This window comes from Sorex fumeus, unplaced genomic scaffold, assembly GCF_029834395.1.
Source record: "Sorex fumeus unplaced genomic scaffold, SorFum_2.1 ptg000019l, whole genome shotgun sequence".
Lineage (NCBI taxonomy): Eukaryota > Metazoa > Chordata > Mammalia > Eulipotyphla > Soricidae > Sorex > Sorex fumeus.
In genome coordinates, this window is record NW_026606076.1 from 36,872,021 (window position 1) to 36,944,109 (window position 72,089).

At 47.3% G+C, this 72,089-nt stretch overlaps 1 protein-coding gene across 1 annotated transcript; it reads left to right on the top strand.

Annotated features, from left to right (window-relative positions):
- The first annotated feature begins 14,036 nt into the window (after nucleotides 1–14,036).
- Nucleotides 14,037–37,180, top strand: LOC130022210 (zinc finger protein 420-like). The gene is made up of 4 exons (XM_056112965.1): nucleotides 14,037–14,050; nucleotides 14,377–14,419; nucleotides 36,095–36,719; nucleotides 36,792–37,180. The coding sequence occupies exons 1-4, from the start codon at nucleotides 14,037–14,039 to the stop codon at nucleotides 37,178–37,180; spliced, it is 1,071 nt and encodes a 356-aa protein (XP_055968940.1).
- Nucleotides 37,181–72,089: the final 34,909 nt, after the last annotated feature.

Sequence of the window (72,089 nt, forward strand, 5' to 3'; positions counted from 1 at the left end):
GGATATCCAGGCTTTAGGGGATGTGGAGCTTTTTTTTTTTTGCTTTTTTGGGTCACACCCGGCGATGTACAGGGGTCACTCGTGGCTCTGCAATGAGGAGTTACTCCTGGTGGTGCTCAGGGGACCATATAGGATGCTGGGAATCAAACCTGGGTTGGCCGCGTGCAAGGCAAATGCCCTACCGGCTGTGCTATCTCTCCAGCCCGGGATATGGAGCTTTTGAGTGGTGCATTGGGGGCTGTTCTGTGGATCAGGTTTCATGGGTGAGTGTGCGTTATCCTGAGGACCCCTGCAGCCACGATCACAACCAGGTCCAATATGGCACTGGAGGGTGGGCACATGGACTTCAGGCCTTGGTGTGAGGATCCTACAGAGAGTGGGGGTCTTGGCCATCTCATTCCTCCCTACTCGAGACTGCTCAGGACCATGTTTGGAGCCTTTGGACTGGACATAACACTTATCGAAACTCCAGATATGTTCACGGCCAGCCCCTAAAGGAAAGGGACACTTTTGCGATCAGTCATTTTCATTGGTTTCTGTGCTGGGTTTTGGACTTTGGGGCGTGTTTGGACAAGTGAGAGGTATTTGCCTCTGAAAATTTACTCTTTGGGTTATTATTATTTATTTAATTATTTTTGCTTTTTGGGTCACACCCAGCGTTTCACACGGGTTTCTCCTGGCTTATGCACACAGGAATTACTCCTGGTAAAGCTCAGGGGACTATACTGTTGCAGGGATTCGAACCCGGGTTGGTCATGTGCAAGTCAAACGTCCTACCCGCTCTGCTATCTCTTCAGCCCTACTTTGGATTAATTTTAATAGCTTTTTTTATTCAGGAGAGTTGGAAGGGATTCTTTGATGCTCATGGTTTACTTCTGATTCTGCAGCTCAGGAGTTATTCTCCGGTGCTGCTGGGTTCCTATGGGATGGGGAGGTTTGATCTGGATCAGCACGGCAAGCATGCTACTCACTTTACAGTGAGTCCAACCCCACTATTGGTGTTTTTTTTTTCCATATAGGGCTGGAGCGATAGCACAGCTGTAGGGCGTTCGCCTTACAAGCGGCCAACATGGCCGACCCGAGTTCGATTCCACCACCCCTCTCGGAGAGCCCGGCAAGCTACCGAGAGTATTCGATATGCCAGACACAGTAACAACAAAGTCTCCAATGGAGACGTTACTGGGCCCGCTCGAGCAAATCGACGATCAACGGGAGGGCCTTTACCTTTACCTTTACCTTATAGAATTTCTACCTCCGGCTGTATGGTACCACCAGCAGGTCAATCTGTGCCTGTAAGGCAAGTGCATCAGCAGAATGATGGCACCATCTGACTTCCAGATACTCCGACATATATGCTGTGCCTTTGGCCAGACAACAAAAACTTTGGGCAAAGTCTTCCAAGAAAGTAAACGGCCAAAAGTTAGGTATGTGCAAGACACACCAACAAACCATTTCCGGCTCAGCTATATAATTGGAGGCAAGGTCTCTCTGGTTCCTGATCAAACTTCTTAAAGGCTATGATCCCAGAGACTCAGAGACAAATCTCGGAACCCAGCGGCTTTTTGCAGATATGCGCCCGGTTCCCGCGATGAGCTACCAGTGACAGACCATCACAAGGGGGAAAGAGTGTGTATCTCCGCCTGATCCCACTTGGTGGCTCAGTGGCCACCATATTCCAGAGGCCATTGGACAGACAGGTTTGGGCCTGCAGTGACAAGACATGCGGGGCCTCATGGGATTGGGGTGAACTCTGCCCTTCCCTCCCCACCTCAATGAGACCCCGAGTCGCTACCCATATACGGACTCTCTGGCTCTTGATCACTCGGCCATGATCCCAGAGTCTCAGTAACAAATCTCATAACCCAGCGGCTTTCAGCAGAAATGTGTCTGGTCCCCATAGTAGGTTATCAAAGCTGGGTATTTCAGGTGGCAATAGGTTTCGTGCCTGGCAGCTCAGTGGCCGCCATCTCTAATGGCTTCTGGACGGTTCGGTTTGGGACTGCTGTGAGGAGACATGCAGGGCCTAACTGGATGGTGGTGGAGCTGGCCTTTTTCTCCCTACCCCAATGAAACCCCAAGTTCTCTGGCACCTACGATTGACCTATGTGGCTCATAATCAAGGCGCGTAATGGCCATGATCCCAGTGATTCAGAGACAAATCTCAAAACCCAGCACCTTTTAGCAGAAATGTGTCTCAACCCTGCAGTAGGTTACTGTCCACGGTCCACCCCATGGGGAATTGGTGCTGTCCCCCCAACTGCTCCCACTTGGCGGCTCAGTGGCCTCCATCATCCAAAGGAAGGCCTTTGGAAAGTCAGGTTTGGGCCCACGCTCAGGAAGATATGTGGGGCCTCTCAGGACGGGGTTGAGCCGACTAATTCCTCCCCACCCCAACAAGAGCCTATGTCATTCCCACAAACCGCCTCTCTGGCTTGTGGTAAAGCTGTTTAATGGCCATAATCCCAGAGACTCAGGAACAAATTTTGGAACCCAGCAGGTTTTGGCAGAAATCCCTCCAGATTTAGTTGTTAAAATTTCAGAATTCCAAAATCATAAGTTATTTTTAACCAGCAATCGAAAAAGAATTGTCTACTGTTGCGTTTTCGGCAGATCTGAGTGCTGGGGTAAAATCCCAAATAATAATAGTGGTCTCGTATCAAAATATTGAATGTAATCAAAGTAGAGAGAAGAGTGTGGAAATTATCTGCCCCACAGGTAAGGGGAGGCTGTGGAATGGCGGTATACTTGGGTTTTTAGTGGTGGGAAATGGGCACGGTGAAGGGACGGGTGTTTCATTGTATGACCGAGAATTAAACCTGAAAGCTTTGTAATTGCTCTCCCATGTTTTCCCGTTTTCTCCCATTTATTTAGAAATGGCCAGAGCAATAGTAGAGCAAGTAGGATGCTTTCCTTGCATGTGGCCAACCCAGGAGTCCTCCATCCACAACATCTTTGAGTTGCTCTTTGGACATTGAGTATCCCCTTCTCATTCATAGAACATGTGATGTGGAGGTGTGGCATGGGGAAGGGGTGTCTTTTCCCCGGAGCTGTTCATTACGGATAGATCCAGTGCTTTGCTTTCTTGACTTTGTTGTGATTCTTCCTTAACTGTCAGGTATGTCGAGTAGTCCATGTGTTTCAAGGCCCTTGTGTTCCCGGCTGTATAATTAGCCAGACTGTACACCTAAAGGATCGGGTGCCCTTTCTGGACTCCGCTCAGTCAATCTGATACCATGGATATCTTTGCCTTTGGATCATTGCCTTTGATTTTTGAATTTTTTCATTTTTTTCATTTCATCATCCTGTTATTCGTCGATTGACTCGAGCAGGCCCCAGTAACGTCTCTTTCATCCTAGCCCTGAGATTATATTCAAGGCTCTTCAGGAGAATGAGACCCATCATTGTTACTGGTATTTGGCATATTTGGTACGCCACGGGGAGTTTGCCAGACTCTGCCCTTTGGGCAGGCTACATTCGATAGCCTGCAAGTTTGTCCAAAGTAGTAATGAGATAATAAGATGTCATGAAAAGATGTCCTGATAAGATGTCGTGTGGCCGCGCAGTTCCGGGAGCTGGATTTTATAGTCTCTGAGTCTTGGCCGCTGATGGGATTACACAGCGCCAGGGGGCCAGGTGGTGGGTGTGACCCCCGCCTACTGGATTTTGGAGGATCTGGGTGGAGGATGCTCAACTCCAATCCGAGTAGGCATGGAGATCTTGGCCCCGGAACCCGCGTGGATTTGTCCCTCTGCCAGTACCTTCGTGTGTGTGGAGAGTGGTCTCGGCATGGTGGTGGCTGGTCCTGGAGGTCTTCCGCTGCCGGAGCCCTGGTTGGGGCGGGGAGGAAAGCTCAACCCGCTCCCCTCCAAGGGACCCTGGTGAGGAACAGCCAGACGCAGGGGCAGGAGACTGCGCAGTGTTTTTAGAATATGGAAAGAAATTTAGTTTTCTTTTGTTTGGGGGCCTGGGGATGCTCAGCAGTTATTCCTGGTGGTTCTCGTAAGTTGCTTTTCACAGTGTTCAAGGATCAACCCCTGTAGCCTCATGCAAGTCAAATGCCTACCTGCTGTACACTTGTACGCACCAAAAATTGTTTTATTGTGTGTATGTTAAATTGTGACTGTGAGCCCATAGTGAAGTTAATTAGGACCAGAACAGCAGTGCATCACGGAGGGTGCTCGCCTTACAGATGGCGCCTACCTTCAATGTCCAGCATCCCCTATGGTATCCCAAGCATCACTGGGTCTGATTAAAAACAAAACCCATAAAGCTTTTTGGGGGATTGCTGAGCTCCTCCTAGCAACACATCCCGCAGATTTTCCCTTTCTGTAGACTTGCTTGGACTGTGAGAAATATGGACTTGTCCTCCACCTGCTTGGTCGTTCAACTGCATTCCATTCAAAATTGGACTAATTCTTATTGTGCATTTTGTTGGATTTCAGAACTCAAATCACAGTTTTAGGATGTGGCATTACAGCAATTTCTTTAGGGAACAGAGGTATTGCATACAAGTGTGCTGTAAGATTCTCTTGTTGAAACTAACTATTATGCCATTGGAGTGCTCAGTGGACCAAGCATGCGACTTCAAAGGTGGTGTCCGGATACATCCCCACAACCACATCTATGCTCTCAGCATCACAGGAAAAATATCAGAACCTAATGCTGGGACTAGAGGGTCTTTAACCTCAGTGGGTGCTGAAATCCTGAAATTTATTTTATTGGATTTTTTTTAAAGTTTTCATTAACGTGCCAGTATTTTTAAAGTTATTGATAGTTGTATTTAGGCATACAATAATTGAACACCAATTCCTGCATCAGCTACACTCCACCCGTGTTCCCATATTCCCGCCCCACCCCAGGCCCCACTCTACCCCCGCCTGTCATCTGGACAAGCACATGACTAGGTTTCAGTGGTTACAGCTTAGATCTCCTGTTTTCAGTTCTGTTGCATCTGTGTTTTGGGTAAATGGCTACACCTCTCCCTCATGTCACAGGCATAAATGAATCCCTGATCCCTGGAAACTTCTGGTTCTCTTCCACCCCAAATTTCTTTCCTTCTTTGTCTGGCTTCTCTCTAAACACTGGAATCAGGGATGATTGAAGCAGCCCCTTTACAGTACATTTCCACATCCAGTGTTCGGTATTCCACAGATGAGTGAACAGCATCCTGTTTTTGTTTCTTTTTCTGGCTGACTTCACTCAAGACAGTATCTTCCAGTTCCAACCGTGTTGCTGCATAAAACCAGTAATTCTAAAACCTAAAAAATATATCACTTGATCACTTGATCTCCCTTTATTCATCGATTTATTCGAGTGTTTGCCAGTAACGTCGCCATGCATGCCTGTTGCGTGCTAGTGTAGCCCAATGGCATCTGTTCATTCTAGGAATATTCAGAGCCTCAAACCAATCATTCAGGGTCTTGACAAAGAAGTCTGACAATCTTGTAGGTGGGCGTCCTTGCGATCTTTTGACGTCCCGTGGAATCCAGCCAGTAATGGGTCTAGGCCAGTGGTTGTCTGTAAACCTCATTACGTGTCCAGCCCATCTGATTTTTGATGCCTTGGCAGATGAGACAGCAACCCTGATTCTTGACCGTTGACGGAGATCAGAACTCCGGATTCTATCTCTCATTTGAGTGATGCGTGATATTCCAAGCATAGCTCTTTTGATTTCTCTTTGAGAGACCTGAGTAGCGTTCTCATCCTGTTTTCATAGGGCCCAGGTCTCTAAGGCATATGTTAATGCAGGAAGAACAGTGGAATGGAAGAAATGTGCTCGTAGGTGGAGGTTCTTTGTCCTCTTAGTTATTTCTTCAACGCTCTTGAAGGCATTCCAAGCCGCTCTTTTCTTCCTGCATAACGCAGGTGCCAGGTCATTCATCATGTTTCTTTATAGAACTAGGTATATATAATTGTTGCATTTGGAGATGGTGGTACATTGAGAGCGAATGGAGCGTCAGGAACGAGGCTGTTTCTCATAACCATTGTCTTCGTAAGATTCAGCTGTAGTCCAACCTTTCCACACTCACGGTCGAAGTAGGTCAGCATTTGTGCCGCTTGGCTGATGTTTGGTGTTATTAGAACGATGTCATCAGCAAAGTGGAGGTGGTGTAGTTGCCGACTATCTATCTTCACTCCCATTCTTTCACATTCCCGTCATCGCATGATGTTCTTGATGGTGGCACTGAAGAGTTTTGGTGAAATGGTTTCACCCTGCCCAACCCCTCTCTTGACATGGATAATTACTTCTTTTTAGAATGGTGAGATTCTGGTAGTGAATCCGCAATACAGGTCACGGAGGATCCTGATGCATTGAGTTTGTACACCCTGATTGGCTAGGGCTTCTGTGATCCCTTCCATCTCAACAGGAAAAAAGGCCTTCTTTAAATCAATGAACATTAGACAGAGCGGCATCTTGAACTCCTGAGAAACCTCAATGAGCTTAGTAATCGTGTGGATATTGTAGATGGCACTGAATCCTTTTCGGAACCCGGCTTGTTCACATGGTTGTTCTTCATCTAGTGTTCTGCTAATCCAATTCAAGATGACTCGAGTGAACCTTTTGCAGATGACAGACAATAGGCAGTTTGGGCGATAGTTGCCAATGTCATAGATGTCTCCCTTCTTGTATAGTAGTACAGTCTTGCTGGTTTTCCATTGGGATGGAACCTTGCATTCAGACAGGTAGCATGTGAAGAGTCGAGCCAGTGTATTGATGATTATTGATGGTAAGTTCTTCAGGTGTTCGGGTCTGATCTTGTCTGGGCCAGCTGCTCTTTGTTTCTTTACCAACGAGATGGCGTGTTGAATTCTGGAAGGGAGAACACTGGGAACAATATGTCAATCGTGCAGAATGTGGTATGTGGGCAAGTGGACGTGGCTATTAAAGAGATCTGAGTAGAAGTCATGAATAATCTTCTCCATTGCCCTTCTGCAAGATGTGATAGATTCATCAGGATGTTGGAGGGTAGTCATCTTGGTCTTGTAGTTGGTGAAGGACAGGCGGGCATTACGAAGGCTTTTCATGGCTTCTGCCGCATCTAACAGCATCACAGTGCTCCTGTCTTTGAGGTTATCCTTGATGGCTTCTCTGCATTGTTTTTCCAGCTCGGACGTTCGCTTGCAGTTGCCTGAGACATGTGCCAAGCCACGTTGGCTAATAAGTTCAAGAGTGTTCAAAGAAAGGCGGTTTTTTTTGTGGTTATCTCTCTCAGCCCCGAGAGTCCCAGCAGCAGGAATCCCTGAGCAATGCTGGTGTGAGCCTCTCCCCACATAAGTAAATAGAACAAGATAACAGAAAACTCATTGATCCTCGAGAGGAATCTGCTACAGGTGAGATATTTTCAAAGGTCTGTCTCGGCTGTGTTGGGAAGCATCATTGCCTTCGCACGTATATCCCACTAAGCTATCCCACTAAGCTCCACACTAAGCTAGTACCAAACCCAGTCTCTGCCCCTTTTATTTTCACTCTAAACTGGTGCTTCAATTTTCTGCAGAGGGAGTTATTTCCACTTACTGTGTCTGTTCTTTGAGTTGGAAAAAATTACACAGCTATGTGACCTGCCGTCGGTCTATTTTGCTTGTCCATCTTGCTGAAATGTTAGGTCATTGCCTGGAAAAGCCATCCACATCTCAGAATTGCAACCGAGTTGGGTAAATGTTAGAAACCAACCTGCAGGTCTAGAATTTTTTTGACGAGAAGACTATCAGGCACAGCACAGTAATTGGAATCCTTCTCTGCTGTTCTTCGGGTAGCAGCAGCCCAGGTGGAATTCTTCTGGTCATGCACACTGTGACAAAATCTCGAGTGAGCAGTTATGCCTTTAGTCCCATGAGGATGCCAAGACAGGTGGGAGGTCTTCTGTGGGTTACCAGTAGGAAGTGAGCGCCCACGCTGCAAACAAGCTCTCCCCCGGAACAAGCTACTCAGAGACAGTTCTGCTCAGCCCATGGACACAAACCGCCCCAGGAGAGAAGTCCCTGGACTGTGGGAGAGGAGCACTGTTTATAGTGAGTCCAGTTATGTACTAGTTATGTACCCCACAAGATATGAAGACTGAATTGAACCCAGGTTACCCAAGTGGAAGAAAGCTCTCACACTCTTTGGCTCTCCATACAGTCCCACGATCATGCCTGAGTGCTTCCTGAGTACAGAGCCAGGAGAACCTCTGCACGTTGCTGGATTTGTGGCCCCCCAAACCATGAACAAACCAAATAAAACCAAAACAGCCTCAGTCCATTATTGAAGGATTAACTCACAACAACGTGGGTGTTTCTGAGCTGTATCTTGCTGTATCCATGCAGCCTCTTCCTCGTAGAAAAGAGTTGGGTACCCTCAGAACGTAGGGTGATGAGGTGTTGGTTGCCCATAGCAGGAAATATTTCTAAATGGTTTGGTCACAGACATAACAAAGTGGTTTCAGATGTTTTTTAGCTTAGAGTGTCACATTCACTGTCCTCCCATTGTTCATTGATTTGCTCAAGGGGGGCCGGGTAACATTTTGAGACTTGTTACTGTGTTTGGCATATCAAATACATCATGGGTAGTTTGTCAGGCTTTGCCATGTGGGCAAGATACTCTTGTTATCTTGCTGAGAGGGTGGAGGAATCGTAGCCAGGTGGCACTGTCGGCCACATGCAAGGCAAACGCCCTACCCACTGTGCTATCACTCCAGCCTTGCAGCTTTGCCTTGCTCTGTCCACGTCAGGTTCAATCCTCTGCACCCCTCTTGGTCTAGAGGCAAAGATGGAGCAGCCCACTCAATCCCCGAGGTGATTCAGCCATGTATCCCACAAGATCTGAAGGCGGGAATCGAATGCTGGTCACCCATGTGAGAGACTCGTAACTTCAAGGCTCTCCTACCACTGCCCCTTTGAAGCTCAGTGCTGGATATGTAATTACCTCGTACTTAACACAGAAGCAAACCTAAGGTTGCAAAATTCTTAGAGAAATGGGCCTGGAGAGGGACGGAATCGCTCACAGCTCCATCTCATGGCGTTTCAGCATAACTTCCACGGTCCAAATTTTCCCATATTAAAGGTTTTCAGCCCTTCTCTTTGCTTAAATGTTAAGTATGGGGTCATTAAGGATCCAGCATGCAGCTTGGGCCGCTGCAACGGGATCAAAGCGGATAGGGTTTTTGCCTTGCATCTATAGGACCCGGGTATAGTCATAGACTTCCCCTACAGTTCTTCAGTCATGTCCATAGTGATTACTGAGTGCAGAGGCAAGAGAAGGCCCTGAGCATATCCGGGTGTGGCCACAAGCATAATGGAACAAACAAGAAAGAAAAGTAAAACACAGAGCTTCAGTTCCTTGATGGCAAATTCCATCACCCCGACTTGAGGGTGTCAGAACTGTATATTCGTCCTTTCCCCACAACGGTGGAGAAGACAGAGTACCCTCATAATGTGGGGTGATGGGATGTAGGTTGCCCATAACAGGAAACATTCAAAGGGCTTGGTCACAGGCATCACAAGGTGCATTCAGAACCTTTCTTGTACAGAGAGAAAAGAACAATTAATGTGAAAAAATAACCTTGCCTTGCTCATTAAAGGTTCAGTTCAATCCTTTGTATCCCTCCAGGTTTAGAGACAAAGCTAGGGCAGCCCACTCGACCCCCAAGGCGATTCAGCTATCCACCCCACAAAGATCTGAAGGCTGGAATGGAGCCCAGATTACTCAAGTGAAAGACAAGCAACTGCAGGCTTTCCTTCCTACTGCTGCACCTGTGGAAGCAGCTTGCTTGATCCTTAATTACCCCATATTGAACACTGCAGCAAACCCAAGGGTGGAAAATTCTTAGAGAAACGAGCACGTTTTGTTACTTTATGTTTCCCAGATGAAAGCAATCTTTCTATGTCTGTCCCTTTATTTCAGACTAGCACCCAAGAATAGCCGAGGCAAGTGCCAGGAGGTTTACTCCATCGCATGGAGGCCAGCCACACATGCTAGGGGAAAAGGCAGCTCAGATAGAGAAGGGAGCACCAAATAAAGGGTGCTGGGAGGATCCACCCAGGATGGGAGATGCATGCTGAAAGATAACTATAGACCGAACATGATTGCCACTCAATGCCTCATTTGCAAACCACTGCCCACAAAAGGAGAGAGAGAAGAAAAGGGAATGCCCTGCCACAGAGGCAGAGTGGGATGGGAGGATGGGAATGGGAGGGACTAACTGGGATCAGTGGTGGTGGAAGGATGGGTACTCGATAATTGTATAACTGAAACCCAAGCACAAAAATTTGTAAGTCTACAACTGTACCTCATGGTGATTGACTAATAAAATAAATAAATAAATAAATAAATAACAAAGAAACCATCCCAGGGAGGGACAGAAACGCCCACAGCACCATCTCTTGGCGTATCGCCGGAACTGCCGCGGCCCACCTTTCCCACGCTTTAGATTTCCAGCCCATTTCTTTGCTTTAATGTTAGGAATAGGGTCATTAAGGATCAAGCAAGCCACTTGGGTCGCTGTAGCGGGAGCAGAGTGGTTAGTGCTCATGGCTTGCAGTCAGAGGCCCCAGTTCTTTCTCTGGCCCTCCATATAGCCCCACCATCATGCCGTATTCCTCAATGCAACATCAGGAGAACTTCTGTTGTTGCTGGATTTGTGTCCCCCAAACTATGAAGAAACCAAATACAACCAAAACAGCCCCAGTCCCTTATTGGGGGATTCCCTCACTCCATTGTGGGGTTTCTGAGCTGTATCTTGCTGTATCCATGCTGCCTCTTCCATGTAGTAGAGGTTTGGGCTCCCTCAGAATGTGGGGTGTGGGGTGTGTGTTGCCCATAACAGGAAATATTTCTCAATGGCTTGGTCACAGACATAGCAAAGTGACTTCAGAAGGTTTCTAGCTCAGTGAAGAGAACAAAAATGAAAATAAATGACTTTGGCTCGCACTTTCCACGTCAGTTCAATCCTCTGTACCCCTCGTGGACCAGAGACAAAGCGGGAGCAACCCATTCGACCCCCAAGAAGATTCTTTCTTTGGCTCTCCATACAGCCCCACCATCATGTTGTAGTGATTCCTGAGTGCCAGGAGTAACCCTGAGCATTGCTCGTGTTGGGCCTCCAAACCATGAACAAACCAAATAAAACCAAAACAGCCTCAGTCCCATGATGGCAGATTCCCCCACCCTAACTTGGTGGGTTTTGAGCTGTATCTCTCTGTATCTCTGACTACTTTTCTTTGTAGAAGACGGTTGGGGCATCCTCAGAAAGTGGAGTGATGGCATGTGGGGTTGACTATAACTGGAGACCTTTCCAAAGAGCTGGGCCACAGACAGAGCAAAGAGGGCCCATAACTTTTCTTGTTCAAAGTGAACAGAACAACGACAAAATAATCTCACCCTGCTTGTAACCAACCAGGTTCAATCCCAGGTACTCAGTGTTTCCCAGAACCCTGTTGGAACACACCAAAACAGTTCCCCCTCAGAAAAACCCCTCGGAGCCAGAGCTACAGTATAGCTGGTAGGATGTTTGCCTTGCATACAGCCAACTTGTGTCCAATCTCCGGCATCCCATATGGTCCCGCAAGTACCACCAGGAGTAATTTCTGAGTGCAGAGACTGGAGTGACGCATGAGCATTGCTGGGTATTACCCAAAAAGCAAAAAAAATCCTTGGAAGAAGTGATATATTTAGATTTTCCAGGGAAGGATATTGCCCAGTCTTAAGGCTCAATATTTCTGTGTTAATTAAAATAATTCTTAACAAACCCTAGTTCCTCAGATGGCTGTTACCTTCACCCCAGACATCTGGAGATGTTGGCGTTGAATCTGGCCTCTGCCACCCTCCTCCACGGAGAACAGAAGACATGGGACTTCTCATGTGTATAGGAACCTCAAAACTCAGGACAGAAGATGGCACCCTCAGCAATGCGGGGTGCTGTGATATGTGGACGTGGGGTCTGGAGACCTTTAGAACTGAGTTGGTTGGAAACATCGTACTGCGGGAAGGCAAGCCTCTCTCTTGTGTCACCCTCTTCGCTCCTGGGTAGCTGGCTCTGGAGCACTGCCCACTGGGTGTGCCTCCACACATAGAGTGAGTGGGGCGAGCCCCAGGCAGCAGGGACACCCGGACACAGATCCCCAGTTTATTCTCTGACCCAAGGCCCAGTCAGACGCAGGCAGGGCCGGAAGATGCTGGACTCTCTCATCCCCTCCAGCCCTTTGAGGGTGTAAGACAGTTGAATCCACCAGAGGCCGCCTTCTCTTGGCACACGGACCCCTCGAGAATGAAGCAGAACCATTGGGGTGCTCCCCCATTGAGGTCTGGGGTCATCCCCCAACCCCCACCCCACCCCACCTGGTCTACACCTCCTGATCTGACTATATAATTTGGGGGAGGGGGTCGGAAGCAGTGGTGGGGGGCTCCACATCCTTCTGGAGTCCGACTTTGGTTCCCACATTCGGGGACCCCCCCCCACTTGCCCTGCTCCCGCAAATGTCTGGGAAAGCCAATGAGTGGTCTCCCTGGAACAGAAGGGAATCCAATCTAGGCTTTTACCTAGGTCAAAGTCCCGTTGCTAAGGAGGTTGCCTAGGCAGGTTGGGAGTGGTGATGATCTTTGAAATTCCTTTTCTGGCCTTTTGTTTCAGCAGGAGCTTCTCTGGGTCTGTTGCTGGCCATAGGTGAGGGCGTCATCAGGCCTTAGTTCCTGTTTTTTGCAAGGTTGGCCTTCACAACATCAGAGCTATTCCCAGGAAATTTATTGCCTTTTCCTTGGGAGGGTGAACCTTCTCTATCTGCCTGCATGCCTACATCAATTCCCTCCAAACCATTAGGAGGTGCTGGACGTTAGGACTTTAGGAGACCTCAACCCTGGCCCCAGAGGAGCGATGCCTGAGTGCAAAGGCAGGAATAAATAAGCCCTGAGCACTGCTAACTGTGTCTCCCTCCCCAAAGATGCAAATCCTAAGGCTCCCAGTGCTGCCCAGGTAGCTGATTACTCCCTGTGGTACCAGGAGACCATGTGATACTGGGGGTGAGCCCAGAAAAACCATCTACAGGCAGAGAAAGCCTTGATCACAGGGATCACTGAAATTGCTCACATCTGTCATTTATAAAACTGATCCCCCTGACATAGCGCTTTCTGTTCAATACACAAAACAAGTACTTTTTTGTAGGGGTGGGGGTAAGGCACAACCAGAAATGCCCAGGAGTTACTTCTGGCTCCACAGGCAGGATCACTCCTGGTAGGCCTGGGAGGGAAAGGGATCATATCCAATCATCCCCTGCAAGACAAACGCCCAGCAGTCCCTAAAATCTGAATTTCAATTTACCTTGAATGCATCATTTAATCTCCCTCAGGCCTTGGGTGGGATACACAATGCCTCCATTATCTCTGGGTTCCTCAGGGCTTGCCCTTTGACCATTTTTTTTTTCATTTTTGTTTCCCACCTGGGTGATGCTCAGGGGTTTCTCCTGAATATGCACTCAGGAATTACTCTGGGAGTGTGGTTCTTGGGGGATCCTATGGCAAACACTCTGCTTCAACCTTTTGATATCTTAAATATACACTCCTAGTTCATTCTTTATGTTACAGTTCTCAAGTTCAAATTAAACTGGTGACTTCAGTACTATGAGGGAAAGGGAATTGCTGATGATTGCAGTTCAGGGAAACACAAATTTCTTCCCATTCTGTACACTCTTAAGAGTTCTTGCCACTGTGTATTTTCATATGCCTACTAAGGCCTGAGTTCCTTATGAACCTGAATTAACCTCCTGAGTTGCCTTATATAGCAAACCATAATAATTATAGAAATGATTACTATTTCCTATGCCAGTGTCCCAGCACTTGAACTTGATGTGTATGTTAACCTGTAAATAATGTGTCCTTTTTTTTTCTTTTTTTGGGTCACACCCGGAGATGCTCAGGGGTTACTCCTGGCTTTTCACTCAGGAATCACTCCTGGCTGTACTCGGGGAACCATATGGGATGCTGGGAATCGAACCTGGGTTGGCTGCATGCAAAGAAAACGCCCTACCCGCTGTGCTATTGCTCTTGCCCCTGTAAATAATGCGTCTCGATGATGGAATTCAGGTGAAAACTGATTAAATAGGAACTAAGTGAATGGGTACAAAAACCACCCCTCAATCACAATTATCACTGTCATTCTTTTTGTTTTCTCTTGCCTTTTTTTTTTTTGGTCAAACCCAGAGATGCACAGGAGTTACTCCTGGCTCTGCACTCAGGGATTACTCCTGGCTGTTCTTGGGGGACCGTATGGGATGCTGGAAACGAGAAAAAATGAACCTCTCTGACCAGGGAATTACCTGGTCAGGAATATTTGAAGCCTGGCCCTTTAAGGCTCTTGGCAACCGTGCAGGTGACGTCACAAAATCCGCGACCTTTATCCGCTGGCCTAGGCGTTCGGAGCGGAAGTGCCAGCGGGTCGCGTGGTTGCGGAAGGTGAGGAGTGGGTGAGGGCGCACCCAGGGGGGGTAAGGGGGTCGCGGAAGGTCGGTTTCACCGTTTCCCGTCCGGGTGGTCGCTCTGAGTGCCTGAACGTCCGCGGTCTCCACCTTGTGGGCGGCGGGGTCGCTCCGTGGCGGTGGCCCGGGGTGGCGGCCCCTCACCCGGGTCGCACTGAGAGCCCCTGCCGAAAGTTTTATCTTTTTTATAAATTGATTTTGAGGGAAAAACCGTCGTTTTTACTAAGTAGAACTTATTTAGGTAGATGCATAAGGGGGGATCGCGGCCGGCCGTGTTCGATCCCGGCACGTCACAGCGTCTGATCACGGCCTGGAGTGAGCCCAGAGCCGGGAGTAACCCCTGAGCAAAGTCCCCCAGCCCCTCCAAAAAGGGTGGGTGGGCAGAGGAAGCACGTGGTCGAGGAGAAAAACGAATTTGAAGGCTAAGGTCGTTCTGAAAGCTCCAGAAACAAGGACAATAACCGAACAAACAAAAGTGAAAAGAGTTTTTTTGTGTGTTTTGGACCCTTACCCAATGGCGCTCAGGACTCCCCCCTGGGGATCCGAGGACCCTTTGGGGTGTCGGGATGCGAGGCTAGCGCCCTCCCTGCTGACCCGTCGCTCGGGCCCCTCACAAAGCAGAAAGAGTCAGAGCTAGGGGGAGCCTCAGTCTTCCCCGGATCTGATGGGGCGGGTGAGGGCACCTCAGCGTTAATTTAGATTCAGGGCGAGTACCAGCACCTGGTCAGTCACAGGGGTGGGTGGATCATCCCAGCAATGTCCCCGGGACATCCTGTTACTGGCCCCCTTTCATTCCTTAGGCTGATTGTGGAGTAGGGCTAAAGCGTGGGATTCCCTCATCAAAGGGACCTGGGGGCGCATTCTTTTTCCTCGTGGGGGGGTGTTGAGCCCCACCTGGCAGTGTTCAGGGGTCAAACCTGGGGTTGCTCAGGGTACCCCATATCTGGGTTAGCAGCATGAAGGAAAAAAACACCCTCCCCTCTGTCCTGTCATTCTTGGGGTGTGGCCGGACTGGATGGGGGGAGGGGCTAGGTATATTCTTTATCTGCGTGGGGCTCAAAAGCATTTGGCAGAGCCTTTGATGTTCACTGGTTCTTGTGCATTCAGTGGGTTCTGGGAGTTCAGGGAGGTGGGGAGCTTCTCTTTCCTTTTTATTTATTTTGCATTTGGGGTCACAACCAACGAGGCATTATGGTTACTGCTGGCTCTAAATCCAGCAAGCACTCCTAGTGGTGCTCAGAACCATAAGGGATGCCCGGAATTAAACCCAGGTTGGCCACCTTCAAAAGAAATGCTCATTTGTCTATGCTGTCACTCAGGCCCCAAGGTGTGGAGCTTTAAGCCAACACAGGTTGCAGTCTGGAGGGGTGCATCAGGGTGTTGCTACAGTGGGTCTTGCAACCAAATCTGCCATCTTAGCAGGAAGTAGCTTGGGCACTTCCAGAGTGTGCCCTAACCCCTCTAATAATGCAAATTAGGATCACTATTGGCCACCACACCTTTATTCGTTTAAATGAAATAATTATTTAATCTGTATGAAGTACAACTGCAAGACTCAGTTACTTCTCCTGCCTTTGTACTCAGGGATCACTCCTGGCGAGGCTAAGGTTACCGTATGGGATGCCAGGTTTCAAACTTGGTTTGGCCGAGTGCAAGACAAGCACCTCACCTGCTATACTGTGTCTCCAATCTCTTTACACAGAAATTTTTTTTTTTTTGGCTTTTTAGGGTCACACCCAGCGATGCTCAGGGTTTCCTCAGACTTTGCATTCAGGAGTCTCTCCTGGCAGTGCTGGGGGACCATATGGGATTTCGGGAATCAAACCCAGGTTGGCCGGATGATAGGGAAACTCCCTACCTGCTGTACCATTGTTCCGGCCCCAGAAATGTCTTCATTACTTAATTTATTGTACTTTTTTGGCCACAGCAACACTCAGTGCTCTGGGGTTACTCTTGGTTCTGAGTTCATGTATCATTTTTAGCAATGCTAGAGTGGGTGAGCCTATGTACTATTGCATATTGACCCCGGCTTAGCTCCTTGAAAGAAAAGCACCCTATCAATTTATTAGCTTTGCTAACCCTATAAAAGGTAAAAGGTAAAGGCCCTCCCGTTGATCGTCGATTTACTTGAGCGGGCCCAGTAACGTCTCCATTGAAGACTTTGTTGTTACTGTGTCTGGCATATCGAATACTCTTGGTAGCTTGCCGGGCTCTCCGAGAGGGGCGGAGGAATCAAACTGGGGTCGGCCATGTTGGCCGCTTGTAAGGCGAACGCCCTACCGCTATGCTATCGCTCTAGCCCTATGTGATTATATTTCCTCAGAAAAAAGAGTTTCTGCCTCACCTGTCCAGATTCCAAGCATCTCCACTGTTCATCTCTCCAAGACCAGGAGTGTGCCCTGCTGTTGAAGTGAGTACTTGCAGAAAGTGGTTTTCCAGGGACCAGCTGCAATAGGTTCTAAATGTCTCACTCTTAGGGACTGGTGCAGTACTATAGCCAGGAGGGCGTTTGTCTTTCTAGCGGTGACCAGAGTTATCCCTGCCACAACATCACTAGGTGATATTGTCCCCTGAGCATCACTAGGTATGACTCCAACGCTCCCACTTCAGAATTTGTCTTGACACATGAGCATTCTTTGAGCATCTTTTTGGGGTTGGAGTGTTTCTCCTGTCTTTCCCTCTCTCCCCCCATTTGCTACAAACTTGGAGATAGTCAGAGACTCTCCCCCTCTTGTGTCTGTGTGTCTGAGATGCGGGGGGAGCCATGCTATGTCCCCCAAAAGTAAATCAGGTGCTCATCCCTCTGAGCTCCTCTCCTTGAGTGTATCTCCGTACTTGGGGAGCAAATGAGGTGAGATTTGGGGCCACACCTGGTAGTACTTGAGGTCTGTGCCCTGCTCTGTTCTCAGGGGACTAGTGGACACTCGATACCAGGGAAGGCCCTCTGGGCTTCCAGGTGGCTGGCATCTGCTTCAGTCTGGCATGCTCTCTCCTGTTTATACCTTCATGGAAAGTTCTTACATATGAAATTTCTTGAGCCCTTTCAACAGATAGGGGAAATGAAGGAGTTGGAGGCTCTGGGCAAAATTATGGACTTTAAAATCTCGTTTGGGCTAAATTTAATTTTTCTTTTCTTTTTTTTCTCTTTTTTCTTTTTGGGACACAGCAGTAATGCTCATGTGTTATTTCTGGCTTGGCACGCAGGAATCACTCCTGGCCGTGTTTGGGGGACTGTATGTGATGCTGGGGACCAAACATATGCCCTGCCAACTGTTCTATCACTCTGACTCCAAGGATAATTTTTCATCCTCTTTTTCTTTTATAAAATCACATACCCATAGGAGTAAAATCATAGACTGAAAACCTGGCCTGTAAGCTCTGAGCATTTCTGGATGTGGTCCCAAAACAAAACAACAAACCCAGAGGACTGACTGTTCAGAATATATTACTAGATTTCACACCTCTTCTGTTGGCAGTTAACTCCTCATTGCCTTTATTTGGGCAGAAGGAGGTTTGGCTATGCGGGATTTTGCCAAACCCAGCAGTGCTCTGGGATCACTCCTTGGCAATTCAGGTTGTGAAGTTAAGTCTTTTGCGTTCATGACAACTGCCCAGCCACTCACTGTCAGCTCTTTCGGGCCGCTGCAAACCTTTGAAATTGCAGCATGTACTTCTGGCTCAGGTTTGCACCAGGAGGCCCCTGTTGCCAACAACCCTGCCCTGACCGCTACTAGCTGGTCCTCATCCCTGCCCTCTGTCTGTATCCTTCACACAAGGTTCACAGTATTTATATAGAATTTGAATTCCTGGGTCAGAGGTAGGCCAGGAATGCAGGACGAGTCCTTGCAAGCAATCTGCCATGGTACAGTCTCCTGTACAACGCAGGATTCCCCAAGCACCACTCAGGTAAGCTCAAAGTTCTGCCACCTGTAGTGCCAAAATCCAAACCTGCATTCTACAAAACTGGTTGGTGGAGGTGGACTTGTGAACAAATGTGGGAAGCTGGCCCTTTAACTGACCAAGGCCTAAGTGCCTGTGCTACGTGACCTGCAACAGGTACAGCCTGTATTACGTGACCTGCAACAGGCAAGGCCAGTGCTATGTATGGTTACCTTGAGGTATGGTGATAACAAGAAGTAACTATCTCATGTCTAGTATGTGATGCATATAAATCATATGGACATGGCCCTTTGTGTAACAAACCTCCCTGACCATATATGGGCACGACCTTCTGTGTAGCTGCCTCGCTAATGGATATAAACCCTGATTGCCCCCAATAAAGTCTGTCCCTTTTTCTCTCTGTTTCTGAGCTGCATTCTGTCTCTTGTGTCTTGTGTTCATTCGGTCGGTCCTTCCCTGTACCTACGGATCCTAGGGCCATCTCTGCGGGACGGAGAGTGGTTTTGCGGGCCCCCCGCAAACAAATTACATATATATGTATATATATATATATATGTATATATATATATACACACACACACATACACAAACACACACATATATGTATGTCACAGTTTCTCCCGTTGTTCATCGATTTGCTTGAGTGGGCCGAGTAACGTCTCCATCATGAGACTTGTTGTTACTGTGTTTGGCATATCAAATACATCACGGGTAGTTTGCCAGGCTCTCCAAGAGGGACGGAGGAATCGAACTCGGGTCAGCCATGTTGGCCGCTTGTAAGGCAAGCGCCCTACTGCTGTGCTATCGCTCCAGCCCACACACACACACACATATGTATATATATAAAGGTAAAGGTAAAGGCCCTCCCGTTGATGATCGATTTGCTCGAGCGGTCACAGTAACGTCTCCATTGGAGACTTTGTTGTTACTGTATGTGGCATATCGAATACATCACGGGGAGCTTGCCAGGCTCTGCCGTGCGGGCGAGATACTCTCGGTAGCTTGCCGGGCTCTCCGAGAGGGGCGGAGGAATCAAACTCGGGTCGGCCATGTTGGCTGCGTGCAAGGCAAACACCCTACCGCTGCGCTATCTCTCTCTCTCTCTCTCTCTCTCTCTCTCTATTATATATATATATATATATATATATATATAGTCATAACCTGTGGTTACTGTCAAAAGGCACCAAACGGTACTCAGTGTGGTGCCAGAGTATACAGGTCAGCCGTGTACAAGGCCAGTACCATACCAAACTACAGTTCTGGCACCTAAATATATTGATTTATTTTTGGTTGACTACACCCAGTAGAGATTAGAGTTTACCACGGCTCGGTTCTCATTGATAATGCTAGGTTTGGGGTCCATGTGAGGAGATAGGGATTAATCCCTGGTCAGCTATGTGCCAGACAAGCAATTCAGGGTCTGTGCTATCTCTGTTGCCATTATAAAAATGCTTTTGCTAAGTCGAGAAATTTGTGTTCTTTTTTCTGATTAACTACACAATTCCCTGGGTTTTTTTTTTTTTTTTTTGCTTTTTGTGTCACCCGCGGTGATGCACAGAGGTTATTCTTGGCTCATGTATTCAGGAATTACTCCTGGTGGTTCTTGGGGGACCATTTGGGATGCTGGGAATCAAACCTGGGTTGGCCGTGTCCAAGGTAAACACCCTACCCGCTGTGCTATCACTCCAGCACCCGCACAGTTCACTTTTTTGTGTTTTGGTTTTCGGATTACAGCCAGAAGTTACTCTGGGCTTACTCCTGACTCTGCACTCAGGAGTCACTCCAAGGGGGCCTGGGGAACCCTATGAGAAGTGGGGATTTGAACAGGATTTACACGTTACAGCTGTTCCTGGTCTCTCCTGGTGGCTCTCTCTCACTGTCCACATTTGCTGCTCTCGAGCCACTTCTCCACCCAGGACAACTGTTGCTTTGGACCGATGAAAGTAGAATGAGGACCAGGCTGGTTGCTGATTAGTTGCAGTTTATTCAGTCTCTTGTCTCTCCCAGCTCTATCCAACCCTCTCTCTAACTCGCTCTCCAATGCTCTCTGTGACTCCTCTTCAATCTCCCCAGCCACTCTTACTCTCAGTTCTCAGACTTCTCTCTAAGTCGCAACCGTGTCCTCTAATCTGTGTCTCTTCTTCTCTCACTGTATCATTTGGCATCGATTGATCCAAGCAGGCCACAGTAATGTCTCCTTCGTCCTATCCCTGAGATTTTAAGAAGTGCCACTTTTGAGGCTTTTTCAGGGTCAGGAGAATGAGAACCATCATTGTTAGTGGTTTTTGGCACATTGAATACACTATGGGGAGTTTGCCAGACTCTGCGATGTGGGCAGGATACTTCTGGTAGCCTGCCAGTTTTTCCAGAGTAAAACTAGATAATAAGATTTCGTGTGGCGTGCACTTCCCAGAGCACGGTTTTATAGTCTTTGGGTCTTGGCCATTGATGGGATTACACGGCACCGGGGACAGTTGGTGGGTGTAACGCCTACATACTGGAAGATGGGAGATCTGGGTGGAGGAGGCCCAATCCCAATGCGAGCATCTTGGAGATCTATGCCCTAGGTCCTGCACACCTGGGTTCCTCTGCTGGTTCCTTCATGTGTGAGGCTCATCCGAACTTGTGGAGTGTGGTCTTAAGCATGCCTGTGGCTCGAACCAGAGGGGCTCTGCTTGGGGTGGGGAGGGAAACTCAACACACCCTCATCCAAAAGGCCCCAGTAAGACAGCCAGACGCGGAGGCAGGAGACTGCGCTGTTCTCTTCCAGGAGCAGGGTTTTATAGTCTCTGGGTCTTGGCCGTTGATGGGATTACACAGCGCCGGGAGCAGTTGGTGGGTGTAACACCTACATACTGGAAGATAGGGGATCTGGGTGGAGGAGGACCATCCCTTTTCTCAGTCTCCTTCATTACCCCTGTCTCCCTGAAGCTGCTCTTTTTCTTCTCTCACCACGACCCCAATCCACACCTCCCCACGGGAAGCACAATGAAAAATGGTTTTCCAGACGTCCCCATCACCTGCAGCCCATGAAGGAAAAGCAGCCCTTAAGCTGTGTTACTCCTCTCCTTAGACCAGCAACTTAATTGACATATTTAGTTTTACTTCCTATTGATTACCATTGTGTATAGACACAGTAATAGACACTTTTAGGCTTGTTGGTGACTCTCTTGGGGACCTTCCCACCACAGATTCAGACTCCAGTGCTCAGGGCAAATCAATTACTCCTACTCCCAGCAGCGTCCAAGTCTAGTTATTACTTTTTGATTCATGACAAAATTTGTCCATGACCAGACTCTTATAGATAAGCATTATGGTGCTTTGACCAGGCTCATTTCGATGCCAGGGTAGCTAGCTCACCACTTGTCCTGGGTCGATCTAGTCCCTCATCGGACCCTTCTTTATGAGATCGAGGAAGTAAGGGAAACTGAGGCTTCAGTCAAGAGAGCAAATATCCAGGAGGTAATATTATCTGGAGACCAACTCTCAAGCTCAGGCTTGTCTTTGTAACTGTCTTCCCGTATCCATACAAAAAGCAATTGCTCTGAAATGGCTAACCATGCAAAAGACATTAAGGATAAGAAAAAGACAATATTTACAAGTCAAAATCTGATCAGTTGACAAAGGTAATTGAAAGGTTATGGGCAATCAACAAACATAAGTTCGCACCGGCCAGGGAGCAAGGTCAGACGACAATTATGCTACAATACCTGGTGATCCTCAGTGGTTTCTCCTGGCTCTGCACTCAGGTATTATTTCTGATGGTGCTCCTGGAGACTCTATAGGATCCTGGGGATTGAACCTAGGTTGGCCATGTGCAAACAACACCCTACCCAAATCTACAGTTGCTCTTGCCTCAATTGGAGAGTTTAGATGCATGAAATCTTTTAGAAGTGGGAATATGGGTCAGGGCCCAAGCTCCCCACGTTCAGCAGACCATTCCGTTTACCTGTGATTACTCACAAGGTTGGTCACATTCCTGGGTCCTACCCATGTCACTTTACTAATATTAGAGGTAAAAAAGGAAACATTCGTGATTGGATAGGGCAAAATTCCATCCATCTATGAGTCAGATTGTGCTCAGGGGACCATTTGGAACTCTGGACATTGTACCTAGATTGACTGCATGCAACGCACTGTACTAGCCTGATACTCTCAGTTTGAAATCATGTTTCTGAACATGCCTCCTGGGGTTTTCTTTGTAGCTGAGAGTCTACTGCTCGCGTGTTGTCAAGGGGTAGAGTGTTGGCCAGACCTTGCTCCCTGATGTTCTTACCAGCCTTTGCTCCTGTTCCAAGTCTCCAGCTCTCTGGGTTTCTACTAGGCCAGTTCCTCTCTGAATCCCCAGGGTTGGCTTCAGAGTCACTGCTTTCATCCCCATTTGGATTTATTACTCCCCCAAGAATCTCATTGTCCCGTACCCCACCAGCTACCTACCTGCAGAGCTTGATTTCTTTTGACATGAAAATTCTCATGGCATAGACCAATGATTAGAAGCCTTCTCTGTTCTTCTACATGGAAGCAGCGAGCCTTGGTGGAATGTCTCTCTCTGCACACTGTGATAAAGGCTCAAGTGAGCAATTTGGCCCTCATCCCCACAGGGATGCCGAGACAGGTGGGATGTCTTCTGAGTGTGATCAGAAGATCACTCTTCCCATGTCCTCAGCACCATCACTTTCCCATAGAAGCCCATATTGAATAGAATCCCCAGAAATGTAAGCACTAAGGACAAACATTTGAGTCCAGCATGACCCTGGTGGGACTGTGTGAACATCCACACAGGAGAGAAACTGTTTAAGTGTAAGGACTGTGGGACGGCCTTTGATGGATCCTCATACCTTATACACAGGAGATTTCATACTGGAGAGTCCGTATGCAAGTAAGGAATGTGTCGTGGCCTTTTTCTGACTCTTACGTCTTGGTATGCACAGAAAATGTCACACTGGAAATAAACCATATGCGTATATGGAGTAGAAAGTCTGCTTATTCACAAGCCTTAGTACACCGAAAAACTCACACTGGAGAGATAACGTACGCTTGTGAGCAATGTCGGAAGGCCTTTGCTTATTCCTGAAGTCTTAGTTTTCATAATTTCTGTTTCGTAGAAAACCCTCATATATGTGAGGCAGTTGGAAAGGCCTTTCATTTCTTCTCAGGTCTTTCTGAGCATAGGAAAGTTCATACAGGGGAATGAAACACTATACGTGTCACTACTGTGGGAGGATCTTCACTTACTATTCAAACTTTTTTGTCCATAAGAAAACGCACATTGCAGTAATATATCTGCACTCATTGTATTCAGCTTTCCATTTGATTTACACAAACACTGAAGGTAAATGTTTTGAGACTTACACTTTGGAAGCAGTAAAATCCTAACAATCTACTATTCATCAAAATGGTAAACACCATTTAGATCTGTGCAAAAGGCCAAGCCAGGATGCAAAGTGACCAATGTGCTTTGCTGCCTGATAGCCCCATTCATGGCTCCATGCTAGGGGTTGGTCTGTACGCAGTGCTTTATGTACTTAATTATGTATTTTATTTTTTAAAAAATTGGTGACTATGATTGGTCTCCCCACCCTGGCCGGTGAAGGGTGACAGAGGATCGAAGAAGGAAACAGGGGCCAGGCTCTTGGTGATCTGCTGGATATTAACCCAATGTGTTTTAGGCGTCATCTCTGAATTGCCCCTTTTCCTCCTCCCAGAGAAGCTTATCATGTCCATGGTAACATCCCTAATTTAGTTAAAGTTAATCTTTAACATTTCCTTTGTATTTTCCCTCGTGTTGTCTCAGTTCCCCAGGTCAGTCTTGATTACTTATAAACCATAACTTTCTGGTAATTCTCAACTTTGTATTTGTACTGCTTTGTAGTTGAAGTGCTGTTTCCTGCTTTCCTGTTTCCCCTATAGCTTTTTTACGTTTTTACTCTACAGCACTGTTCTTTGGTTAAACACAGAAAGACCATCAATGCTTATACTCCTAATATTTGGGAGTTGATGGACTCAAGTATATCTACTCCTGGGCATAATTGCTTGGTCATAATTACTTGACATGGGCTTCAGCTGCTGTAGTTCCTAATGCCCCAAAAGGGAAGACCAGCCGTGGGACTGGGATGGACCCGGGGCAAGTGGCAAAACTACCCTGGCTTCGAAATGAATATTCTAGAAAGCAGAAATGCATGGTCTTGATGCAAACTGTTACAACGTTAGAGACAGGACCACCATGGGGAAGGACAAGCTGAACTGGCCTGAAGTCTTAGTCTGGGATTTACAGTAAAAGCCTTGCTTGCTCTCAGAGCCCATAGAAGTAAGTGTTAAAAGCCTTATTTTCTCTGGGTGCTGGAGAGATAGCACAGCGGATAGTGTGTTTTCCTTGCACATGGCCGACCTGGGTTCGATTCCCAGCATCCCATATGGTCCCCTGAGCAACGCCAGGAGTAACTCCTGAGTGCAGAGCCAGGAGTAACCCCTTGTATCACTGGGTGTGACCCAAAAAAGCAAAAAAAAAAATTTTAAAAAGTCTTATTTGCTATCAAAGCCCATAGAACTAAGTGTTGGGATCTTTGTCTCTTACTGTGTTTATCCAAAAAACTACAAGTGTTGATAAGTTTTACAACTAGAGGAAAAGATAAGAGACAGAGTGTCTCCTTGGGTGAATCTCCCCATGAGAATTTCTTCTGCCAAATTTTTATCTGCGTAAATGATCGTGTCGTGTCAGAATCTAAACGATGGACGTGGGAGTCTCCCGGTGGACGATTCCACAACGAAATAGACCACATCATATTCAATCGACGGTTTTGCCTGACTGATGTCGCTGTTGTCCCAAAATTTCGAACGGGATCGGACCACCGTCTCCTTCGTGCAAAATTCTACTTCACAGAGCGGGGAGAAAGGGCTGCAAAGTTCAAAAAGAGAACTCCCAGAATGACCACCAACTGGGAACTCTTTGGTACTATTGCGGCAACATGGGAAGATGCCATTGTTGACAACATTGACGAGGAATACGATCGACTGGTTCAGCACCTCCATGAATGCGCGAGGAACGCCAAGAGAGAGATAGCCACAAAAAGTCGCCTATCTTCGAAAACTCTTGAGCTAATTCGCCAGCGTGGTTTGGCGCATGCCTCAGGCAACCGCAAGCTAACGTCCGAGCTTGCAAAGCAGTGCAGAGATGCGATCAAGGAAGACCTCAAAGAGAGAAGAGCAGAAGTACTGGTAGATGCGGCAGAAGCCGGGAAAAGTATTCGTAAGGCCCACCTGTCCTTCGCCAACTATAAGACCAAGATGACTGCCCTCCGACGTCCTGATGGATCCATCACATCCTCCAGAACGGCAATGGAGAAGATTATCCATGACTTCTACTCAAATCTCTTTGATAGCCATCACCACTTGCCAACATACCAAATTCCACAGGATGGGTATGTTGTTCCCAACGTTCTCCCCTCCGAAATCCGACACGCCATTTCGTCGGTAAAGAAACAAACAGCACCCGGCCCAGACCCAGACAAGGTCAGACCTGAACACCTGAAGAACCTGCCGTCAGTACTCATCAATACACTGGCTCGGCTCTTCACTCGCTACCTGTCTGAATGCAAGGTTCCATCCCAATGGAAAACCAGCAGGACCATACTACTGTTCAAGAAGGGAGACATCCATGACATTGGCAACTATCGCCCGATCTGCCTATTGTCTGTCATCTACAAGTTGTTCACTCGAGTCATCCTAAATAAGATTGGCAGAACACTAGATGAAGGACAACCATGCGAACAAGCCGGGTTCCGGAAAGATTCAGCACCATCGACCATGTCCACACAATAACCAAGCTCATTGAGGTTTCTCGGGAGTTCAAGATGCCGCTCTGTTTAACGTTCATTGATTTAAAGAAGGCCTTTGATTCTGTTGAGACGGAAGCGGTCATTGAAGCCCTAGCCAATCAGGGCATTCAAGCCCAATACATCAGGATCCTCCATGAGCTGTATTGCGGATTCACTACCAGGATCTCACCATTCTACAAAGAAGTGATCGTTGATGTCAAGAGAGGGGTGCGGCAGGGTGATACCATTTCACCGAAACTCTTCAGTGCCACCCTCGAGAACATCATGCGACGACTGGAATGGGAAGGAATGGGAGTGAAGATAGATGGTCGGCAACTACACCACCTCCGCTTTGCTGATGACATTGTTTTAATAACACCAAACATCAGCCAAGCGGCACAAATGCTGGCCGACTTTGACCGTGAGTGTGGAAAGGTAGGACTACAGCTGAATCTTACGAAGACAATGTTTATGAGAAACAGCCTTGTTCCTGACGCCCCATTCGCTCTCAATGGAACGACCATCTCCGAATGCAACAACTATGTCTACCTAGGTCGAGAGGTCAACATGACAAATGACCTGGCACCCGAGCTGCGCAGGAGGAAGAGAGCGGCTTGGAACGCCTTCAAGAACGTCGAAAAAATAGCTAAGAGGACGAAGAACCTCCGGCTCCGGGCACATCTCTTTGATTCCACTGTTCTTCCTGCATTAACATATGCCTCAGAGACCTGGGCCCTACGCAAACAAGATGAGAACGCCATTCAGGTCTCCCAAAGAAGAATAGAAAGAGCTATGCTTGGAATATCACGTTTCACTCAAATGAGAGAACGAATCCGGAGTTCTGACATCCGTCGACGATCAAGGATCAGGGATGCTGTCTCATTTGCCAAGGTGTCGAAAATCAGATGGGCTGGTCACGTAATGAGATTTAAAGACGACCGTTGGACTAGAGCTGTTACTGATTGGATTCCACGGGATGTCAAGAGACCGCGTGGCCGCCCACCTACCAGATGGTCAGACTTCTTCGTCAAGATAATGAACGATCGGTTTGAGGCCCTTCATGTTCCCGGAGCGAACAGATGCCATTGGGCTACACTAGCACGCGACAGGGACAAATGGAGACGTTACTGGCACCCGCTCGAGCAAATCGACGACTAACGGGAAGTTAAGTGATTAAGTGTGAAATGATCAGTCATTTCTATGTCCTTACCTTATGCCCCCTCAGGTGTTCTCTAACTATGGTAGCTGTTCTGCAATGAACAGGCCAATTTCACCATTAGGTTGTGATTTTCTGTCTCCCTACCTCTCTGTCTCTGTTGGGAAGGGTTCCGGAGGTGTGGAGGCAGCGCTGGGCCACCAACACCTCACCGCACCCCCACATTTTATGTTGTGGACTCACAGTGATGAGTTGCTCTTTATTCTGTTCTCCTGCTCTACCAGTCTCCCACTGCTCCTTATTCCCTCTCCTCACCTGTCTTCCACATCCTTTATTCTCCAGCCCATCCCACAGAGTTAGGGGTAGCAAATACCAGAGATATGGTTGTGCAATCAGAGGATGTAAAGCCCTTCCCTCGGGGCAAACTTCTAGGCCAAAAATCTAACTCAAAGTAGAGATCAGCTCAAGGGCAGGATTTTCTCTAAGGACATATTTTTTCTTTGCTTAGTTAATATTCATTGAAACAGTCATCTTAAATTTACACTTACTCTTTCTGTTCATTGTGAATGGACACCGTAAGATATCTATTTAAGTTTATAGGGTGTCTCTATTGGGGATATTTCCTATAGCTCCCAGACTATATTCCCCAGGACAGGTTAATCCTTCCTAACCACAACAGGATCCTTATCCAGTTGCTTATGTTTGGGTCATAATGGAATTTGTTATGGTGCTTACCTGTCCCTTTTCAATGCCAGGATAGCTCACAGCTATCCTGGGTCCATCCAGTCTCTTGCTTTTGGGGTGCTAAGAACAAAGGGCAGCTGAGGCTTAAGTCTCATAAACATGACAATGACCAGGAGTATATAGTATCTGTAGTCAATTAACTCTGAAGTTACAAAAGCATAATATTGTCTTCCTTTGTCTATACAAAGCTGAGGGCTGGGGGCATGGCCATCCCAATCCTCCCAGCACAATCTTCCCAACCTGAGACTGCACTGGTCCTTGTCCAGGATCAAAAAAGGATATTTGTCTAAAGTAAACTGCAGAGGATATAAAGGAAACAGAGAGTCAACATTTCACTTCCAAATACAAAATCCAGAGATCTCTGAAGAATCTGACTTTACAATTCACAGGTTGTGGTTATGCGAAATGGGTGATTAACGCATAGGGGAAGCAGAGCACGGGGAAGTTAAAGATGAATACTAAGGAAATGGGAGTGATTGGGATGGGTGTTACTCAGTAAGCCTCAGCTCCTTGTAGCAGAGGAGAAATGATGAACTAATGTTAAACCTAAATTATTTAGAATTAGAATCCAACCAGGATAGAGGGTTTTGTTTTTTTAAGCAAGAAAGTTTTGTTTTTCCAGGAGCAAGGCCATTTGCTCAGTAATCCCGCTGGGTCTGCTAGGAGCACATTTACTTAGGGCCGGAGCCATAGTACAGTGAGTAAGGACTTAACCATCCAAGCAGTCGACCCAGGTTCTATCCCCTGCATCCCATATGGTCTCTACCAAAGTGATTCCTGTGTGTAGAGCTAGGAGTAAGCCCTGAATCTGCCGGTTGTGGCCCCGAAACAAAAATCACACAAAGTCACAGTTATATATACACATATGTATGCACAAACAATGGTGAAAGAACAATAGGGATTCAGGAGAAACTGTGAGTTTCTGTAGGAGAGATAGATCAAAAATAGATGATTTTTTTCCTTTTTTGGGTCACACCTGGCGATGCACAGGGATTACTCCTGGCTTTGCACTCAGGAGTTATTCCTGGCAATGCTCAGGGGACCATATAGGATGCTGGGAATCGAACCCGGGTTGGCCGCGTGTAAGGCAAACGCCCTACCCACTGTGTTATCTCTCCAGCCGCAACAATAGGGGATTTGTAAGGACCAGAAATTTGACTCTTTTAATGTTTCACTCTCAAATTTGTCTTTGTACATCATTTTTCCCCCTTCAGTAGAATTTGCCTTTTTTCTTGTTATATTTTTCACCACAGCCTACAGTGCTCAGTGTTTACTCTTGTCTCTGAGCTCAGGCATCATTTGACAAGAGTCAGGGTAACATTCTGTGTTTAGATATCATTGGTTCGATGTTAGGTGACAATTCAGGATCAGGGAACTTCTCCTTACGACCAGTCCAGCATTTGCCTCTCCACTCCTGTATTCGAGTCCATCCCCCTTGCAGCACAGATTCACCTGGGTGGCAAAAAGGTCCTCAGGGCCTAGACTCTGACTCTTTAAGGCACCTAATGGAAATGGAAGTGATGTCATAAGTGATGTTATAAATGTCATGGTTCATTTTCCATCCCTGAATCAGACACTGGGGCTGTTGCTCACTTGGCAAGGGACAAGTAAATTTGCACCCCATCCTGGAAGGGGGACTCTGAAGAAGGATTTAGTTGCAGGACTCAAGCAACCTCCTGTGAGCACCCTGCGCCTTCCCGTTTCCACACTCTGAGCCGAGGGGCTGAGCCAACTTGGGGGCAATTTTGCGCTGGTTTTTCACTTGTTCGCCAACATCCAGGTGGATCGTGAGGTGTGGTGGAGGTTTTACAGGGATGCAGGGGGGGCTGTGTCAGGGTTCAGGAGTGACAGTTTTGAGTTCGTGATTCTAGGGTGCCTCTTTGGCCACGATCGTCTCCAGCTCCGGAATGGGGCAACAGTGGCTGAATGTGGGAATCATCCGAGGGCTTGGCTGTTCCAACCGTACCAGCAGTGTCATGTTTGAACCATCGGCCCTAAGCTCGCTTCTGTAGAATCTCCAGATTTGAGGGGCAGAGCTTCAGCTCCTCCAGCTAATGGCAGGAGACCTGTTGCTGGTCATTTTCATTGTCTGCCGTGAGAGCTGCAATCATGCGGGGTATATAAGGGGGAAGGGGGCCTGCAGGTGGCTGAGGTTTGCCAATGAAAATGTATTTGGGGGGTCTATTTTTGGTTCTTTATATTTTAGGGGGGAGAGAGGGCACATACCCAGAGATGCTCATGAGTTACTCGAGTCTCTAAGCTCAGGTATTGTCCCTGGCGCTGCTAGGGGCCATATGGGATGCAGAGGATTGATCGGTTCATCTAGTCAACTGCCCAATTCACATTATTGCCATCTAACCACAATACTTGTATCTTTTTTAGGTTCATGAATTTCAGCTCCCTCACATCAAGCTGCAAAGCACCCTGACTCTCTATCTCTCCCTGAGAAGACGACACCTGCCATTGTGGTAAATACTGAGGTCCCCGGGACAGAGTGTCCAGGTGCATGTCCTTGTCCACCCTGTAAGCAAGTGTCGAAGGTTTGTCCACTCTAAGTCACATGGTGGAGCCACATTCCAGGCTACGATTCCCAGGGAGCAGCACTGCTGCCAGCCTGCAGGGGGCGCTAGTATTCGGGAGCTTCTGGGCTGAGAGTTGGCCCCTGGCAGGGCCTATAGGGACTTTCCTGTGGGAGCCAGAGAAGAATCTGGGGATCAGAGAAGACTGTCTTTTCCTGCCCTTTTCCTGGGCCCAGGCTCCTCTCCTGAAGTGCAGCACAGATACCAACAAAATTTGAATCCCCAGTGGAGAAAGGAGCTTCTGCCATTGTCTCCTAGAGGTGGAATTGTGAGGCTGTGCCCGAGGGTGTGGCTGGTCTGAGCTCAGAAGTGGGAGGAGGTGCTCCTCTCTGGTGCTCACTGTTCTGACTTCTCCAGGTCTTTGCACGGAGCCTCCTGCTGATCCTCAGAACAATAGTGACAGTAGAAGATGGTGACGCGGCTTCTGATAAACCGTTCCCAGGTAGGAGTAGACGGATAGAATGACATGAGGTAGTACCAGGAGTGCCCAGGCTTCCTGGGCCATCTGTTTTGAGTTTCTTTTGGACGGATTCCAAGATGAGAATTCCAATCGGACTGTCCCATTCTGCTGTTTGAAGCTGCTTTTGTGTATGTTTGTTTTGTTTTATTTAGCTTTGGGGTCGACCCAGTGGTGCATGAGGAGTACTCAAAGCTCAGTGCTCAATGCTCATTCCTGACAGGTCTAGGTCACCAAAGGGATGCTGGAGGTCCAAAGGTTTCATCTTGGGTTTTCTGTTTTATTAGGGGTGGCAGAGCAAGGATTCTCTCAATCATTCCTTGTGCTGCACTCTGGCATTGCCTCTGGCAGTGCTTGTGGGACCAGATGGGATGTTGGGGATCGCCAGTCCTATATGCTGTCCCCGGAACAGCTGTTCTGTTACGCCAACCTGCTGCTTTGGTTTCTTTTGCATTGTTTTTGTCATCAGCTGTCCTCTTGACTCTGTGCTCTGGATTCACAACTGACTGGCCTCAGAGCACCCTGGGGTGTGCTGGCCCCGTTTGCGCCCTGGCAACTACAGTGACTTGGGCCCCCAGACTTGCTTTTCTCCTGTTTTGTCCTTCCTACTTTAGAGAGATTACCTGCTCGATCATACAGTCTTACGTTCACATAATCTTGTGTGTGGATTTCTGGGCATGCACCGATCCCAAGGAGAAAGAGCCAAGGATCTCTGAGGCCAGTAGAGATGTTGGGGTCACGAAACTTCTACCTTCTTTGAGCGGGATTTGGGGCGGTCCTGTGCAGTTAGTTCCTACAGGCACACATGCCATGCACTGCTCTGAGAAGTTGTCTATATGTCGAGCTCTCAATCCTAGTGGCCATGTGCTGTGGGGTTGCAGTGGTGAGCGTGCAGTGGTTTTTGCTACACCCAGGGATAGTCTTTTGGATCGTACAAGTCTGTGTTCAGGTGATCCTCTCTACAGTGCTCACTGGACCAGTGGTGCTCGAATTGGCCCTGGGGTTACCAGGAAAGGCAGATACATCCAAGAACCTTCTGTATAACGTCCTCCCACTTTAGCAGATCCAGCTGCCTTATGTGATTTCTGGGAACCGTCAACAATGCGTGTGCATGGAGGCTAGTTCATTCGGAGGAGAGAGGCCCAACGACAATATAGCACCCTGGGTCCTGGCCTCACAGTAGTGGTAATGAGGCTAAGATAGACTCTGACTCCCACACTCTCCGTGTGCTGACTCAGGACGCAGTGACCTTCCATGACGTGGCTGTGAACTTCACCCAGGAGGAATGGTCATGCCTGGAGGCCTCTCAGCGGAAGCTCTACAGGGACGTAATGCTGGAGACATACCAACATCTGCAGGCTGTCGGTGAGAGCAGTGTGGAGCCACCGTGTCTGAACAGACCCGCGTGGGCTCCCTGGGGTTGGGCGGCAGCCGTGTGTCCAACAGTAACTCTGTGACGGGCTGGGATGTTGGACAGCCATGCAGTAGCTCTTCCCTCCCTCTTTTTTTAGGGTTAACCTGTGGATACTCAGGGCTTACTCTCAGCTTTGTCTTCAGGAATTACTCTTGTGGGGTAGCCGGACCCTATGGGGTGATTCATATCAACCCGTTTCGACTGTGTCCATGGGAAGATCCCTCTCTGCCCAGTTATCGCTCAGGTCCTTTTAAATAGTTCTATCCATTGGTGCATCAATTTACTTTGTGTACTACACGAAATTTTGTGTGTTTAATTGGTTTTGCTGTTGCCTTTGTTTGGGGGGCACAGTCCACAGTTCTCTTGGCTCTGTGCTAAAGGATGACTCCTAAGAGTGTTCAGGGGCCATGGGGAACCGTATATTGAAACTTCTTGGCAAGTTAAACTGTTGGTGCCTCACCCCCAGTACTTTTGCACCAGTCACTCAAGTCAGACGGTTTTTGCATTTTCTTTTTTCCTCAGGAATTAGGGATTATTCCTGCCTGTGTATTCAAGATCCACACCTGGCCTTGCTCCAAGACCATATGGGCTAGCTGGGATCAAATGCACATGTGTGTGCAGCGCTTCTGTCCTATGTGCTGTACTATCTCTCTTCCACCACAGGGGATTTGATATCTCGTCTCTCAACTCATTAGATGCTGCCCTATTTCAGTGCTTAGATTTCCTTCTAATGGTTCTTGTGAGACTTCAGCAGGACTTAGGGTTTGCTCCTGGACTCTGCACTCAGGGATCACTCCTTGCTGTAATGTGGGACCCTCGGTGATATCAGGTATCGCAACGGGATTAGCCGTGAGAAACACCTGCTGTGCTCTCTTTCTGGATACATTTTTCAGCTTAAAAAATAAGCGTGCCTTGCCACCCTTGGCCATTTCCAGATTTATTATGCACTTAGTTTTACTGAAATCTGCGATGAGTTCATGAGGGGCTCAGGAAACTCCATGTGCTGCTGGGCCTAGAAAGACAGTACAGAGAGGAAAGTGATTTTCTTGCAAGCGGCGCACGTGGGTTAAATCCCCGGCATCACATGTCATCCCCGAGCACCAGCAGCAGTGATTTCTGAATACAGAGTCAGGAGTCACTCCTGATCATTGCCAGGTGAGACCCCAAACAAGACAAAAACCAACAACATACTGTGCTGATCAACCCCCTGTCGGCCATATACATGGCCAGGTCTAGAGTATTTGTGATATTTTCTTGGGTCTTACCTCTCGAATAACTAGAAATATATGGAATTTTGGAAATGGACATTCTGTTCATGCTTTTCAGATATTTGCCCAGTTATATCAGGAAAACATGGGCATTTAACTGTCACCTTTTCCCTGTGACTTATCCATGCCTCTGTCTCTGTTGGAGCAGGGCACTCTGGGATGAAGCCTGCGGTGATCTCCTGGCTGGAAGAAGGAGCTCTGAGGTCGGGTAGGAGAGGCGTGTGTGCGGGTGAGTGTCTGAGGACCCTTCCCGGCTCAGGCCCTATGCAGTGTATGGGTGCCCTAAGCATGTAGGAAACACGCTGCTGAGACCAGGGACTTTGTCTCCTGGATCCTTGGGTCTGTGCCGCACTCAAGCTGCTCTTCATTTCCCTGGACTGGCAATCACAGAATGATCCTGTAATTTGCTTCCATGGCTTTCGAATAAATAAGATCATAACAGAGCTAGTTTGGATCTGACCCATAGTACATCAGGGAGCACCTTTCAGTGCCTGAATGTGACCTGTTAAATAATCTGTTCAATAACCTGGTTCCCCGAACATCACCAGGTCTGCTCAAAAACAAAAACATAACCTAGTGTAGAATTGCCAAGATCCTCACAGTTTTCCACTATCCGAATCTTTTGTTTAGTGTGGGACTCTTTGAACTTTGAGAACCACAGAGATGTACTCTTAACTACATGGCATCATTTTGCTACATTTTGTGACATGTGTGACATGTGAATTGTATGATCTCTTCAGTTTCAGAACTGAAACCGCGACTTCAGGATTTGGCAGTACAGCACTTTGATTTGGGAATGGGGTCAGCAAGTACGAGTGAGTTGGTAAGATTCAGGAATACAGAATAAATATTATGCCAGCAGGAGTGGACGAAGTATGTGATTGTAAAGGTGGAAGGCTGGGATTCACAGGGAGGAATTCCAAAGCCTGATGCTTGGAGTAGAGGACCCTTAGCTTCACTAGGTGCTGAAATCAACCATGTATAAAAAATACTGTGAGTTTTGATTGATTTGACTGTGGTAGTTGTTTAGGAAGCTAATTTGTGCGCCATACAGATGGTGCAGTGAGAAATATACTTTCTTTGCACAGAGATGGATGGTCTTTACCCAGCACGACTTATAGACACCATAGACCCACAGAGCTGATCCTAGATACTGCATGGTGTGCCCCTCCACCCACCCAACCCCCAATAAATAGAAACTACAAAACAGAAAGAACAAAAAACTTCATTGATCCTGAAAGCCAAAACTTGTGGTGAGAGCTTTGCAATGGCCACATGGTCTGTCTCAACTGTGTGACGATGCAGCGTTGTCTTCACCCCTGCATCACAGGTTCCACACTGAACTTTAACCAAACCCACATGTGGATCTATTTCATTTTCTCCTGAAATGGATGCATCCATTTTCTATAGAAGGAATTATATCTAGTTGTATTCCTTCATTAATTTAAAGGGGGGAAATTCACAGAATTTACTGACTCTGCATCCATCAATTTTGTGTGTCCAACTTACAGTAACATGAAATTGTTCTATAGTAAGACAATTCATATGTCGGTAATTCCATTTGTGTGGTGCATATGTGTGAAACCACATCTGAAGGGTTCAGTTTTGTGACAGGAAGACTCAGTGAATAAGTGAATAATTCGAAACCTCTGTTGTTCCACAGGAAAGCTGCCACCCCGAGTGGAATGTCTCTGATCCTGCACTGTGTGATAATGTCTCGAGTGAGCAATCCTGCCCTCAACCCCATGAGGACGCCGAGACAGGCGGGATGTCTTCTGAGGGTGATAAGAATGGCGAGAGCTACGTCACTCTGAAGAAGCCCTCTCCTGGAAAAAGTTCCTTGAAGTGTGTTATTCTCAGATCACAGGCACAAAGTTCCCCAGTGGGGCACCTGCTAGTGAGAGGAGCACAGTTTATAGTGAGTCCATCACAGCAACATACCCTCAACCACAATCACCGTGAGCAGAACCCATCTACATGTAAGGAATGTGGGGGAGCCTCCCCATGTTCTCAGCACTGTGGTGTTCCCTTAGAAAACCACAGTGGACAGAATCCCCAGAAAAGTCAGCCTCGAGAACAAAATTTGAGTCAAGGGTTACTCCATCATGACCATATGAATATAAATTCAGGAGCAAAACCTTTTGCATGTGAAGCATGTGGGAAGGCCTTCGATCAATCATCACATCTTATTATGCATAGGATAATTCATACAGGAGAGAAACCTCGTGAATGTCAGACATGTGGGAAGGCCTTTATTCAGACCTCTAATCTTAATAGACCTATGAAAACTCATAGTGGAGAGAAGCCATATATATGTCAGGAGTGTGATAATGCCTTTACTCGATCCTCAGGCCTCATTATACATAGTAGTATTCACACTGGAGAGAAACCGTATATATGTAAGGAATGTGGAAAGGCCTTTACTCAATCCTCAGGCCTCAGTATACATAGGAGAATTCACACTGGAGAGAAACCATATATATGTAAGGAATGTGGAAAGGCCTTTACTCAATCCTCAGGCCTCAGTATACATAGGAGAATTCACACTGGAGAGAAACCATATATATGTAAAGAATGTGGGAAGGCCTTTGCTGAAGCCTCAACACTTCGTGTACATAGGAGAATTCACACTGGAGAGAAACCATATATATGTAAGGAATGTGGAAAGGCCTTTACTCAATCCTCAACACTTCGTGGACATAGGAGAATTCACACTGGAGTGAAACCATGTATATGTAAGGAATGTGGGAAGGCCTTTGCGAAAGCCTCAACTCTTAGTGAACATAGGAGAATTCACACTGGAGAGAAACCGTATATATGTAAGGAATGTGGAAAGGCCTTTGTTAGACCCTCAAAACTTATTGTACATAGGAGAATTCATACTGGAGAGAAACCGCATATATGTAAGGAATGTGGAAAGGCCTTTACTCAATCCTCAGGCCTCAGTATACATAGGAGAATTCACACTGGAGAGAAACCGTATATATGTAAGGAATGTGGGAAGACCTTTGCTGCAGCCTCAACACTTCATCAACATAGGAAAATTCACACTGGAGAGAAACCATATATATGTAAGGAATGTGGAAAGGCCTTTGTTAGACCCTCAAAACTTATTGTACATAGGAGAATTCACACTGGAGAGAAACCGTATACATGTAAGGAATGTGGAAAGGCCTTTACTCAATCCTCAAGCCTCAGTATACATAGGAGAATTCACACTGGAGAGAAACCGTATATATGTAAGGAATGTGGGAAGGCCTTTGCTGCAGCCTCAAAACTTCATCAACATAGGAAAATTCACATTGGAGAGAAACCATATATTTGTAAGGAATGTGGAAAGACCTTTCCTGGATACTCAAGACTTACTGCACATATGAAAATTCATCTCAGAGAGAAACCTCATTAGTGTCAGACATGCGCGAAGGCATTCACACGGTTCTCTTCCCTTACTCGACACTTGAGAATTACAAACACCTTACACGCGGCCAACATGGCCGACCCGAGTTCGATTCCTCCACCCCTCTCGGAGACCCCGGCAAGCTACCGAGAGTATTTGATATGCCAGACACAGTAACAACGAAAGTCTCCAATGGAGACGTTACTGGGCCCGCTCGAGCAAATCGACGATCAACGGGAGGGCCTTTACCTTTACCAAGCCTTAGTGTACATAGGAGAATTCACTGGAGAGAAACTGTATATGTAAGGAATGTGGGAAGGCCTTTGCTGTGACCTCAATACTTAATGCACATAGGAGAATACACACTGGAGAGAAATCCTATACATATAAGAAGTCTGGAAAGGCCTTTTGACAAGCCTCAGATTTAGTGTACATAGGAGCATTCATGCCAGAGGAAAACCTTTTATATGCGAGGAATGTGGGAAGGCCTTCTGCCATTCTGAATCCTTGCTAAGTACAGGAATATTCACAGTGGAGGGAAACCTTATCAGTGTCAGTCTTTTGGGAAGTCCTTCATTTGGTGCTGTTCTCTTACTCAGTATGTGAGAGTTCATACCGGAGACAAACTGCATATATCTCAGGAATGTGGGAAGGGCTTCATGTACCCCTCACACCTTAATAAACATATAAAAGTTCAAACTGAATGACTTGATCCCTTAATAACAGTCTCTAAGGACAGAGCAGGACAAGTCAGTCAAGCAAGTTTCCTTTGGACACGATGGTCAAGGGTGTTAAAATAGTGCAGTTAAGAGGGAAGTAAGCCTGCCTGCTTGGGACAGGCTTCTCATGTCCTTGAAAGTTACCTGCTGATTTTCACCCTGGCTGCACCTATGGTAGCATTCTAGTGCTTGGAATTGCTTGTGTGTTAACTTGTAAATAATGGGTCCTGGTGATGAAAATAAGGAGGAAGGTGACTGAATGAACAGGTACAGAAACACCCCCCTGCTCAGAGCTGTCACAGCTCACATCTCTGTTATTCTTTGCTATGCTTCGGCTTGGCCCAGAGGGGCTGGTTAGCGGGAATTATGGCAGAAATCAACCAAGGTCCAGCATTGAATACTTTGAAAATGGAAAAATAGGTAAACCTTCATTCTTCAGTCTTTCCTGTGTTAGGATTTGGAATGCTTGAGCACCCTGAAAATCCCGGTTTGGGAACTTGAGCGCCAGGTCACGCCAGCTTGTAGGGTGCTTTCACGCTTGTTTCTTACTTGTTCTGGATATCCAGGCTTTAGGGGATATGGGGCTTTTGAGGGGTGCATTAGGGGCTGTGGTGCAGGTGTCATGGGTCAGGGTGCGTTATCCTAAGGGCCCCTGCAGCCACAATCACATCCAGGTCCAAGATGGTACTGGAAGGTGGGCACATGGACTTCAGGCCTTGGTGTGAGGAGCCAGCAGAGAGTGCGGGTCTTGGCCTTCTCATTCCTCCCTACTCGAGACTGCAAAGGACCCTGTTTGGAGCCTTTGGACTGGACATAACACTTATTGAAACTTCAGATATGTTCACGGGAAGCCCCTAAAGGAAAGGGACACTTTTGTGGTCGGTCATTTTCATTGGCTTCGTGCTGAATTTGGGACCTTGGTTCGTGTTTGGACAAGTGAGAGGTATTTGCCTCTGAAAATTTACTCTTTGGATTATATTTCTTTTGCTTTTTGGGTCACACCCAGCGTTTCACGTGGGTTTCTCCTGACTTATGCACTCAGGAATTACTCCTGGTAAAGCTCAGGGGACCATACTGTTGCTGGGATTCAAACCCGGGTTGGTCACGTGCAAGTCAAACGTCCTACCCGCTCTGCTATCACTTCAGCCCCTCTTTGGATTAATTTTAATAGCTTTTTTTTTATTCAGAGGAGTTGGAAGGGATTCTTTCATGCTCAAGGATTACTTCTGGTTCTGCATCTCGGGAATTATTCTGTGGTGCGGCTGGGTTCCCATGGGATGGGGAGGTTTGACCTGGATCAGCAAGGCAAGCATCCTAGTCGCTTCACAGTGAATCCAACCTCACTATTGGTGTTTTTTTTCCCATATATAGAATTTCTACTTCCTGGGAGTATGGTACCGCCAGCAGGTCAATCTGCATGTAAGGCGAGTGCATCAGCAGCCTGATGGCACCATCAGACTTCCAGATACTCCAAAATTGCTGCTGTGCCTTTGGCCAGACTCCAAAAACTTTGGGCAAAGTCTTCCAAGAAAGTAAACGGCCAAAAGTTAGGTATGTGCGAGACACACCAACAAACCATTTCCGGCTCAGCTATATAATTGGAGGCAAGGTCTCTCTGGTTCCTGATCAAACTGCTTAAAGGCTATGATCCCAGACACTCAGAGACAAATCTCAGAACCCAGCGGCTTTTTGCAGAGATGTGCCCTGTTCCCGCAATGAGCTATCAGCGACAGACTACCACAAGGGGGAAAGGGTGTGTCTCTCCGCCTGATCCCACTTGGTGGCTCGGTGGCCACCATCTTCCAGAGGACATTGGACAGACAGGTTTGGGCCTGCAGTGACAAGACATTCGGGACCTCATGGGATTGGGATGGACTCTGCCCTTTCCTCCCAACCTCAATGAGACCCCGAGTCGCTGCCCATGTACAGACTCTTTGGCTCTTGATCACTCTGTTTAATGGCCATGATGCCAGAGTCTCAGAAACAAATCCCGGAACCCGGCGGCTTTTAGCAGAAATGTGTCTGGTCCCCACAGTAGGTTACCAAAGCTGGGTATTTCAGGTGGGAATAGGTTTCAGTGGCCGCCATCTCTAAGGGCTTCTGGATGGTTATGTTTGGGACTGCAGTAAGGAGACATGCAGGGCCTAATGGGATGGTGGTGGAGACGGCCCTTTTCCCCCCGCCCCAACGAAACCCCGAGTTGTCTGACGCCTACGATTGACCTCTATGGCTCGTGATCAAGGTGAGTAATGGCCATGATCCCAGAGATTCAGAGACAAATCTCGAAACCCAGTGCCTTTTAGCAGAAATGCGTCTGGACCCTGCAGTAGGTTACTGTCCCTGGTCCAACCCAGGGGAAATTGGTGCTGTCCCCCCAACAGTTCCCCCTTGGCAGCCTGGTGGCTTCCATCCTCCAAAGGCCTTTGGAAAGTCAGGTTGGGCCCACATTCACGAAGATACATGAGGCCTCGCAGGATGGGGGTGGAGCCGGCCAATTCCTCCCCACCCCAAAAAGAGCCTAAGTCATTCCCACGAACCGCCTCTCTGGCTCATGATAAAACTTTAATGGCCATAATCCCAGAGACTCAGGAACAAATCTCGGAACCCAGCAGGTTTTTGTAGAAATCCCTCCAGATTTAGTTGTTAAAATTTCAGAATTCCAAAATCATATGTTATTTATAACCAGCAATCGAAAAAGAATTGTCTACTGTTGTGTTTTCGGCAGATCTGAGTGCTGGAGTAAAATCCCAATTAATAATGGTGGGTCTTGTGTCAAAATATTGAATGTAATCAAAGTAGAGAGAAGAATGTGGAAAATATCTGCCCACAGGTAGAGGAAGGCTGTGGAATGGCGTTATACTTGGGTTTTTAGTGGTGGAAAATGGGCACGATGAAGGGACGGGTGTTTCATTGTATGACCGAGTCTTAAACCTGAAAGCTTTCTAAGTGCTCTCCCATTTTCCCGTTTTCTCCCATTTATTTAGAAATGGCCAAAGCAATAGTAGAGCAAGTAGGATGCTTACCTTGCATGTGGCCAACCCAGGAGTCCTCCAGTCCACAACATCTTTGAGTTGCTCATTGGACATTGAGCGTCCCCTTCTCATCCCTAGAACTTGTGATGTGGGGGTGTGGCATGGGGTAGGGGTGTCTTCTCCCCGGAGCTGTTCATTACGGAGAGATCCAGTGCTTTGCTTTCTTGACTTTGTTGTGATTCTTCCTTATCTGTCAGGTATGTCGAGTAGTCCATGTGTTTCAAGGCCCTTGTTTTCCCAGCTGTGTAACTGGCCAGACTGTACAACTAAAGCGTAGGGTACCCTTTCTGGACCCCGCTCAGTCAATCTAACACCATGCATATCTTTGCCTTTGGATCATTGTCATGGTTTTATGAATATGGGAAGAAATTGAGTTTTCTTTTGTTATGTGGCCTGGGGATGCTCAGCAGTTATTTCTGGTGGTTCTCGTAAGTTGCTTTTAGCAGTGTTCAAGGATCAAACCCTGTCAGCCACATGCTAGGCAAATGCCTACCTGCTGTACGCTTGTACGCACCAAAAATTGTTTTATTGTGTGTATGTTAAATTGTGACTGTGAGCCCATAGTGAAGTTAATTAGGACCAGAACAGCAGTGCATCACGGAGGGTGCTCGCCTTACAGATGCCGCCTACCTTTAATGTCCAGCATCCCCTATGGTATCCCAAGCATCACTGGGTCTGATTAAAAACAAAACCCAAAAGGCTTTTTTGGGGGATTGCCGAGCTCCTCCCAGCAACACTTCCCGCAGATTTTCCCTTTCTGTGGGCTTGCTCGTACTGTGAGAACTCTGGAGATGTCCTCCACCTGCTTGGTCATTCAACTGCATTCCATTCAACATTGGACTAATTCTCATTGTGCATTTTGTTTGGTTTCAGAACTCAAATCACAGTTTCAGGATGTGGCATTACAGCAATTTCTTTAGGAACAGGGATATTGCATACAAGTGTGCTGTAAGATTCTCTTGTTGAAACTAACTATTATGCCATTGGAGTGCTCAGTGGACCGAGCATGCGACTTGAAAGGTGGGGTCCGGCTCCATCCCCACAACCACATCTATGGTCTCAGCATCACAGGAAAAATATCGGAGCCTAATGCTGGGACTAGCGGGTCTTTAACCTCAGTGGGTGCTGAAATCTGGAAATTTATTTTATTGTATTGTTTTTTAAAGTTTTCATTAAAGTGCCAGTATTTTAAAAGTTATTGATAGTTGTAATTAGGTTTTGAATAATTGAACACCAATTCCTGCATCAGCTTCCCTCCACCCATGTTCCCGTATTCCCTCCCCACCCAGGTGCCCACTCTGCCGCCGCCTGTCATCTGGAAAAGCACATGACTAGGTAGCTGTTCTGCAATAAAGAGGCCATTTTCACCATAAGGCTGTGATTTTCTGTCTCCCTACCTCTCTGTCTCTGTTGGGAAGTGTTCTGGAGGTGTGGAGGCAGCACTGGGCCACCAACACCTCACCGCACCTCAACCTTTTACGTTGTGGACTCACTGTGATGAGTTGCTCTTTATTCCGTTTTCCTGAGTACCTATACCAGTCTTCCACTGCTCCTCATTTCCGCTCCTAACCTGTCTTCCACAGCTTTTATTCTCCAGCCCATCCCACAGAGTTAGGGGTAGCAAATACCAGAGATATGGTTGTACAATCAGAGTATGTAAAGCCCTTCCCTCAGGGGAAACTTCTTGGCCAAGAATCTAACTCAAAGTGAGATCAGCTCAAGGGCAGGATTTTCTCTAAGGACATATTTTTCTTTGCTTAGTTAATATTCATTGAAACAGTCATCTTAAATTTACAGTTACTCTTTCTGTTCATTTTGAGTGGACACAGTAAGAGATCTATTAAGTTTATAGGGTGTCTCCATTGGGGATATTTCCTATAGCTCCCAGACTACACTCCCCAGGACAGGTTAATCCTTCCTAACCACAACAGGATCCTTATCCAGTTGCTTATGTTTGGGTCATAATGGAATTTGTTATGGTGCTTACCTGTCCCTTTTCAATGCCAGGGTAGCTCACAGCTATCCTGAGTCCATCCAGTCTCTTGCTTTTGGGGTGCTAAGAACAAAGGGCAGCTGAGGCTTAAGTCTCATAAACATGACAATGCCCAGGAATATATAGTATCTGAAGTCAATTAACTCTGAAGTTACAAAAGCATAATATTGCCTTCCTTTGTCTATACAAAGCTGAGGGCTGGGGGCATGGCCATCCCAATCCTCCCAGCATAATCTTCCTAACCCGGGACTGCACTGGTCCTTGTCCAGGATCAAAAAAGAATATTTGTCTAAAGTAAACTCCGGAGGATATAAAGGAAAGAGAAAGTCTAATGTATAGGGGAAGTGGAGCACAGGGAAGTTAAAGATGAATACTAAGGAAATGGGAGTGATTGGGATGGGTGTTACTCAGTAAGCCTAAGCTCCTTGTAGCAGAGGAGAAATGAACTAATGTTAAACCTAAATTGTTTAGAACTAGAATCCAACCAGGGTAAAGGGTTTTGTTTTTTTTTAAGCAAGAAAGTTTTAGTTTTCCAGGAGTAAGTACATTTGCTCAGGAATCCCACTGGGTGTGCTAGGAGCACATTTACTTAGGGCCGGAGCCATAGTACAGTGAGTAAGGACTTAAGCATCCAAGCAATCGACCCAGGTTCTATCCCCTGCATCCCATATGGTCTGTACCAGAGTGATTCCTGCGTGTAGAGCTAGGAGTAAGCCCTGAATCTGCCGGTTGTGGCCTCGAAACAAAAATCACACAAAGTCACACTTATATTTACACATATATATGCACAAACAATGGTGAAAGAACAATAGGGATTCAGGAGAAACTGAGTTTCTGTAGCAGGGATAGATCAAAAATAAGGGATTATTTTTTCTTTTTTGGATCATACCTGGTGATGCACAGGGATTGCTCCTGGCTTTGCACTCAGGAGTTACTCCTGGCAATGCTCAGGGGACCATATGGGATGCTGGGAATCGAACCCGAGTTGGCCGTGTGCAAGGCAAACGCACTACCTGCTGTGCTATCTCTCCAGCCCCAAGAATAGGGGATTTATAAGGACCAGAAATTTGACTCTTTTAGTGTTTCACTCTCGAATTTGTCTTTGTACATCATTTTCCCCCACTTCGGTAGAATTTGCCTTTTTTCTTGTTTTATTTTTCACCACAGCCTACAGTGCTCAGTGTTTACTCTTGTCTCTGAGCTCAGAGATCATTTGAGAAGAGTCAGGGTAACATTCTGTGTTTAGATATCATTGGTTCGATGTTAGGTGACAATGCAGGATCAGGGGACTTCTTACCCCCAGGCCCCCAGTGTGTGACCAACCAGTCCAGCATTTGCCTCTCCACTCCTTTATTCGAGTCCACAGATTCACCTGGGTGGCAAAAAGGTTCTCAGTGCCTAGACTCTGGCTCTTTAAGGAAGCTTATGGAAATGGAAGTGATGTCATAAATGTGTCATGGTTCATTTTCCATCCCTGGCACGGACAGTGGGGCTTTTGCTCACTTGGAAAAGGACAAGTAAATTTGCACCCCATCCTGGAAGGGGGGCTCTGAAGGCGTATTTTGTGGCAGGATTCGAGCAGCCTCCTATGAGCACCCCACACCTTCCCATGTCCACACTGTGAGCAGAGGGTCTGAGCCAGATTGGGGGGCATTTTTGTGCTGTTTTTTCACGTGTTACCTGACATCCAGATGGATTCTGAGGTGTGGTGGAGACTGTAGGGGAATGCAGAGCTTTGGAGGTGCCGTGGGGGCTGTATCAGGGTGCAGAGGTCGCAGTTGTGAGTGCGTGATCCTGGAGGTTCTCTTGGCCACGATCGTCTCCAGCTCCAGGCTGGGGCAACAGTGGGTGAATGTGGGACTCAGCCAGGGGCTTGGCCGTCCCAACCCTCCCACTAGTCCCATGTTTGAACCATTGGCCCTAAGCTCGCTTCTGTAAAGTCTCCAGATTTGAGGGGCAGAGCTTCAGCCCCTCCACCTAATGGCAGGAGACCTGTGGCTTGTCATCTTCATTTTCTGCCGTGAGAGCCCGGGTCTTGCGGGGGATGGGGACTTGCAGGTGGCTGAGGTTTGCCAATGAAATTGTATTTGTGGGGCTATTTTTGGTTCTTTAGATTTTGGGGTGGATAGAGGGCACATACGCGGAGATGCTCATGACTTAATCGAGTCTCTAAGCTCAGGTATTATCCCTGGCGCTGCTGGGGGCCATATGGGATGCAGAGGATTGATCGGTTCATCTAGTCAAGCACCCAATTCACATTATTGCCTTCTAACCACAATACTGGTGTTTCTTTCTCCGGATCATGAATTTCAGCTCCCTCAAATCAAGCTGCAAAGCACCGTGTCTCTTCATCTCTCCCTGAGCAGACAACACCTGGAGTCTCCTGCTGATCCTCAGAACAACAGTGACAGGAGAAGATGGTGACACGGCTTCTAATAAACCGTCCCCAGGTAGGAGTAGACGGATAGAATGACATGAGGTAGTACCAGGAGTGCCCAGGCTTCCTGGGCCATCTGTTTTGAGTTTCTTTTGCACGGATTCCAAGATGAGACTTCCGATAGGACCGTCCCATTCTGCTGTTTGAAGCTGCTTTTGTGTATGTTTGTTTTGTTTTATTTGGCTTTGGGGCCGACCCAGTGGTGCATGAGGAGTACTCAAAGCTCAGTGCTGAATGCTCATTCCTGACAGGTCTAGGTGACCAATGGGATGCTGGAGGTCCAAAGGTTTCATCTTGGGTTTTCTGTTTTATTTGGGGTGGCAGAGCAAGGATTCTCACAATCATTCCTTGCACTTCACTTGGGCATTGCCCCTGGCAGTGCTTGTGGGACCATATGGGATGTCGGGGAGCACCAGTTCTACATGCTGTCCCCAGAAGAGCTGTCCTGTTACACCAACCTGCTGCTTCAGCTTCTTTTGCATTGTTTTTGTCATCAGCTGTCCTCTTGACTCTGTTCGCTTGATTCACAAGTGACAGGCCTCAGAGCACCCTGGGGTGTGTTGGCCCAGTTTGGGCCCTGGCAACTACAGTGACTTGGGCCCCCAGACTTGCTTGTCTCCTGTTTTATGCTTCCTACTTTGGAGAGCCTACCTGTTCGGTCATATAATCTTACGTTCATATAATCTTGTGTGTGAATTTCTGGGCATGTGCCTATCCTAAGGAGAAAGCCAAGGATCTCGGAGGGCAGTAGAGATGTTGGGGTCAACAAACTTCTACCTTCTTTGAGAAAGATTTGGGGCGGCCATGAGCAGTGAGTTTCTGCATGCACATGTCCATGCACAACTCTGACTAGTTGTCTATATGGTCTTCGAGATCTCAATCCTAGTGGTCATGAGTTGTGGGGATACAGGGGTGTGTATGCAGTGGTTTTCGCTGCACCCAGGGACGGTCTTTTGGATCGTACTAGTCTGTGTTCAGCTGATCCTCTCTACAGTGCTCACTGGACCAGTGGTGCTCGAATTGGCTCTGGGGTTACCAGGAAAGGTAGATACATCCAAGAACCTTCTGTATAACGTCCTCCCACTTTAGCAGATCCAGCTGCCTTATGTGATTTCTGGGGCCCATCAGTCATGCGTGTGCATGGAGCCTGGTTCATTCGGAGGGGAGAGGCCCAGTGACAATATAGGACCCTGGTCCTGGCCTCACATTAGTGCAAATGAGGCTAAGATAGTCTCTAACTCCCACCTTCTCTGTGTGCTGCTTCAGGACGCAGTGACCTTCCATGACGTGGCTGTGAACTTCACCCCAGAGGAATAGTCATGCCTGACGGCCTCTCAGCAGAAGCTCTACAGGGACGTGATTCTGGAGACCTACCAGCATCTGGAGGCTGTCAGTGAGGGCAGTGTGGAGCCAACCGTGTCTGAAAAGACCCATGTGGGCTCCCTGGGGTTGGGCCGCAGCTGTGTATCCAACTGGATTGGCCGTGAGAAACTTCTGCTGTGCTCTCTGGATACATTTTTTAGCTTAAAAAAATAAGGGTCTCTTACCACCTTTGGCCATTTCCAGATTTTTTAAGCACTTAGTTTTACTGAAATCCATGATGAGTTCCTGAGGGGCTCAAGAAACTCCATGTGGTGCTGGGCCTAGAGAAACAGTACAGGGAGGAAAGTGAATTCCTTGCAAGTGGCACACATGGGTTAAATCCCCAGCATCCCATGTCATCCCTGAGCATCACCAGCAATGATATCTGAATACAGAGTCAGGAGTCACCCCTGAGCATTGCCAGGTGAGACCCCAAACAAGACAAAGACCAACAACATACTGCGCTGATCAACCCCCTGTCAGCCATACACCAGGCCAAGTCTAGAGTATTTGTGGTATTTTCTGGGCCCACCTATTTCATTCTTAAATTGAAACCTGGGTTTTACCTCTCAAAAAACTACAAATATGTGGCGTTTTGGAAATGGACATTCTGTCATGCCTTTCAGATATTTCCCTGACACTTATCCATGCCTCTGTCTCTGTCCGGGCAGAGCACTCTGGGATGAAGCCTGCGGTGATCTCCTGGCTGGAAGGAGGAGCCCTGAGTTCAGGGAGGAGAGGCATGTGTGCAGGTGAGTGTCTGAGGACCCTTCCTGCTGCAGGCCCTGTGCAGTGTATGGGTGCCCTGAGCATGTACAAAACAATCTGCTGAGGCCGGAGGTTTGGACTCCTGGATCCATGGGTCTCTGCCGCACTCACGCTGCTCTTCACTCCCCTGGACTGTCTGTCACAGAATGATCCTGTAATTTGCTTCCATGTCTTTGTTGTTATTCTTGCTCTCTGTCAGTTCATGAGATCCATGGCTCCTGATAACCCCCCATCTCTGCCTTACCAGTTTGGCTTCACAAGCTCGGTGTCACTATACCTGGAAAAAAATTTTATGCGTTTTTGTTTAAATCCGAGTTAGTGAGCCCATAACAGAGCTAGTTTGAATCTGAACGATATTACAGATAGTAAGGGGGAGTGCCTTGCAGTGCCTGAAGGTGACCTGTTCAGTCACCAGCATCATATATGGTACCTCAAACATCACCAAGTCTGCTCAAAAACAAAAACAAAACCTTGTGTAGTATTGCCAAGATCCTCACAGTTTTCCACTAACCAAATCTTTTCTTTAGTGTGGGACTGTTTGGGCTTTGAGAACCACAGAGATGTACTCTAAGTCTATGGCATCATGTTGCTACATTTTTTGACAAGTTCTTGAATTGCACATTATGTTCAGTTTCAGAACTGAAACCGCGGCTTCACGGTTTGGCATTATAGCACTATGATTTGGTAATGGGGTCAGCAAGTACGAGCGAGCTGGTAAGATTCACCAATTTGGAATAAATATTATTATGCCAGCGGGACAGTTCAGTGGACCGAGTATGTGATTGTTAAAGTGGAGGGCTGGGCATGGCAGGGAGGAATTCCAAAGCCTGATGCTTGGAGTAGAGGACCCTTAGCTTCACTAGGTGATGAAATCAACCATGTATAAAAATACTGTGAGTTTTCATTTGCTTGACAGTTGTAGTTGTTTAAAAAGCTAATTTGTGGGCCCTGGGAGATAGTGAGGTGAGAAATATACTTACTTTGCACAGGGATGGATGGCCCATGCCCAGCACTCCTTTTGGTCTCCATAGACCCACAGAACTGATCCTAGACACTGCATGGTGTTCCCCTTCACCTTCCCAACCCCCAAAAAATAGAAACTACAAAACAGAAAGAAAAAAAAAAGTTCGTTGATCCTGAAAGCCATCAGTTGAGGTGAGAGCTTTGCAATGACCTCGTGGTCTGTCTCAGTTGTGTGACAAAGCAGCGTTGCCTTCACCCCTGCATCACAGGTTCCACACTGAGCTTTAATGAAACCCACATGTGAATGTATTTCATTTTCTCTTGAAACAGATGTGTCAGTTTTCTATAGGAGGAATTCTTTCCAGTTGTGCTCCTTCATTAATTTAAAGGGGGGAAAAGTCACAGAATTTACTGACTGCATCCATCAATTTTGTGCATCCAACTTACAGTAACATTATTCTGTAGGTTATTCTACAGAATATTCTATATTAAGACAATCCATATGTCGGTAATTGCATTTGTGTGCTGCATATGTGACAAACCACATCTGAAGGGCTCAAGTTTTTGACAGGAAGAGTCAGTGAATAAGTCATTAATTGGAATCCTTCTCTGCTGTTCTACAGGGAAGCAGCCAACCCGAGTGGAATATCTCTGATCCTGTGTGCTGTGTCAATGTCTCGAGTGAACAATCCTGCCCTCAGTCCCTTAGGGACACCGAGACAGGCGGGATGTCTTCTGAGGGTGATCAGAATGGCGAGAGAGACCTCACTCTGAAGATGCCCTCCCCTGGAAAAAGTTCCTTAGAGTGTGTTGTTTTCAGTTCACGGGCACAAAATCCCCCAGTCTGGCAGCCCCTAGGGAGAGAAGCACTGTTTATAGTGAGTTTCTCACAGTGACATACCCTCAACCAACGTCACCGTAAGCAGAAACCATCTAAGTGTAAGGAATGTGGGGGAGCCTCCCCATGTTCATGTTCTCAGAACCGTGGTGTTCCCTTAGAAAACCACAGTGGACAGAAGCCCCAAAAAAGTCAGCACCGAGGACAAAGTGTGAGTCAAGGGTTACTCCATCATGACCATATGAATATAAATGCAAGAGTGAAACCTTCTGCATGTGAAGAATGTGGGAAGGCCTTCAGTAGATCAGCACATCTTATTTTGCATAGGAGAATTCATACAGGAGAGAAACCATATACATGTCAGACATGTGGGAAGGCCTTTATTCAGCCCTCAAATATTCATAGACATATGAAAACTCATAGTGGAGAGAAGCCTTATATATGTCAGGCGTGTGGCAAGGCCTTTACTCGATCCTCAAGCCTCAGTATACATGCAAGTATTCACACTGGAGAGAAACCTTATAGATGTAAGGAATGTGGAAAGGCCTTTGCTGGATCCTCAAGACTTAGTATACATAGGAGAGTTCACACTGGAGAGAAACCGTATATATGTAAGGAATGTGGAAAGGCCTTTGCTAGGCCCTCAAGTCTTAGCGTACATAGGAAAATTCACACTGGAGAGAAATCATATGTATGTAAGGAATGTGGGAAGGCCTTTGCTTTAGCCTCAAGACTTAGTGAACATAGGAAAATTCACACTGGAGAGAAACCGTATATATGTACGGAATTTGGTTAGGCCTTTGCTGGAGCCTCAAGACTTAGTATACATAGGAAAATTCACACTGGAGATAAACTGTATATGTAGGGAATGTGGAAAGGCCCTTGCTATGACCTCAGTACTTAATGTACATAGGAGAATTCACACAGGAGAGAAACTGTATATATGTAACGAATGTGGAAAGGGCATTGCTGGAACCTCAAGACAGTGTACATAGGAGCATTCACGCCAGAGAAAAACCTATGTGCAAGGAATGTGGGAAGGCCACCTGCCATTCTGAATACCTTGCTAAGCACAGGAAAATTCACAGTGGAAGGAAACCTCATCAGTGTCAGACATGTGGGAAGGCCTTCACTTGGTGCTATTCTCTTACTCAGCATATGAGAATTCATGCTGGAGAGAAACTGCATATATGTCAGCAATGTGGGAAGGGTTTCATGTACCCCTCACACCTTAGTAAACAGAGAGAAAATCACACTGGAAGATTTGATCCTTTAATAACAGTCTCTGTGGTCAGAACAGGACTGCTCAGTAAAGCAAGAATGTCAAGGGTGTTACAAAAGTGCAGGTAAGAGGGAAATAAGCCTGCCTGCTTGGGAATGCCTTCTCATGTCAGTGAAAGGTACCTGCTAATTCTCACCCAGGCTGCAGCTATGCCAGGGTTCTAGTGCTTGGACTTGCTTGTTAACTTGTAAATAATGGGTCTTGGTGATGAAAATGAGGAGGAAGGTGACTGAATGAACAGATACAAAAACACTCCCCTGCTCAGAGCTGTCACGACTCACCACTCTTATTGTTGGCTCTGCCTCTGGCTTGGCCAGGAGGTGCAGGTTAGCGGGAATTATGGCAGAAATCAACCAAGATGCTGCTTTGAATCCTTTGAAAGTGGAAAAACAGGCAAAACTTCATTCTTCAGTACTTTCTGTGTTAGGATTTGGAATGCTTGAGCACCCTGCGCCTCCTGGTTTGGGAAATTGAGAGGCGGGTCGCGCCAACTTTCACGCTTGTTTTTTTCCTTCCTTGTGACTAATCCATTCCTCTGTGGAGCTGGGGTTTCTGGGGTGAAGCCTGCGTTGATCTCCTGGCTGGAATAGGAGTCCTAAGGCCGGGGAGGAGAGGTATGTGTGCACGTGAGTGTTGAGGACCCTTAATGGCTGGGTCCCTGGGCAGTGTGTGGGTGCCCTGAGCATGTGTGATCAGGCGCCTGTGCTGCGCTCACGCTGCCCTTCACTCCCCGGAGCTGTTCATTATCGAGAGATCCTGTGCTTTGCTTTCTTGACTTTGTTGTCATTCTTCCTCATCAGTCGGGTATGTCGAATAGTCCATGAGTTTCAAGACCCTTGTCTCCCTGGCTGTATAACTAGCCTGACTGTACACCTACAGGGCTGGGTGCCCTTTCTGCACCCCACTCTGTCAATCTGACACCATGTTTATCTTTGCCTTTGGATCATTGCCATGGTGTTTTGATTATAGTAAGAAATTGAGTTTTCTTTTGTTTTGGGGCCTGGGGATGCTCAGTACTTATTCCTGGTGGTTCTTGTTGCTTTTGGCAGTGCTCAGGGATAAACTCCTGTCAGCCTCATGCAAGACAAATGTCTACCTGCATTTGACCAGTTAGACCATTACCTAACTTCTTGTATGCACCAAAAAAATGTTTTATTGTGTGTATGTTAAATTGTGAGTGTGAGCCCATAGTGAAGCTAATTGGGACCAGAACAAAAGTGCATCAGGGAGTGTGCTCGCCTTACAGACGCCGCCTTCCTTCGATGTCCGGCATCCCCTATGGTATCCTGAGCATCACTGGACCTGATCAAAAACAAAATCCAAAAGGCTTGTTCGGGGATTGCCGAGCTCCTTCCAGCAACACTTCCCGCAGATTTCCCCATTCTGTTTGTACTGTGAGGACCATGAAGATGTTCTCCACCTGCTTGGCCATTGAAGTGTATTCCATTCAACATTGGGCTAATTCTCATTGTGCTTTTTCTTTGATTTCAGAACTCAAATCACAGGTTCAGGATGTGGCATTACAGCGATTTCATTTGGGAACACGGGTATTGCATACAAGTGTGCTGTAAGATTCTCTTGTTGAAACTAAATATTAGGCCATTGGGGTGCTCAGTGGACCTAGCATGAGACTGGAATGGTGGTGTCCGGCTCCATCCCCACAACCATATCTATGGTCTCAGCACCACAGGAAAAATATCTGAGCCTAATACAGGGACTAGAGGACCTTTAACTTCAGTGGGTCCTGAAATCTGGAAATTTATTTCATTGTGCTGTTTTTTAAAGTTTTCATTAAAGTGCCATATTTTCAAAATCATTGATAGTTGTACTTAGGCATAAAATAATTCAACACCAATCGCTGCATCAGCTTCCCTCCACCCGTGTTCCCGTATTCCCTCCCCACCCCAGTCCCCACTCTAACCCCGCCTGTCATCTGGACAAGCACATGACTAAGTTTCAGTGGTTACGGCTTAGATCTCTTGTTTTCAGTTCTGTTGCATCTGTGTTTTTGGTAAATGGCTACACCCCTCACTCGTGTCACTGACATAAATGAAGGCCTGATCCCTGTAAACTTCTGGTTATCTTCTGCCCCCAAATTTCTTTTCTTCTTTGTCCGGCTCCTCTCTAACTCTACACTGGGATCAGGGACGATTTAAGCAGCCCCTTTACAGTACATTTCCACATCCAGTGTCTGTATTCCACAGATGAGTGACATCATCCTGTTTTTGTTCCTTTTTCTGGCTAACTTCACTCAACACAGTATCTTCCAATTCCGACCGTGTTGCTGCATAAAAGCAGTAATTCTAAAACCTAAAAAAAAATTTTTTTTGCTTTTTGGGTTACATCCAGCGATGCTCAGGGGTTACTCCTAGCTCTCCGCTCAGGAATTATTCCTAGTGATGCTTGGGGGACCATATGAGATGCCTGGGATTGAAGCTTGGCCGGCTGTGTGCAAGGCAAATGCCTACCCCTGTACTATGGCAGCAACCCCCCAAAAATCTTTTGACTACAGGGAAAATACTGTGACTTTACATTTTATTGAGAACAAGGACAAGTGGTGATTGTTGAAAAGAGCTCGATGGTTCAGCACTAGTGGTTTTGCATTAGGAATGGCACTTGCTTGGCAACGGGAGAAAACCTGGGTTCCATCCCAGCACCCCATATGGCCCCCAGTGCCCCAGCAGCAGCAATCCCCAAGCAATGCTTGGTGTGACCCTCTCCTCACCTAATGAAATAGAACACGATAACAAAAAACTCATTGATCCTGGAGAGGAATCTGTTTCAGATGAGATGTTCTCAAAAGTTTGTCTCGGCTGTGTGGGGATGCATCATTGCCTGAGCTAGAACCAAAACCAATCTCAGGCCCTTTTAATTTTACTCTAAACTGGTACTTCAATTTTCTGCAAAGGGAGTTATTTCCGCTTACTGTGTCTGTCCTTTGAGTTGGAAAAAAAATTACACAGCTATGTGACCTGCTGTCGGTCAATTTTGCGTGTCCATCTTGCTGAAATGTTAGGATGTTGCCTGGAAAAATCCATCCATTTGTCGGAATTGCAATAGAGTCGGGTAAATTGCAATAGAGTCGGGTAAACCCAACCTGTAGATCTAGAATTTTTGGGACAAGGAGATTCTCAGGCACAGCACAGTCATCGGAATCCTTTTCAGCTGTTCTTCAGGGTAGCAGCCAGCCCAGGTGGAATTTTTCTGATCATGCGCACTGTGACAAAATCTCGAGTGAACAATTATGCTTTCAGCCCCATGAGGATGCCAAGACAGATGGGATGTCTTCTTTGGGCGACCAGAAGGAAGTGAGCGCCCACACTGCAAAGAAGTGGTCCCCTGGGAAAAGCTACTTGGAGGCTGTTCTGCTCAGTTCATGGACACAAACCGCCCCAGGGGAGAAGCCCCTGGACTGTGAGAGAGGAGCACTGTTTATAGTGAGTCCAGTTATGTACCCCCACAAGATCTGAAGACTGGAATCGAACCCAGGTTACCCAAGTGAAAGAAAGCACTCGCACTCTTTGGCTCTCCATACAGCCCCACCAACATGCCAGAAAGCTTCCTGAGTGCAGAGCCAGGAGAACCTCTGCGCATTGCTGGATTTGTGGCCCTCAAATCATGAACAAACCAAATAAAACCAAAACAACCTCAGTCTCTTATTGGAGGATTCCCTCACCCCAACGTGGGGGTTTCTGAGCTGCATCTTGCTGTATCCATGCTGCGTCTTCCTTGTAGTAGAGGGTTGGGTACCCTCAGAATGTGGGGTGATGCAATGTGGGTTGCCCATAGCAGGAAATATTTCTAAATGGTTTGGTCACAGACATAACAAAGTGGCTTCAGATGTTTTTTAGCTCATAGTGTCACTGTCCTCCCATTGTTTGTAGATTTGTTCAGGCAGGCCCAGTAACATTATGAGACTTGTTACTATGTTTGGCATATCGAATACGTCACGGGTACCTTGCCAGGCTTTGCCGTGCGGGCGAAATACTCTCAGTAGCTTTCCGAGAGGGGTCTAGGAATCGAACTCGGGGCGGCCATGTCGGACTGATGTAACACAATTGCCCTACCCGCTGTGCTATGGCTCCAGCCTTACAGCTTTGCCTTGCTCTATCCATGTCAGGTTCAATCCTCAGCAGCCCTCGTGGTTCAGAGGCAAAGATGGAGCAGCCCACTCGACCCCCGAGGTGATTCAGCTATGTACCCCACAAGATCTGAGGGCAGGAGTCAAATGCTGGTCACCCATGTGGAAAAACTAGCACCCTCAAGGCTCTCCTACCACTGCCCCTTGAAGCTACGTTCTTGATCTTTAATTACCCCATGCTTAACACAGAAGCAAACCTAAGGGTGGAAAATTTTTAGAGAAATGGGCATGGAGAGGGACGGAAACGCCCACAGCTCCATCTCGTGGCGTTTCAGCATAACTTCCGCGGTCCAAATTTTCCCACGTTTAAGATTTTGAGCCCTTCTCTTTGCTGAAATATTAAGTATGAGGTGATTAAGGATCCAGCACGCAGCTTGGGCCACTGCAACAGGAGCAGAGCGGATAGGGCTATTGCCTTGCATCCATAGGACCCAGATACATTTATAGGCTTCCCATACGGTTCTTCAGTCACGTCCATAGTGATTACTGATTGCAAGAGGCAGGAGAAGGCTCTGAGCATATCCGGGTGTGGCCACAACCATAAAGAAACAAACAGGAAAGAAAAGTAAAACACAAAGCTTCAGTTCCTTGATGGCGAATTCCATCAGCCCAACTTGAGGGTGTCAGAACTGTATATTCTTCCATTCCCCACGACGGTGTAGAAGAGTTAGAGTTAGGTTAGAGTACCCTCATAATGTGGGATGATGGGTTGTGGGTTGCCCATAACAGGAAACATTCAAAGGACTCGGTCACAGGCATCACAAGATGCATGCAGAACTTTTCTTGTACAGAGAAAAAAGAACAATAAATGTAAGAACATAACCTTGTCTTGCTCATTAAACGCTCAGTTCAATCCTCTGCACCCCTCGAGGTTCAGAGACAAAGCTGGGGCAACCCACTCGATCACCGAGGAGATTCAGTTATCCACCCCACAAAGACCTGAAGGCTGGAATCGAACCCAGATTACTCAAGTGAAAGACAAGCAACCGCAGGCTTTCCTTCCTACTGCTGCACCTGTGGAAGAGGCTTGCTTGATCCTTAATTACCCCATACTGAACATTGAAGCAAACCCAAGAGTGGAAAATTCCTAGAGGAAGGAGTCCAGAGAGAGAGAGAGAGAGAGAGAGAGAGAGAAGCCCACAGCGCCATTTCGTGGCGTTTCCGCAGAACTACCGCGGCCCGACTTTTCCCACGCTTAAGATTTCCAGGCCATTTCTTTGCTTCAATGTTAGGTACAGGGTCATTAACGATCAAGCAAGCCGCTTGGGTCACTGCAGCGGGAGCATAGCGATTAGTGCTTTTGGCTTGCAGTCACAGGCCCCGGTTCTTTCTCTGGCCCTCCATAAAGCCCCACCATCATGTTGTAGTAATTCTTAAATGCAGCGTCAGGAGAACCTCTGTGCATTGCTGGTTTGGTGACCCCCAAACCATGAACAAACCAAATAAAACCAAAACAGCCCCAGTCCCTTATTGGAGTATTCCCTCACCCCAATGCGGGGGTTTCTGAACTGTATCTTCCTCTTCCTTGTAGTAGAAGTTTGGGCTCCCTCAGAATATGGGGTGATGGGGTGTGGGTTGTTCATAGCAGGAAATATTTCTCAATGGCTTGATCACAGACGTAGTAAAGTGGCTTCAGAAGGTTTCTAGCTCAGAGTGAAGAGAACAAAAAATAAAACTAAATGACTTTGACTTGCTCTTTCCACGTCAGGTTCAATCCTCTGCAGCCCTCATGGTCCAGAGAGAGAGCAGGAGCAACCCACTCTACCCCCGAGAAGATCAGTTATGTACCCCACAAGTTCTGAAGGCTGAGATCGAACCCAGGTTACCCTATGGAAAGAAAGCACTCGAACGGTTCTCCTACTGCAGCACCTGTGGAAGCGGCTTGCTTGATCCTTAATTATTCCATACTTATCACTGAAACAAACCCAAGGGTGGAAAATTCTTAAGAGAAACGGGCCTGAGGAGGGACAGAAATGCCCAAAGCGCCATCTCGTGGCGTTTCTCGAAACTTCCGCGGCCCGACTTTCCCATGCTTAAGATTTCCAGCTCTTTTCTTTGCTTCAGTGTTAGGTATAGGGTCATTAATCAGGTAAGCCGCTTGGGTTGCTGCAGTGGGAGCAGAGCGGTTAGTGCTCTTGGCTTGCAGTCGCGGGTCCCTGGTTCTCTCTTTGGCTCTCCATACAGCCCCACCATCATACCGGAGTAATTCCTGAGTGCAGAGCCAGGAGAACCCCTGAGTATTGCTGGTGTTGGGCCCCCAAACCATGAACAAACCAAACAAAACCAAAACAGCTTCAGTTCCTTGATGGCGGATTCCCTCACCCCAACGTGGTAGGTTCAGAGCTGTATCTTGCTGTATCACTGACCCCTTTTCTGTGTAGAAGAGGGTTGGGGCACCATCAGAACGTGGGGTTGACTATAACTGGAAACCTTTCCAAAGAGTTGGGTCACAGACAGAGCAAAGAGGGATCATAACTTTTCTTGTTCAAAGTGAACAGAACAACGACAAAAAGAAATCTCACCCTGCTTGTAACTGACCAGGTTCAATCCCAGGTACTCAATGGTCCCCAGAACCCTGTAGGCACACACCAAAGCAGCCCCCGCCAAATCCCTCGGAGCCAAAGCTATAGTATAGCTGGTAGGATGTTTGCCTTGCATACAGCCAACCCAGGTCCAATCCTGGGCATCCCATATGTCCCCCAAGTACCACCAGGAGTAATTTCTGAGTGCAGAGCCTGGAGTAACGCATGAGCATTGCCGGATGTTACCAAAAAAGTAAAAAAAAAAAAATCATTGGTAGAAGTAATGTATTTAGAATTTCCAGGGAAGGATATTGACCAGTGTTAGGCTCATTACTCCTGTGTTAATTAAAATTCTTCTTAACACACCCTAGTTCCTCTGATGGCTGTTACCTTCACTCCAGACATCTGGAGATGCCAGAGTTGAATCTGGTCTCTCCCACCCTCCTCCACGGAGAGCAGAAGGTATGGGACTTCTCATGTGTATAGGGACCCCAAAATTCAGGACGGAAGATGGCACCCTCAGCAATATGGTGTGCTGTGATGTGAAAACGTGGGGTTGGAGACATACTGCAGGAAGGCGCAGCCTCTCCTGTGTCGCCCTGTTTGCTCTCCGGCAGCTGGCTCTGGAGCACTGCGCACTGGGTGTCTCTCCACGCAGAGGGTGAGTGGGGCGAGCCCCGGGCAGCACGGACACCCGGACACAGTTCACCAGTTTATTCTCTGACCCGAGGTCCAGCAGGGCACTGCAGGGCCGGAAGTTGCTAGACTCTCATCTCCTCCAGACCTCGAGGGTGTAAGTGAATCGAATCCTCCAGAGGCAGCCTCCTCTTGGCACATAGATCCCTCGAGAAGAAAGGCAGCACCATTGGGGTCTGGAGTCATCCCCCAACCCCCACTCCACCCTACCTTGTCCACACCTCCTGATCTGGCTATATGATTCTGGGATCAGGAGGTGTGGGGCAGCGTCTGGAGTTGGGCTGAGGTGTGGGGGACACACGCTCAGCCAGGGGGACCCACATCCTTCTGGAGTCCGACTTTGGTTCCCACACTCAGGGACCCCCACCTGCCCTGCTCCCACAAATGTCTGGGGAAGCCGATGAGCAGTCTACCTTGAACAGGAGGGAATCCAGTGGTCAACAAGGAGGTCCAGAAGCACCAGATATTTGGGGGAACAGGGAGGGAGGCAGGTTTAGGAGGGCTGTATGAGCTTCAAGCTGGAAGTCCTTTGTATGCGGTGCAGGGGTGCTAAACGTCCAGCTAAACTTCCGCTGCGACCCCCCAAGAGAGGAGGGGAGAGGCTTGGGGGTCCCCCTCCGAGGCTGAAGAAGGAAGGCGATTCCTCCTGTCTGACCGGGAGGCAGTTGCAGAAGATAAATAATGTTACTCGAGGCTTCAGCCTTTAGTGCCCCCAAACGGGCGTCCCATCTGTCCCCCACTCTCCTCCATGACCCCCGAGACACTCAGCTACTGAAGCACACAGGCCCCCTGCTGGAAGCTGAACTTCTGGTAGGGCTGTCCGAAGCCGGCAGCCGCCACATCCAGCAGCGGCAGGACCCGTCCCTGGGGGCTCTGAATTCCAGCAAGGTCTTGGCCTGGCCCCTCCGCGGGCGCGGGGACCCCCCTGAGTGCTCCCACCACCTGCTCCGCTGACCCGGCAGCTGTCCTGGAGGACCAGAGCGCGGCCAACACTGTCTGGTTGAGGCACAGCTCCTGGCCCGCAGCCCACCGTGAGCGCAGCGCGAGGCCCTGACCCCCCGTGGCCACGTCCAGCCTGGCGGTCGAGGTCTGGCACAGGCCGGTGAAGGTCTACCAGGCTCCAGCACTCAGCAGTGACAGGAAGGTCAGCTGCACGCCGCTCACCAGGACGCCTTCGGCATCCACATAGAACTGCAGGTGCTCGGGCAGGAGTCGGGGGGCCAGCAGGCCGCCAGGGGCAGGATGGCCAGCCCTGGCTCTTCCTCCCTTTTGCAGTTGGTTTTATTTTTGCACACCCGGAGGTGCTCAGTGATCACTCCAGTCGCGCCTCAGGGTGCACAATGGGGTGCCCAGGATCGAACTCCAGTCGACGCGACAAGTCCAGCGTGTCCCCGCTGGACACACTGCAGCCCGACTGAGCTGCTTTCCCTCTGGAAATGCCTGTGCTCTCTCCCCAGCGTGTGCTTTTCTCTAAACCTTTCTAAGTAAGTATCTATTTAAAAAAAACTATCTTGTTGGGGCCTGAGTGATGATACAGTGGGCAGGACACACAGCCTTGCACACAGCAGACCAGGATTCGATTCCTGGCATCACATCCAAGAGTAATTCCAGACACAGAGACAGCTGTCAGCCCTGAGTATCGCTTGGTGCAGCCCAAAAAGGAAAAGAAAAAAGAAAACTATCTTGCTTCACACACACAAACACATGCACACACATACCATGATCACGATCACGACCATCCTGTGTTTGTCGATTGCCTCGAGCAGGCCCCAGTAACGTCTCCTTCATCCTAGCCCTGAGATTTTTTTAAAAGTGCCATATTCAAGGCTCTTTCAGGGTTAGGAGAATGAGACCCATCATTGTTACTGGTATTTGGCATATTGGGTACGCCATGGGGAGTTTGCCAGACTCTGCTGTGTGGACAGGTTACATTCGGTAGCCTGCCAGTTTGTCCAAAGTAGGAATAAGATAATAAAATGTCATAATAAGATGTCGCATGACCGCAAATGTGGCCGTGCGCTTCTGGGAGCTGGGTTTTATAGTCTCTGAGTCTTGGCCGTTGATGGGATTACACGGTGTCAGGGGGCCAGTTGGTGGGTGTGACCCCTGCCTACTGGAATTTGGAGGACCTGGGTGGAGGATGCTCAGCCCCGATCCGAGCAGGCTTGGCAATCTCAGCCCCGGGAGTCGCATGCCTTTGTTCCTCTGCCGGTAGCTTCATGCGTGTGGAGAGTGGTCTCAGCATGGTGGTGGCTGGTTCTGGAGGTCTTGACACACACCACAATTTTTAAAAATCCAGCGGAGCCTCTCGACTCTGCACTTCTGCAGAGTCTGTTCCTGCGGCTGGCACACTTGTCCCTGTTCTCCTAGTCAATGACCCCAGTCATTGCTCAGGCGTCAATCAGGTTGAATCTTGTACTGGAGAGGCCAGTGGGTCCTTCCGGAACACATGGCCCCCAAACACCCACCATGTCTGTGGGTCCTGCGCCCTCTCCCATGAGCCAACCTCTCTCCTCCAGGCCCACCTGCAGCCCAACACCATGACTGACCTTCTTCCCTCGTTGAATGGAGCTGTACTAGCAAGGCAAGCGCCTCCCCACTGGATTATCTCTCCGGCATCACATATATTTGTTCTTTTAAAATAAAAACAGGTTTTATCTGTCTGGACACTCTGAGGAAGGGGAGAGAGAGAGAGAGAGAGAGAAAGAGAGAGAGAGAGAACACGTTGGTCCCAAGTAGAGCAGGCCCAGGACCCAAATGCAGCAATTCGGGTAGAAGGGCTTGTCTCAGGAGACTGGGGCCAGTGTGATGTGCACGATCCCCAGCATCCCGCAGGGTCCCCCAAGCACTGCCAGGAGTGACCTTGATGCAGTGCCAAGGTGCTTGTAACCATATCTCACAGTGATTCAATTAAACACACACACACACAAAACAACCTTGTTGAATGTGTGAGTCTCTCTCCTTTCTGCCCCTTGAATACACCTTGAGGACTGGAATGTTCCCTTTGATTCCAAGCCTATTTCCAGTTGATTCTCAGTCACTGGTCATCCACCTACAACCTCTATCATTGTAAAGTTCTTTGAGTCCAAATCACTGTCATCCCTACACAGATTCTGATCTCTGTGGCACTGCCTAACACAACCCCTGCTCCATTTTGGTGGTGTGATGCTCAGGAAAACCATCCCCCTCACCCTCTGACACTCGTTTATCCTCACTTCTCACTCTGGCTGTGGCCTTTCTCACACATTCTGACTCTGCTCACAATATAGAGAGTTGCCATCCGGGTTGAAGCCATAGTGCAGCGCTAGATATTTGCTTTGCATGAATCCAGCTCCCCTTGGGCAGAATGAACGGTTCTAGGGGCCAGGACCCAAGGAGAGGTGGGAACTGACAACAATTTCCCAGGGATTTTCAATGACTCGCTTTCTTTTTCTTCTCCAGTGACAGTCTGGGATGTGTGTCTTAAGGAGCGCCAGCAGAAATTGGACCATCAGGTAAGCAGCCAGCTCTTTCGAAATCGGTTCCCTGATCTATAGACCAGATGTTGATGACTGAGGCTCTGCTGGGGTCAGGAAAGATGCTGGGACAGAATCGGCCTGTCTGGAGAAAGTATGTCGAATTGAGATGCAGCGATCTGATAAGGTCAATGGACTGGGAAAGAATCAAGTGATTAAATCACTGCAAGTTCTCAGAATATTTCAGAAGAATTCAAAGCATGTTAATGTTGTGTTCCTATCATAATAATTATTGCAAATACCTAAAACATATTTGGGCCACAACAAGCGGTGCTCTGGAATCAAACCCGGGATGGCCACAGGCAAGGTAAGTGCCCTCCTCGTTGGACTATCATTCTGGCCCACTGATATTTTTTTTCACATGGGCTACACTCCATTAGAATTTGGGGACTTCTAGGGCTATAACTAATGGTGCTTTGGGGCCCATGTAAGCACGGGAGATGGAACTCAGGGCCTCAGATGAGCGAGGCGTATATTATACCACTTGGGCATTTTCTCTGACCCAGATAAACTGTGTATTTTGAGGAAAAACTTGAAAATGACCTGAGCCAGTCGTGACTTGCACCATCTTTACACCGATAGTCCAGTGAAAAATAAGAGAAACCTTTCATACACCGCAAAAGCAGAGCTCAAAAGCTTGATTTTAATGCAAATATTCTATATATCACTAGTTATAATAATGTTACCACCATGTGCTGCTTAAGTACCAGATGTTAAGCATCATGGAGTTCTTTTTGCAGATCAGCAGGTAATTATAGTGGAGTGTCAGTCCACAAAAATACCACTGAGAGGATAGAATGTTTCCCCCCTTCTAATTGCAAAAGGAAGAAAATTAAGACAACTATAAAAAGGGTAAGAAATGTACATATTGGGGGTTGGAGCGACAGTACAGTGGGTAGGGCATTTGCCTTGCATGCAGCTGACCCGAGTTCAACCCCTGCCATCCCCTACTGTCCCTCAAGCACTGCCAGGAGTGAATCCTGAGTTCAGAGCAAGGAGTAACCCCTGAGCATTGCTGGGTGTGACCCCCCAAAAAAACAAAGAAAGAGCAAGAAATAAATATTGTTTTCATGCTAAGTGAAATGAGTCAGAAAGAGCGGGACAGACATAGAATGACTGCACTCATTTGTGGAATATAAACATGAGACTGACACCCAAGGGCAGTACACACAAGGCCCAGGAATATTACTCCATGGTTGGTAGCCTGCCTCATGAGCTGGAGAGAGGGAAGGTGGAATAGTGAAGAGATCGCTAAGTCAATGATGGTTGGAAGGATCACTCGGGATGGGAGATGTGTGTCAAAAATAGATAAACGACCAAAGGTGATAGCACCTCATTATCTGAATTGCAAACCATAATGCCCAAAAATAGAGAGTATGGGGGAGATTGTCTGCCATAAAGTTAGGGGGGAGACATTGGTGGTGGAAAATGGAGGGATGGGTATTCGATCATTGTATGACTGAAACTCAAACTCAAGCTTTCTGGCTATATCTCACAGTGATTCAATAAAAAAGAAAAGAAATGTTCATATTGTATCTGCCCAAGACCATTGTGTGCCTTTCTTTTTCCCTTTTCTCATGTGTACATATTTCTACTTAAGTAATTAATTTGGTGGTGCAAGGCTTGCAACTCACTACTGAGCCACATCCCTGACCAATATATTTAAATTTGAAATTTGTGAGCCTGATTTGATAATAATCACCATTACTCTGTGTCTTTTCAGTAGACTTAAGTCACAGTCATAGATTTTTTAAAAATTTTTATTAGTGAAACACCATGAGGTACAGTTGTAGACTTACAAATTTTGGGGCTTGGATTTCAATTATACAATGATCAAATACCCATCCCTCCACCAGTGCCCATTTTCCACCACCACGGGTCCCAGTATACCTCCCACCCCCATCCCCCCCTTCCCACCCTACCTCTGTGGCAGGGAATTCTCTTTTGTTTTCTCTCTCTCCTTTTGGGTGTGTGGTTTGCAAAAGAGGCATTGAGTGGCAATCATGCTTGGTCTATAGTCTACTTTCAAATTATAGTTTGGTCTATAGTCTAGCTGGGAGGATCCTCCCAACATTTGGTGCTCCCTTCTCTATCTGAGCTGCCTTTTCCCCTAGCATGTGTGGCTGGCCTCCAAGCCATGGAGCAAACCCCCTGGTACTAATCTCGGCCACTCTTGGGTGTTAGTCTCCTATTTTGTTACTTTATGTTACCCAAATGAAAGCAATCTTTCTATGTCTATCCCTCTCTTTCTGACTCATTTCGCATAACATGATACTTTCCATGTACGACCACTTGTATGTAAATTTCATGATTTCATCTTTTCTAACAGCTACATACTACTCCATTGTGTAGACGTACCAAAGTTTCTTTAACCAGTCATATGTTCTTGGGCACTCAGGTTTTTTCCAGATTCTGGCTATTGTAAAGAGTGCTTCAATGAACAAACAAGTGCAGATGTCACTTTGACTATACTTTTTTTGCCTCTCTGGGATATATTCCCAGGAGTGGTATTGCTGGGTCAAATGGGAGCTCAATTTATAATTTTTTGAGAATCGTCCATACTGTTTTCCAAAAGGGCTGAACCAGTTGGCATTCCCACCAGAAGTGAAGGAGGGTCCCTTTCTTGCCACATCCGCGCCAACACAGGTTACTTTTGTTCTTTTGGATGTGGGCCAGTCTCTGTGGTGTGAAATGGTATCTCATTGTTGTTTTGATCTGCATCTTCCTGATGATTAATGATGTAGAGAATTTTCTCATGTGCCTTTTAGCCGTTCAGATTTCTTCTTTGAGAAAGTTTCTGTTCATTTCGTTGCCTCATTTTTTGATGGGGTTGGATGTTTTCTTCTTGTGGAGTTCAACCAGTACTTTGTATATCCTTGATATCAACCGCTTCTCGAATGTGTATTCACCGAATATCCTTTCCCATTCTAGACTGCCTTTGTATTTTGGTCACTGTTTATTTTGAGGTGCAGAAGCTTCTTAGTTTAAGATAGTCCCATTTATCTATCTCTGTTTTCACTTGCTTGGCCAGTAGCAAGACATCTTTGAAGATACCATTAGCTTCAATGTCATGGAGGGTTTGTCAACTTTGTTTTCAATGTACCTTATGGATTCCGGTCTGATGTTGAGGTCTTTAATCCATTTTGATCTTACTTTTGTACATGGTGTTAGGCAGAGATCTGAGCCCACTTTTTGCAAGTAGCTATCCAGTTTTTCCAGCACAATTTATTAAGAGGCATTCCTTGCTCCAGTTCACTTTTCTTGCCCCCTTATCAAAGATTAGATGATCATATGCTTGGGGGGAGATGTCAGTATATTCAAACCTGTTCCATTGGTCTACAGCTCTGCCTTTGTTCCAGTACCATGCTGTTTTAATTATTACTGCTTTTTAGTAGAGTTTGAAGTTAGGGAGGTTGATTCCTCCCATTTTCCCCCAAGAATTGCTTTAGCTATTCTTGGGGCTTATTGTTCCATATAAATTTCAGGAGTGTTTGTTCCATTTCTTTGAATAATGTCATGGGTATCGTAATAGGGATCGCATTGAATTTGTACAGTGCTTTGGGAAGTATAGCCATTTTGACAAAGTTAATTCTCCCAATCCATGAACAGGGGCTATTTCTCCATTTCCTCGTGTCTTCTTTTATTTCCTGAAGTAGCGTTTTGTAGTTTTCTTTGCACAGGTCCTTTACTTCCTTAGTTAGCTGATTCCTAGGTACTTGATTTTCTTTTTCTTTTTTTGCTTTTTGGGTAACACCCTGCAATGCACAGGGGTTACTCCTGGCTCATGCACTCAGTAATTACCCCTGGCGGTGCCCGGGGGACCATATGGGATGCTGGGAATCGAACCTGGGTCGGCTGCGTGCAAGGCAAACGCCCTACCCACTGTGCTATCATTCCAGCCCCAGGTACTTGATTTTCTGAGGCACAACTGTGAATGGGATTGTTTTCTTCATGTCACTTTCTTCTCTTTCACTCTTTCACTATTTGCGTATAGGAAAGCCATGGACTTTTGGGTGTTTATTTTATAGCCTGCAACTTTACTATACTAGTCTATTGTTTCTAGGAGTTTCTTGATAGAGATTTTAGGGTTCTCTAAGTATAGTATCATATCATCTGCGAATAGTGAGAGCTTGATTTCTTCCTTTCCTACTTGGATTCCCTTAATATCTTTTTCTTGCCTAATCGCTATTGCAAGTACTTCCAGTACTATATTGAACAGTCGTGGAGAGAGTGGGCATCCTTGTCTCATCACTGAGCTTAGGGGGAAGGCTCTCAGTTTTTCCCCATTGAGGATGATGCTTGCTATAGGCTTGTGGTAGATGGCTTTAACTATATTGAGGAAAGTCCCCTCTATCCCCATTTTGGCGAGGGTTTTCATCATAAACGGGTGAACAGTCATAGATTGTTGAGAAATGCATTTTATCAGACTTAAAAATAGATCTTCACAGATAATCAATGAATATCAAGGCCTGTACTTGTCTTCCCCAGGCCTACTTATCCATGGGCTAAAAGGAGGAACGATCATATAGAAGGCATTTTGTAAACATCAAGAAACTCCTGGTTTGAAGTAACAGTTCTCCACCTCGCTTTCCTGAGTATAATATCACATTTTTCCAACCCCCAGAGAGAACTATTTTAGAAAAAGCAGAGGTGCAAGCGCCTGGATCCAGTGATGGTGTGGTCAAATCCTGTTACTGGACTTCCACTTGCAAAGGAGAGAAGTGGGAAGAATCGATTCCATCTGAGGTCATCTTGTCCTCCTGGCATCGATTTTATCCTGCCTGGTGTGTGTTCACCAGAGCTCTTCCTGCTGGGGGACAGTTTCTGCAGCCATAAGAGAAGGTGGGAAGAGGGACCAAGGGGCCGGTTTTAGCATCATTCAAAACCACATGTGAGCTAGAATAAAGAAGTGGACTCATCAATGGGAGGTTTCCCCGTCTCTGTCTCTCTCTCTCTCTTTAGCTTTTTCTTTGGTCACACCCTGTGATGGCTCAGGGGTTACTCCTGGCTCTGTGTTCAGCAATCACTCCTATTAGTGCTCAGAGGCCCCTGTGGGATGTTGGGAATCGAACCTGGTTTGGCTGCGTGCATGGCAAGCACCTTACCCCCTATACTATTGCTCCAGTCCCCATCTACTGAGTGTTCTTGGTGTTAGGCTTCTATAGTACAACATCATGTTTATTTGCGTTAGTAAAACATGGTAGAGTGAACACCATTCCTGTGAAACCAGACAGGTAGGAGAGAAGAGGGATGATTTGGTGGTTCTAATTCTTAGGCGCATCCTAACCAACCGTCACAGAAAAACGCATTCTTCCTTTGGTTTTCCTTTCCTTTGGCTTCTAGGAGCTGTTGACCCAGCTGCCAACACGAGGTCCAACATCAGGATTCAGTCCCAGGACTTCCTCTAAACTCTTCTGCTGGGTTGAGCACTGCAATTGGTGAGGACAGGAAAGACTTGCAGATAGACACGGTCACATGTCACCTTCTCCTTGATGTTGGGAAGCGGAATGTGGGTATTGGGTTTTTGAGACACAGCTGACTGTGCTCAGGGACCTCCCATGGTAGTGTGGGGGAGGATATGCCAACCCGAGTTGGTTGGGTGCAAGGCCTAACCCATAATCCAATCTTTGACTTTTATTGTTGGGATAAAATAAATGAAAAAGAAAATATCTCTGGGTGGGTCAAAATTGCGTGTAACACAGCTTTTGGCTTAACAGGTGACAGCATTAGGCATTTTGGCTGCTGATGATACTAATATTTTCCTATTAGCCAACACAAATAAGGAAATTAAACTAAATTAAAAATATCAGCAGCATTAGCTATCTCATTTGACTCTTATTTAGTTTAGAGCATTACGGTTCTATTCTTTTTTTTTTTTTTTGAGGTGGGCATCAGATTTTGACACCGAAGTGTGTTTAGAGCTTACTCTTGGTCCAGTTCTTGGGAGTCAACCTCAGTGTACTTTCTGGGGACCTTGTGGTGCCAGAGATGGAATCTGGCTCTCCTCAGTGAGATACAACCCACTGAGCTCTTTCTCCAACCTGCTGTGTTGGATTCTCATCTGAGAAAGGATAACAGAGTTGGGCTGTAGAAAAATTGCCCTGCGGCATAAAGACAGAGTTTGGAGGAGCGAGGCTGGATGCAGAATCATCCAGGGATGGCTTAGGTCACCCATCTGCAGGTCAGCCACATGCAAGGCCAATGCCCAACTCACTGTACTATCACTCCAGCCCAATTCCTGTAACTTTAATCCTCACTTCTCCTCTTCATCCTCAACTCAAACCACTTTATACCTTTACACCTGATACCCGTTGCATTCTGAATTTTCTTTTGAACTCAGTGGCCCTCCCGTTGATCGTCGATTTGCTTGAGCGGGCCCGGTAACGTCTCCATTGGAGACTTTGTTGTTACTGTGTCTGGCATATCGAATACTCTAGGGCTGGAGCGATAGCACAGCGGTAGGGCGTTTGACTTGCACGCAGCCAACGTGGCTGACCCGAGTTGAACTCAGTGAATATTCCTAAATTGCTCATTGAACACTTCCATTTGCAGTATCCTCAGCGGTACCATCCAATATATATATACAATATAGCCTCTCATCCCATGCTATATTATATATTTTTTTCTTTATTTGCAGGAGATTTTTCTTTTTCTTTTTTCTTGTTTTGAATCACGGTGAGATACAGTTACAAAGCTTTCATGATTGAGTTTCAGTCATACGATGATCAAACACCCATCTTTCCACCAGTGCGAAATTTCCACCAATGTCCCCGTATCCCTCCCACCACCCTCGCCCCATTCCGTGCCCTGCCTCTGTGGCAGGCACCTTCCTTCTTACTCTCTATACTTTGGGGCATTATGGTTTGCAATACAGATACTGAGGCCATTACATTTGGTCCTTAGTCTACTTTCAGCACACACCTCCCATACTGAGCGATCCCTCCAACCATCATTGACTTAGTGACCCCTTCTCTATCTCAGCTGCTGCTTTTTTCCACCATGGAGAAATCCTCCTGACCAGAAATTTTCCTCCAGAAATCTCGACTGTTCTCAGGTGTGAGTCTCATACTGTGTTATTTTATATTCCACAAATGAGTGCAGTCATCCTATGTCTGTCCCTCTCTTTCTCACTCATCTCAACTAGTCCCACGCTATTTTTCATCCTGGTCACTTAACATCCGGTCAAGTGGCAAGAGAGATTGTATAGCAGGTAAGATACTTGATTACACTTGGCTGACCCAAGTCTGATCCCATGTACCTCATATGGTTCCTGATCCAGGAGTAAGCCCTGAGCATAGGCTGGTGGGTCCCCCTCCTCCACACACACACAAAAAAAAACATAAAATCTAGGTGAACTACCTACACTTCAGAACTGAAATGCCTCAATGTGGCCAGTGAGCACTGTTGGACAGAGAAGGAAAAGGGATGGGCTGGGGTGTATGGTCAGTGTGCAGGACACACAGGCTGGAATTCTGATGCCCTGAGCACCACTGGATGTGTCTCCCAAAAACTTCAAGAAATATCCTGACTGGGCTGGAGGAAAGGAGGGAGGGAAGAAGGAAGGGAGGGAGGGAGGGAGGGAGGGAGGGAGGGAGGGAGGGAGGGAGGGAGGGAGGGGGGAAGAAAAGCATCTGCTACAGAGGCAGGCTGGGGTGGGTGGGTGGGTGGGGGTGATGGAAGGGAATCTGGGACACTGGTGCTGGGAAATGTACACTAGTGGAGGGATAGGTGTTGAAACACTGTATGACTAAAAATCTAATTATGAACAGCTTTGTGAGGGTCTATCTCATAGGGATTCAATAATAAATTATTAAAAATAAATAAAATAAAACTCCAGCCTATAGCCTATAGCGCCAACATCTGTTTTTGCCTGTAGAATTCTCTGTTCCAGTATCTAAATTTTTAGTCTTTGTTCTCTTACCAATTCTCATTCAGATGGAGGTTGTTTGTCCAGCTGATTGGGGTCATACTATGGGATTATTTTTGTTTTGGGGGGGTGGGGTAGGGGAATCACTAGTAGTGCTGTGGGGATACTCCCAGTCCGGTGCTCAGTGGTAACTGGGGAACTGTGGTTCAGGAGATCAAATCAGAGCCTCCCATTTGCCACATATGCATTCACCTTTTGAGCCACCTCCCTGGCCAGACTGTTCAGCCCAGTGGGCAGGGATATGGGTTTTTTTTTCTGCATGTTTCTGTACCACCTACCTGGCATAGAGCCGAGCACATCATACATGCTTCATAAATGGGGGATAAAATAAGAAAGATGAGGAAACCGGCCCATAATAGAAAAAACCCAAGGTCAAAATCTGTAGCCAAACTCTTCGAAACTCACTATTATCTCCCTGGGAGGAGATTATCCTTAACCTCTGTTCACTTTAATTTGTATAATATTGTCTCTGTTACTGAGAACAAAACATTTCACTGAAAATGCAGGCAGCCAGCTTTTCATTTGGCTTTAACCTGGAATCAGGGAAGTTACTTGGTATCCTTTGCTAGGAACACCCAGAGACAGGGACAGAGTGATAGCACAACAGGGAGGGCGTTGGCCTTGTAGGAGGCAGACCCAGAGTTCAATCCCTGGCATCCCATAGGGTCCTCTAAGCACTGCCTGGAGTTTATCACTAAATAAAGATACCCAGAGCATCAGAGAAACTCCAATGTGAAAATTGTGTGGAGAAAGTCCTGGAAACCAAGTGTTCTGTTTCCATCAAAATCTACTGCATGTGGGGCTGGAGTGATAGCGCAGCGGGTAGGGCGTTTGCCTTGCACGCAGCCGACCCAGGTTCGATTCCCAGCATCCCATATGGTCGCCTGAGCACCGCCAGGAGTAATTCCTGAGTGCATGAGCCAGGAATAACCCCTGTACATCGCTTGGTGTGACCCAAAAAGAAAAAAAAATCTACTGCATGTGTTTTATGGGGTTGTTATATAAAAAAAGTTCTTCCTTTGTCTTCACACAGTTCTTCCTCTGTATCTATGCCCCCATCACTTTTTATACGGTCACCAGGAACATTGAGTTAAGGCCCACCTCAAACACCTCATTGGAATCTCACCCTCTAAAAAGTCATCCTAATGTCAGTGGGCCCCACGGGTAGCATATGTGAAGTGGGCAGGAGAAAGATGGTCACTTTCTTCCCATCCACCTCTGCCACCTGGGACCCAGGGTTACTGGGGTTTTGTCTTGCCTTGCAGAAAAGAATTTCAGGAGTAGACAAGCAGTGAAGTGAAACAGATTTTACTTGGATGTTTTGAAGGGAAGGAGGGACAGAAAGCAGGAGAGAGTGGAGAGTAATGCACTCAAGAGAGAGCCCGGGCTTCTCCAGGGGCGGAGAGAGCCCTACACACACTCCAGCATTAGACATGAAAGCAAGAAAGTCCACAACTGAAGAGGGGAGATGCGGGTGACACATGTGCTCGGGCACATGGGCACAAGCAGTACATGGGCTCGGGCAACATATGTGCGACCTTCCGTTCTTCAAGGTGAAAGATAGCCCCATGACAATTGGGCCCTAGCAAAGCAAGTCCCAGTCCTGCAGCTGCGGCAGGCTAGCAACATCAAGTACCCCCACCTCCTCCCTGCACCTGGAATTCGCCAGATAAGGCCACAAGGCCGGAGAAGGCCTAATGAGGCATCTCCTTGTCCTGGAATCCGCCTAACAAGGCCCAACACCAAGTACCCTCAGGTCCTCCTTGCACCTAGAATTCACCAGATAAGGCCACAAGGTCGGAGAAGGCCTAATGAAAAGGCCTAATTGACTGCCCGGTGGGAGGGCCTGGTGACAGGTACAGAAGAGAGTGGCTGGTGCTGATGGCTTGTTGCAAAATGACTGGCTGCCTGCTTGCAGCATCTAATGTAATAGTTCAAATGTACTGGATGCTTTGTGTGCGAGCTTTTTTTCTGAAATGCGCGGGAAGATGCCCCATAAAAAGCCCCCTTTGAAGGGGCCCGGGGCTCTCAGCTGCTGACGGTTTGCTGTCATGCTGTGAGCCCGAGCATGCGCGAATAAACCTCTTGCTTTTGCATGGACTTGGTCTCTCGGAGTTTTCCTTGACAGGTGAGGCTCTCCTGAGCTCGGACCCTAACAAAGGTGGCCTTTATAGAGTTTCTCCAACCTGCCCCCTTGTGGGGCTTCTACCTAGGACAAAGTCCTGTTGCTAAGGACTTTGCTAAATCCTGTTGCCTAGGGGGGTTGGGAGTGGTGATGGTCTTCTTTGAAATTCCTTTCTTAGCCTTTTGTTTCTGCAGAAGCTTCTCTGGGTCTGTTCCCCATAGGTGAGGATCTTATCAGGCCTTAGTTCCTGTTTTATGCTCAGTTGGCCTTCACAACTTCAGAGCTATTCCCAGGAAATGTACTGCCCTTGCCTTGGGGCAGTGGTGGTGGTGGGGGGGGGGGGGGGGTGAGGGGAAACCTTCCCTATCTGCCTGCCTGCCTACATCAATTCCCTCCAAACCATTAGGAAGTGCTGGTCATCAGGACTTCAACACAGAAAGTATATATATATATATATATATATATATATATATATATATATATGCTGAAGCGATAGCACAGCGGTAGGGCCTTACAAGCGGCCAACATGGCCGATCTGAGTTCGATTCCTCCGCCCCTCTCGGAGAGCCCGGCAAGTTACCAAGAGTATTCGATATGC

What these genes read in the sequence shown, in the direction of transcription:
- LOC130022210 (XM_056112965.1), top strand. An exon ending in GGGTCGCGTGGTTGCGGAAG is followed by an intron (nt 14,420 to 36,094) that starts GTGAGGAGTGGG and finishes TATATATGTCAG; the next exon opens with GAGTGTGATAATGCCTTTAC. An exon ending in TACTCAATCCTCAGGCCTCA is followed by an intron (nt 36,720 to 36,791) that starts GTATACATAGGA and finishes CCTTTGCTGCAG; the next exon opens with CCTCAACACTTCATCAACAT.